The following is a 72,089-nucleotide window of genomic DNA, read 5'->3' on the forward strand; positions in this document are numbered from 1 at the left end:
TCCTTTGGGAGATATCATCTAGAACCGGGAAGCAACTGGCCGGATTGCAAAGTGGGCCATAGAGCTGGGGCCGTACGATTTGAAGTATGTGCCTCGGACAGCGATTAAGTCCTAAGAACTTGTTGATTTCATCAATGATTGGACAGAAATGCAAGCACCTAAAGAAAAGCCAGATCATACATATTGGACCATCCATTTTGACGGATCCAGGCAGCTGGAAGGCTCGGGGGCTGGAGTCGTATTAACTTCCCCACGAGGTGATAAGTTTTGTTATGTTCTCCATTTAATGTTCCCTTGTACTAACAATGCAGATGAGTATGAAGCCTTGCTCCATGGTCTCCGGATGGTTAAGGAGATGAATCTAAGTCGAGTTAAGTGCTTCGGTGACTCGGACCTTGTGGCCCAGCAAGTGTCTGGCACTTGGGACTCCAAGGACCCACTCATGGCAGCATATCGTCGTGAGGTGGATACTGTCGCCGGTTATTTCAAAGGTTATCAGGTTGATCACGTGGACCGGCGGAAAAATGAAGCGGCAGACGCTTTAAGTCGGCTGGGCTCTCAGCGCAAACCGGTCCCACCCAATGTTTTTCTGGATGTGCTGCACAACCCATCGGTCAAGATCCCTGGTGAAGAGGATTTGGCTATTCCTGATCCGGAGGCTCGATTGGTGGCGGCTCTTCATGTTATTCCGGATTGGACGCTTCCCTACCTCGCGTACAAGAACCGGGGTGAGTTGCCAGAGGATGAAATTCTAGCAAGGCAGATAATCCGGCGATCCAAGCCCATGACTATCATCAACGACGAGTTGCATCATTGCAGTATATCAGGGGCTTTCCAACGCTGTGTGTCTCCTGAAGAAGGCCGTGAAATCTTGCGTGAGATCCATGAAGGAGATTGTGGTCACCACGCCGGTTCAAAGTCTCTGGTGGCTAAAGCGTTTCGCCATGGTTTTTATTGGTTAACTACTCATGCTGATGCGGAGGATCTGGTCAGATGGTGTGATAGTTGCCAAAGGTTTTCAAGGCGTGCTCATGTACTGGCTCAAGAATTGAGAATGATTCTGATTACTTGGCCGTTTGCGACTTGGGGGCTGGATATGGTTGGGCCTTTCAAAAGGTCCAAAGATAAGAAGACCCACCTCCTGGTGGCGGTTGACAAGTTTACAAAGTGGGTGGAGGCAGAACCTGTTAGCAAGTGTGATGCGGCCACGGCGGTTCAGTTCATCAAAAAGGTGATTTTCCGGTTTGGCTTTCCACACAATATTATCACAGATAATGGTACCAATTTATCCAAAGGTGCTATGAAGGAGTTCTGCGAACGAGAGCACATCCGGCTCGACGTTTCATTAGTGGCACATCCACAGTCTAATGGTCAAGCAGAAAGAGCTAATCAAGAGATATTGAGAGGCATCAAGCCCCGGATCATGGTTCCTTTGCAGAGAACGCCGGGTTGTTGGGTAGAAGAATTACCATCTGTGCTATGGAGTATCAATACAACACCCAACAGATCAACAGGATACACACTGTTCTTCATGGTTTATGGAGCAGAGGCGGTTCTCCCCAGTGATATCCGGCATGATTCACCTCGTGTCACAGCTTATATTGAAGCGGACAACAAGACAACACAGCAAGACGCTTTGGACCGGTTGGATGAAGAGCGTGACATCGCAGCCGCCTGATCGGCGATTTACCAGCAGGATCTTCGTCGTTATCATAGTCGCCGGGTCAGAACCAGAACCTTTCAGGAAGGAGATTTGGTGCTTCGGCTCATCCAAGATCAGGCTAACATGCATAAGCTATCCCCACCTTGGGAGGGGCCTTTCGTGGTCAGCAAGAATCTACACAATGGGACGTACTATCTGATCGATATTCGAGAGCATAAGGACTCACGTACATCAGAGGAGGAGACTAACAGGCCGTGGAATATAGCTCATCTTCGGCCTTACTACACCTGAGCCATTGGCTATACTTATGTACATATTACGACAATGTATATATTATGATTAAATATAATAAACCGGAACCTCAGCTAAAGCGGGGTATCTGTTCTTTTACATCATGTGAGGTTACACGGAGTTGCTCTAAAGCGGCCTCCGGTTTACCCCTTGAGTTCGCTTTGCTAAAAGCATCGTGTTATATCACTTGGAGGATTGGTCGTGTCCGAACCAATACCATGCCTCTTGATAGGCGAAAGCCACCAGATCACTTGGGGACTTGGTCATGTCTGAACCAGTCATGCCTCTTGGTCGGCCTAAGGCCACAGAATCACTTGGGGGCTTGGTCGAACCCGAACCATGACCACGCCATTTGGTCGGCATAAATGCCACGATTTCATCTGGGGACCTGGCTGACTAGAACCATAGTTACACCTAACGGGAACTTGGTCGTGTTTAGCCATGGTAACGCCATTTGATCAGTTTAAATAAAACTTTTTCTTTTTGCATCACAGTTTTCTTTGAAGGGATTTTTTTTGCTTTTCATTGTGTTTCTTAAACCGACAATTTTTTTTCAATTGAGGGAACACAGTTCATGTCAATCCGGAGACTATCTGACCGGTTTGATCCATGTTGTTAACATCCTCTTATGGAGTAACACGATACGGTTTACAATGGTAAACCGGCATCATATATATATATACAGGAGCTGTCATCTCCTCCAAACAGTGTGGGTTTACAAAACTCCGCTTCAAGATTGGCTAAGCCAACTTCACGATCAATGACGGCAGGTATTATGTATCTCAAAAATTTGGTCATATACTTAAAATTTTGTTTGATTTCATATATGTAGACATCATATTCCGCCTGATGGTACAACCGCGGTGGCACTTGACGAATTTTTCATTTCAGAAAGTATTTGGAAAGTTCATGACCACAGGAAGAGCAAATTATGCACGAAGGCATATCAACATCAAAGGTATCAGCTAGCCTATTACAAGGCAACATGGTGCCCATAAATAATGTAATTGTTTTTCGCAAAGAAGAGGCAGTTTTTAAACCAGCTTCCGGTTCAAGCTTGGTCACCAGCCTGGCCTAATGGTTGCGGGTCATCCTGCGCCGCTTCAGCCTCCGTGTCCCTACCCAGTGGCTGGAAATCCACAGTTGTCCAGTCGATTCCCATTAATGCTTGAAAAACAGCTTCATCGTCGATCAGCAAGGACGAGTCAATATTGGGAGCGTAAGTATGCTTACGGATTGGAGGAATCAGATTTTCCGATTCATGGATTGGTGCAGCTATTCGCTTGTTCTGACTGTCGTATTGCGCTTGATAACGAGACAAGTCTGCTTCCTCAGCCAACTGACAAGCTAGTGGATGCACCTCCCGGTTTATCGCTCGTAGATCCGCTTCACCAAATTCTGATCCGTCTTCCTTCAAGCTGGGATAGCCCTAAGCCGCTTCAACAGGATCAAAATCCGGCACCCAGGCTTTTGCCCGGATTAAAGCATTGATTGCGCCGGTTCGAGCAGCAGATTTTTTTAGCTCTTCAATCCGGGCAGGAAGCACCGACAGTTTCATCAGAGTTTCTTGAATCAAAGTAGGCGCCGGTTTGTTATGAGAGGCGGTACAGATGATCCGCTGGGCACCAGTGTACAGTTGTTCAACCAATGTATAGGCGGCTTTTAGCTTCTTCCGTACACCTGACCCCAAGTGACCAATGCGTGTCCCTGAAATACCATAAAGGGTTAATAAACCGGCGACTTTGTCAGAAGGCAGAGCCAATTCAGTAGGAAAACTGGCTTACCAAAGATAGCAGCAGTCATAGCATGCACGTGTCGCTTTATGCTGGTCAGTTCATCTGCCACTGGTTTTAGTGCAGCCTCAGCATCCTCTACTCGTTTGATCAAAGCTGATGTCTCAGTGGCCCAGTCCGCCCGTTTCTTCTTGAAGTTCTCCTTAAGTTGTTCCATGGCGCTTAAAGCACTGGCCAATTCCTCTTTTGCTTTGGAGGTTTCAGCTTGTTGGGTTTTCAGGGCTTCTTGAAGATCGATGGCTTGGTTCTCTTTCGTCTTCAGCTCCGCCTGCATGCATACAGATATATGTTTCAACAAATTGGTAGAAGGATTCAAGTACCAACCACATAACAAGTTATGCGCTTAGTACTTGGGGGCTAATGCATATTTGATCTAAAGCGGCCTCCGGTTTACTCCTTCATCTTTCGATTGTTTACAAAGTCCCAAGATCAATACAAGTATTCAACTTGGCACTTGGGGGCTAATGGCTATTTGATCTTCATCTTTCAATTATTTACAAAGTCCCAAGATCAATACAAGTATTCAACTTGGCACTTGGGGGCTAATGGCTATTTGATCATATATATTCTGATGAGGCAGTCTCAGTTACTTAAAGTACCGGTTTAACTATGCTAAAGTTGAAACGGCCCTTGGGCGCTACATCAGCAAAATTCAAAGCAACAAGATTGATATTATTTAAGTCCTGGTTTGAAAGAATATTCTAAACCGGCCCTTGGGGGCTAGGAGAGTCAGGAATGGAAGCATACAAGCAGGAAGGAGCGTATGGAAATTACCTCATATTTGTCTTTCATCATATTAACCAGACCGGCTTCATAGTCACGGCTGGTATACAGCTGGTTCAGATAGCCGGAATGGATATCTTGGGCGTTCAGAGCAGAGTAAGTCGCCAGATCAGCGTTCCACTTGCCTTTACCAAAGGCAGCAAGTTCTTCCTTGGCAGAATGCTTGGATAAAGCGACAGGATTGTTTGGCTCACTATGGCCAGTACCAGTAATGACAACCTCATCATCTTTGGTACCATCGGTTTGCACTGGAGCTGTTGGCTTGTCAGTAGGCTTTGCTGGACCGGTGGAGCTTTCAATCCGGATGGAACCTGTAGGCTGATGGGTAGGACCTGAGGTGTCAGTAGGTCTCTCTTCTGCAATAAGATTGTCATCTTGCTGCGGTGGATCGTTGGGAATATCCTCAGGAATAGCCGCTTCAACATTGGGTGTCTTGTCCGCTTCAAGAATGACGTCATCTTCGGCCGCTTTGTCCAGGCGGGCCTTCTTGCTTGGCCTAGGTTTGGCCCTAAGAAGAATAACAAAATCAAATACAGAATATGTTCTAAGGCAATGTACTGGAAACGTCACAATAAGTATAGCTTACCCAAGCACCGTTTTGAGCGGTGGGAGCTGAGTAGCCGATGATTCGCCAGAAGATGAGTGGGAGGTAACCTGATAATTGGAGTCAGACGGATTAAGAGGTTGACGAAAGCAGCCCGCTTTAGGACAAGCACTGACAAACAGATTAGAGACCTCGGAATGGCGTTTCCGAACCGGACTGTTCGGTAAACCGGCGGAGGTAACTACCTGGCCGCTGTGCTGGGTGGTGCAGCGAGCTTCGTGTTGTTGGGTCTTCATAAGAAGTTTAGGATCCAAATAAGCAAGAGGATGAGAAAATTTAACTTTCCGGTTTGCCTAACGGATTTTTTGTGAAGGCAAAGTTTCTGAATCGGAAGAGAGAATAGTTACCTCTGCGACATCCGCGTGGCTGGCTTTGGCATCATCCTGACAAATATCATCATCAATAAGACGGATGAAAAATAAACCAAGTGAGTCAAGCTCTACCTCAAAGTCCGGATTATCCACCTCATTGTCAGGGGCTGGATTAGAAGATGCAGTGGTTCTTTTCTTATGGGCAGTCTTCTTTACAGCTTTAGTTTTTTGCCGGGTTGCTCTTTCCGGTTTGTCTGGTTTCTCTGGTTTCTCCTGCGGAAGTTTTTTGCTCCAAAACGGATCATCGCCCTGATCATGTAGACACTGATGTTAAAAACAATGACCAGACATATCAATAACAGATTCAGCAAAGAGAAAAATCAAAGTCTTACAGCTGGCGGCTTGTTGGTGGCACAGAAGGGAAGCAGGCCGGTTCTGGCGTAGATGTGTTCCGGTTCATTCAGTATCTTACGTACAGCCTCTGTGATTTCTTCACCGGAGAGCTGGAGTCTTGAGTGTCGCAGTGGGTCATCAACATGATCAGTATACTGGCACATCAAACCGGAGCACAGGCTAAGAGGCAGTATGCTCCATGATATCCAACAGCGAGCAAGGTCAACCCCTGTTAAGCCGTTGGCCATAAAAGCTCTGAGCTTTGATAGCTAAGGAGCATATTTACTTATCTCCTGTGCAGTCAATCTTTATGGAGAAGGGTGTGTGTTGCTAAGCCGCTCCGGTCGAAAGCCAGGCAAGGGATTCTCACCAGCAGGGGAGGTGTCCTTGCAGTAGAACCATGTTTGATTTCATTCTTTAGGGTGGCTATGCAGTTTGGCGTGAGGGTATGTGACCTCTTTCCTTTTCTGAATCGCCACACCACCCAACTCCGTATTGGAGCCATCAGTAAATTCAGTACGACGGTTTAGATGGAATAGCTCTCTGAACAGTTCCACTGTGGGCTCCTCTTGAAAGAACGCTTCACAGAGTACTTGGAAGTGACACATATTGGTAACAGAGTTGGGGCCGGTATCTTGTGGATGGAGCTAGAAATCGGCTAAGACATCCCGATAAAATTTAGAACCGGGCGGCTTAAAGCCCCGGGCTAAGTGATCTACGAAAACAACAACCTCTCCTTCTCGAGGTGTAGGAGGGCATTCTTTGCCAGGAGCCCTCCAATGGATTGTATCCTTGCTGCCTAAAGCACCAATCAGGACTAAATCATCCAGTTCAGCCTCGGTGACGCGAGAAGGAACCCAATTGCACTCATACACTTGCTTGGCCATGACGGAATCTACAAGGTAAAAGACCCCGGTTCAAAAATGCATTGATTAAAATGCACTGGTATGTACAATGTTAAACCGGAAACAGCCCTATCTAAACCGGAGTTTCATGAAGCAACCTACATCTGGCGGTTCAACAAGGGGACTAATGGCATATACCGGTTTGGAAAATTTTCTATAAGGTTAAACCGCCTGACCTAAACATTGAAGCAATTGAGATTGCGGATGGTTAAGTATGCAGAAACAGGTTTCACAGGATCTTGTTACAGCATTGGATCTGAAGCAAGTTCAGAAAATAAGAAAAATAGTCGAAGATTTAAAGGCAGAGCGGAAGTGAATCAATGGGCAGATATATAGATGAGATCTATGGACTTGAGCAGGAAACTACAGGCGGATGCTAAAAGCTACTGCTACTCAGAGCAGGGTTCCACAGATTTATCCAGGAGTCTGGGTACGAGCATGAACAAGTGATGAACACGCCAAGAACACGAAACCCTAGAACAGATCCATGTTAAGAAGAACAGAAGGCTTACCAGAATCAAGGAAGATGCGAAAAGCTACCGCAGTGCTCTGGTGCGTTCAGGTTGATGCAGCGGCCCGAGACGATGCAGAGGTTAACGGCGGCGGCGGAGCTCCGAGGCTAGCGACGCGAGGAGGACGAAAATAAAGGGGAGAAAGGAAATGACCCTTCGGTCCTATTTATAAGGCAAGAGACATGTGTCAGGCGCGTGAATCAAGGAACCACAAATCTTGGAAGCAGAGCTGTCACCTCGGTCATCGCGAATCTATTAAATAAGAAGATATCATGGATGTTTTTTTATGACAGATGACGTCATGCCGGTTTACAGCAACCAGAGAAGATGACGTCACAGCGGTTCAACAACTACAAGAAGATGTCGAAGACGAATATTTTTTGCTAAGAATTGACATGAACCAGTTCAAATCAATCTGGGGCCTAATGTTGGGGATATTACTACTGGGCATAAACCGGCCTATGTGGGCCGGGTTAACACCATCAGTAGTTCAAGGGTGTTAAAACCCAAGGAGGAAGATAAGGGCCCAAGGCCTGTAGTCGGTTTAAGACCTGTAGCCGTAAACCGGCCTGGCATGTAAACTTGTATTGTAAGCTAGGAATAAGGAGATACCATCCCGGATACAAGTATGAACCGGTGTCGGGACTCTGTGGACCGACGGGCGTCACCCGTGTATATAAGGGGACGACCCAGCGGCGGTTCAGGGACAACAGACAACAACTCGAGACATAGGCAAAGCTTGTTTGCTCCCTAGTCATCGAAACCCCATCAATTCCATCACAACTAGACGTAGGCTTTTCCCTTCCTTGAAGGGGCCGAACTAGTATAAACTCTCTTGCGTCCTTGTGTCTGCTTTAACCCCTTCAAGCTAACCCGTCGCGATGGCTCCACGACTAAGTCCTTTCTCTAGGACATCTGCTGTGACAAAACCACGACAATTACGAAACGAGTAAAGAGACTTGCCGATAACGAGATTGAACTAGGTATTGATATACTGACGATCGAATCTCGGGCAAGTAACATACCGATGACAAAGGGAACAACGTATGTTGTTATGCGGTCTGACTGATAAAGATCTTCGTAGAATATGTGGGAGCCAATATGAGCATCCAGGTTCCGCTATTGGTTATTGACCGGAGACATGTCTCGGTCATGTCTACATTGTTCTCGAACCCGTAGGGTCTGCACGCTTAAGGTTTTGATGACAGTTATATTATGAGTTTATGAGTTTTGATGTACCGAAGTTAGTTCGGAGTCCTGGATATGATCACGGACATAACGAGGAGTCTCAAAATGATCGAGACATAAAGATTGATATATTGGACGGCTATATTCAGACACCGGAAGTGTTCCGGGTGATTTCGGAGAAAACCGGAGTACCGGAGGGTTACCGGACCCCCCCGGAGAAGTAATGGGCCTTATGGGCCTTAGTGGAGAGAGAGAAGGGCAGCCAGGGTGGGCCGCGCGCCCCCTCCCCCCTGGTCCGAATTGGACTAGGAGAGGGGGGTGGCGCCTCCCTTTCCTTCTCCCTCCCCACTTCCTTCCCCCTCCTAGTAGGAGTCCTACTCCTAGGAGGAGGACTCCTCCTTGGCGCGCCTATAGGGCCGGCCGGCCTCCTCCCCTTGCTCCTTTATATACGGGGGCAGGGGGCACCCCTAGACACACAAAGTTGATCCACGTGATCATTTTCTTAGCCGTGTGCGGTGCCCCCTTCCACCATAATCCTCGATAATATTGTAGCGGTGCTTAGGCGAAGCCCTGCGACGGTAGAACATCAAGATCATCACCATGCCGTCGTGCTGACGGAACTCTTCCCCGACACTTTGCTGGATCGGACTCCGGGGATCGTCATCGAGCTGAACGTGTGCTAAAACTCGGAGGTGCCGTAGTTTCGGTGCTTGATCGGTCGGGCCGTGAAGACGTACGACTACATCAACCGCGTTGTGCTAACGCTTCCGCTGTCGGTCTACAAGGGTACGTAGATCACACTCTCCCCTCTCGTTGCTATGCATCACCATGATCTTGCGTGTGCGTAGGAATTTTTTTGAAATTACTACGTTCCCCAACAGTGGCATCAGAGCCTAGGTTTTATGTGTTGATGTTATATGCACGAGTAGAGCACAAGTGAGTTGTGGGCGATATAGGTCATACTGCTTACCAGCATGTCATACTTTGGTTCGGCGGTATTGTTGGACGAAGCGGCCCGGACTGACATTACGCGTACGCTTACGCGAGACCGGTTCTCCCGATGTGCTTTGCACAAAGGTGGCTAGCGGGTGTCAGTTTCTCCAACTTTAGTTGAACCGAGTGTGGCTACGCCCGGTCCTTGCGAAGGTTAAAACAGCACCAACTTGACAAACTATCGTTGTGGTTTTGATGCGTAGGTAAGATTGGTTCTTGCTTAAGCCCGTAGCAGCCACGTAAAACTTGCAACAACAAAGTACAGGATGTTTAACTTGTTTTTGCAGGGCATGTTGTGATGTGATATGGTCAAGACATGATGCTAAATTTTATTGTATGAGATGATCATGTTTTGTAACCAAGTTGTCGGCAACTGGCAGGAGCCATATGGTTGTCGCTTTATTGTATGCAATGCAATTGCGCTGTAATGCTTTACTTTATCACAAAGCGGTAGCGATAGTCGTGGAAGCATAAGATTGGCGAGACGACAACGATGCTATGATGGTGATCAAGGTGTCGCGCCGGTGACGATGGTGATCACGACGGTGCTTCGAAGATGGAGATCACAAGCACAAGATGATGATGGCCATATCATATCACTTATATTGATTGCATGGGATGTTTATCTTTTATGCATCTTATCTTGCTTTGATTGACGGTAGCATTTTAAGATGATCTCTCACTAATTATCAAGAAGTGTTATCCCTGAGTATGCACCGTTGCGAAAGTTCTTCGTGCTGAGACACCACGTGATGATCGGCTGTGATAGGCTCTACGTTCAAATACAATGGGTGCAGAACAGTTGCACACGCGGAATACTCAGGTTATACTTGACGAGCCAAGCATATACAGATATGGCCTCGGAACACGGAGACCGAAAGGTCGAGCGTGAATCATATAGTAGATATGATCAACATAGTGATGTTCACCAATGAAACTACTCCATCTCACGTGATGATCGGACATGGTTTAGCTGATTTGGATCACGTAATCACTTAGAGGATTAGAGGGATGTCTATCTAAGTGGGAGTTCTTTAGTAATATGATTAATTGAACCTAAATTTATCATGAACTTAGTACCTGATAGTATCTTGCTTGTTTATGTTTGACTGTAGATAGATGGCCCGTGCCGTTGTTCCATTGAATTTTAATGCGTTCCTTGAGAAAGCAAAGTTGAAAGATGATGGTAGCAATTACACGGACTGGGTCTGTAACTTTAGGATTATCCTCATTGCTGCACAGAAGAATTACGTCCTAGAAGCACCGCTGGGTGTCAGGCCTACTGCTGGAGCAACACCAGATGTTATGAACGTCTGGCAGAGCAAAGCTGATGACTACTTGATAGTTCAGTGTGCCATGCTTTACGGCTTAGAATCGGGACTTCAACGACGTTTTGAACGTCATGGAGCATATGAGATGTTCCAGGAGTTGAAGTTAATATTTCAAGCAAATGCCCGGATTGAGAGATACGAAGTCTCCAATAAGTTGTATAGCTGCAAGATGGAGGAGAACAGTTCTGTCAGTGAGCATATACTCAAAATGTCTGGGTGTAATAATCACTTGTTCAATTGGGAGTTAATCTTCCAGATGATTGCGTCATTGACAGAATTCTCCAATCATTGCCACTAAGCTACAAGAGCTTCGTGATGAACTATAATATGCAAGGGATGAATAAGACTATTCCCGAGCTCTTCGCAATGCTGAAAGCTGCGGAGGTAGAAATCAAGAAGGAGCATCAAGTGTTGATGGTCAACAAGACCACTAGTTTCAAGAAAAAGGGCAAAGGAAAGAAGAAGGGGAACTTCAAAAAGAACAGCAAGCAAGTTGCTACTCAAGAGAAGAAACCAAAACCTGGACCTAAGCCTGAAACTGGGTGCTTCTACTGCAAGCAGACTGGTCACTGGAAGCGGAACTGCCCCAAGTATTTGGCGGATAAGAAGGATGGCAAGGTGAACAAAGGTATATGTGATATACATGTTATTGATGTGTACCTTACTAATGCTCGCAGTAGCACCTGGGTACTTGATACTGGTTCTGTTGCTAACATTTGCAACTCAAAACAGGGACTACGGATTAAGCAAAGATTGTCTAAGGACGAGGTGACGATGCGCGTGGGAAATGGTTCCAAAGTCGATGTGATCGCGGTCGGCACGCTACCTCTACATCTACCTTCAGGATTAGTATTAGACCTAAATAATTGTTATTTGGTGCCAGCGTTGAGCATGAACATTATATCTGGATCTTATTTGATGCGAGACGGTTATTCATTTAAATCAGAGAATAATGGTTGTTCTATTTATATGAGTAATATCTTTTATGGTCATGCACCCTTAAAGAGTGGTCTATTCTTATTAAATCTCGATAGTAGTGACACACATATTCATAATGTTGAAGCCAAAAGATGCAAAGTTGATAATGATAGTGCAACTTATTTGTGGCACTACCGTTTGGGTCATATCGGAGTAAAGCACATGAAGAAACTCCATACTGATGGACTTTTGGAACCACTTGATTATGAATCACTTGGCATTTGCGAACCGTGCCTTATGGGTAAGATGACAAAAACACCGTTCTCCGGCACTATGGAGAGAGCAACAGATTTGCTGGAAATCATACATACAGATGTATGTGGTCCGATGAATGTTGAGGCTCGTGGCGGATATCGTTATTTTCTCACCTTCACAGATGACTTAAGCAGATATGGGTATATCTACTTAATGAAACATAAGTCTGAAACGTTTGAAAAGTTCAAAGAATTTCAGAGTGAATTTGAAAATGATCGTAACAAGAAAATAAAATTCCTACGATCTGATCATGGAGGAGAATATTTGAGTTACGAGTTTGGTGTACATATGAAACAATGCGGAATAGTTTCGCAACTCACGCCACCCGGAACACAACAGCTTAATGGTGTGTCCGAACGTCGTAATCGTACTTTACTAGATATGGTGCGATCTATGATTTACCGCTATCGTTTTGGGGATATGCTCTAGAGACGGCCGCATTCACGTTAAATAGGGCACCATCAAAATCCATTGAGACGACGCCTTATGAACTGTGGTTTGGCAAGAAACCAAAGTTGTCGTTTCTGAAAGTTTGGGGCTGGGATGCTTATGTGAAAAAGCTTCAACCTGATAAGCTCGAACCCAAATCGGAGAAATGTGTCTTCATAGGATATCCAAAGGAAACTATTGGATACACCTTCTATCACAGATCTGAAGGCAAGACTTTTGTTGCCAAATTTCGGAAACTTTCTAGAGAAGGAGTTTCTCTCGAAAGAAGTGAGTGGGAGGAAAGTAGAACTTGACGAGGTAACTGTACCTGCTGCCTCATTGGAAAGTAGTACATCACAGAAACCAGTTTCTGTGACACCTACACCAATTAGTGAGGAAGCTAATGATAATGATCATGAAACTTCAGAACAAGATACTACTGAACCTCGTAGATCAACCATGGTAAGATCCGCACCAGAGTGGTACGGTAATCCTGTTCTGGAAGTCATGCTACTAGATCATGATGAACCTACGAACTATGAAGAAGCGATGGTGATCCCAGATTCCGCAAAATGGCTTGAAGCCATGAAATCTGAGATGGGATCCATGTATGAGAACAAAGTATGGACTTTGGTTGACTTGCCCAATGATCGGCAAGCAATTGAGAATAAATGGATCTTCAAGAAGAAGACTGACGCTGACGGTAATATTACTGTTTACAAAGCTCAACTTGTCGCAAAAGGTTTTCGACAAGTTCAAGGGATTGGCTACGATGAGACCTTCTCACCCGTAGCGATGCTTAAGTCTGTCCGAATCATATTAGCAATTGCCACATTTTATAATTATGAAATTTGGCAGATGGATATCAAAACTGCATTCCTGAATGGATTTCTGGAAGAAGAGTTGTATATGATGCAACCGGAAGATTTTGTCGATCCAAAGGGAGCAAACAAAGTATGGGTTTTGGTTGATTTGTATCTTAAGGTGTTATTCTAGTACGAACTCTAGGGCTGTTTGTGACACTTATTGGAATAGCCCAACGGATTGCTTGGAAAGAATAACTTTGAGGTGGTTTCGTACCCTACCATAATCTCTTCGTTCGTTCTCCGCTATTAGTGACTTTGGAGTGACTCTTTGTTGCATGTTGAGGGATAGTTATGTGATCCAATTATGTTAGTATCGTTGAGGGAACTTACACTAGCGAAAGTATGAACCCTAGGCCTTGTTTCAACGCATTGCAATACCGTTTACGCTCACTTTTATCACTTGCTACCTTGCTGTTTTTATTATTTTAGATTACAAATACCTTTATCTACTATCCATATACCACTTGTATCACCATCTCTTCGCTGAACTAGTGCACCTATATAATTTACCGTTGTATTGGGTGTGTTGGGGACACAAGAGACTCTTTGTTATTTGGTTGAAGGGTTGCTTGAGAGAGACCATCTTCATCCTACGCCTCCTATGGATTGATAAACCTTAGGTCATCCACTTGAGGGAAATTTTCTATTGTCCTACAAACCTCTACACTTGGAGGCCCAACAACGTCTACAAGAAGAAGGTTGTGTAGTAGACATCAAGGTGCTCCTCCAAGATCTGGCGGTCGGTACGCATGGTAGCCATAGTGACCTCGTGCGGCGTGCGGCCGCGATATTCTTCTCTGCTGCCAGATGCTACTGAGCTCCATGTTATATTGCGAGCAAAATGGCTGTGGGCGACGCTTAATCGGAGGAGGGGGACAGTGATTTTGGTGGAAGGTGTCGCGTCGTCGGTCGGGGCATGTGGGATGGGGAAGGAGGAGGGTGTTGTGGGTGGGGTGTGGATTACCTGACGATATCGACGAGGCCGCGCACCAAGAAGAAGGGTCGGCGGAGAGGAGGCCGTGCAATAAGAAGAAGGTTCGCCGACGAGAAGGCGACGCTGCAAGAAGAAGGGCCGCCGGCGAGGAGGCGGCACTGCAAGAAGAAGGGTAGCCGGTGAGGAGGCGGTGCTGCAAGAAGAAGGGTCGCCGACGAGGAGGCTGAGCTGCCAGTAAGCAACCGTGAAGGTTTGAACTTGGAAAGCAGGGAGGAATGGTGGAAATGTGACTTTTAGTGGGAGGGGGGTGCGGGGACATAGATATTTCCGCGGTGGCAGAAAAATTTCACTCGGTGCCGTGAGAAACTAACGTACAAGTGTGGTCCAAGCGGGGTGATGGACTGTAGACGACGAAGCTTCCTGCGTAAGCTAGACAAGATGGTGCACCAAGATATTTTATATCGCATCCCACACGATTCTTTCTAGTAAACTGTTTGTTGTATACCTGAATTTTTCATTATGTTTTGAAAGAAAAAATGTTGTTACGGAGGGAAATGATGGTGTTTGAATTGCTAGAACATTTATGTACAGTGAGCATGCAACTACATGAGTGTCGTGTTTAAATTTGGAATTATTCCGGGTTCGTTTGGCGTTTAATTGAGTTTCTAGGCATTTAATATGCATAATTCAGATTTGAACTACAAGCACATGCAAGAAAATTTGTTGAAAAATCACATGTGTGTCCAGTGCACCAAAGTTTGTTGAAAAATTATATGCGTGTCTTTGGGTGAATTTATAGGTCCCATGCACGAAATGGGAATGAAATTCAAACATCTGGGTGTCGTGGCTCGGCCGGGAACATTGAGAAACTTGATTTTTAAATTCCTAGAAATTCAAAACTCGCCTGAAAATCATGAAACTTGGCACGATGTCATTTCATGGCACCAACATGCAGTGGTAAAACAATTGGCCATATTTGGACAAGTTTTTGGGTATAAGCTTCTCGCAAACCGGAGCTTCTCCCGACAAGACTCGTGGTTCCCGAGGGGGACGTGTCATCTTTGTGTGCGAAACGATATACGCTGCCTTCCCCTTGAGTTTTTAGAGAGGAAACATAAAACTATATGAGTGTCATGTTAAAATTTTGAATTATTCCGGGTTCGTTTGGAATTTCTTATACATTAATTGAATTCTTGGTCATTTAATGTGCATTATTCAAATTTGAACTACAAGCACATGCTCCACTGCACCAAAGTTGGTTGAAAAATCACTTGTGTGTCCTTGGGTGAATTTCTAGATCCCATGCAAGAAATGGGAATGAAATTCAAACATCTGGGCGTCGTAGCTCGGCCGGAAAGATTGAGAAACTTGGTTTTTTAATTCATGTAAATGCAAAACACGCCTGAAAATATCAGAGAAGAAATACGAGGCTATAAGCAATCATGCATATAAGAGATCAAAAGAAGACCCAAATAACTCTCATGGATATAAAAAGATAGATTTGATCATAAACTCAAAGTTCATCGGATCCCAACAAACACACCGCAAAAGAGTTACATCATATGGATCTCCAAGAGACCATTGTATTGATAATCCAAAGATTGAGAGGAAGCCATCTAGCTACTGACTACGGACCCGTAGGTCTACAAGGAACTACTCACGCATCATCCGAGAGGCACCAATGGAAGTGGTGAACCCCTCCGTGATGGTATCTAGATTGGATCTGGTGGCTCTAGACTCTGCGGTGGCTGGATCGAAATTTCGTTGACTACCCTATGGTTTTTGGAATATTGGCGTATTTATAGAGCACAGAGGCGGTCCGGGGGGCACCCGAGGTGGGCACAACCCACCAGGGCGCGCCTGGGCCCCCAGGCGCGCCCTGGTGGGTTGCGCTCCCCTCGGAGCTCACCTCAGGTGCTGCCGTGGCCCATCAGGTGTCTTCTGGCCCATAAAAATTCTCCAAAAAGTTTCACAGTGTTTGGGCTCCGTTTGATATTGATTTCCTGCAATGTAAAAAATATGCAGAAAACAACAACTGACACTTGGCACAATGTCAATAGGTTAGTACCAAAAAATGATATAAAATGATTGTAAAACATTCAAGAATGATAATATAACAGCATGAAACAATAAAAAATTATAGATATGTTGGAGACGTATCACTCCCGACGGCGACCACCATCTTCCCCCTACCCAAATCAAGAGAGGGTTCAACACTGACCACAAGTTGCGCAACACCGATGCAACATCGTCGACGTTGTGATGGAGCATTTGATGGATTAGAAGCATTGCCGAGCGCCACCAGTGCTTTGATGGAGCTTCCACTCATGCAGGCGGAGCTTCCACGTGTGGACGATGCTGCCATGGAGCATTACACGCAGTCACCAATACTGCAATGGAGTGTTACCAGCTTCTCGACCACCGTCGCGCTACAAGCTACAAGGTCGGCAACCGCAGATGGAGATGGCGAGCAGCAACATAAGGCTGCAAAAAGGATGGGCCCGCAGCAACAGTGATGCTACAAGGAGTGGTGTGAGATGAGCGGCAGAGGTGCTCCGATGTTTTCGAAGGCCACGGGACGGAGACGCTGCAGGGAATAGCGTGAAGCGGGGATGCGGGGTTGTTGTAACAGCATGGTGCGGTGCTACATGATTGTCTCCACAACTAGGCATGTATGCCTGTCCGGACTCTGCTGGGCCACCTGCGACAGTGGGCTTCACACATGTTAATCAAGCCAATATTATCTTCTCTTAAGCCAATTCACGAGGATCTTTGGGATCAATGATAAGTTTGGACGCAATTTAGAAGAAAAAAACCTCAAATCCTCAACAATACGGTGGCTATTTCTGTCGAACGCCTCAAAATCTCGATGAAGTGCAGGCCTTTTAGAAGAACGCTTCGAAAGCTATGCCCAATCCGTGAGGCGGTGTTTTGCAAACAAAAAAAAGCGCCTTCAAAGCTATGTCCAGCTGAGACATTTTGAAAAGACACCTTCAATCCCACATCCAGCCGAGGTGTTTTTGGATATTGCCTTCCTAAACAGAGTTTTGAGGCATTTAGAAAAATGCATTTACAAAAATGTTTGCTATTAGCATCCATGTTGAAGTGTGCCGGGCTGCAATGGAACATCACCGGTGCTTCAAGGGGGTGGTCGCAGCAATGGTGTTGCTGCAACCTGGTGTTGTAACCTAGAGCTTGCTTGTGTTGCAGGCTTCAACCGTGGTCGGTGCATGGCGAGGTTGACAACATTTTTGTTGTGAGCTGACCGACGACGCCGGTACTACAACCTGAGGGTTGCGGTTGGTGCAAGCATGTGCACGCCCTGGGAAGGAGGGTTTGGAGGCGCTCCCGGGAGACATGGGCATGTCAAGATGGAGCGATGGCATGGTTCTTTCATTAGGGGATCTAGCTATCTTAGCCCCATTTACGCCGTTGTACACTACCCGAATGACGACTTTTGGCTCGCTAACGCATGTTCTGCCGTTTGATCATTCTTGGCCTGTGGTATTTTTGGCTTGTTAAAGGCCCATGAAGCCTTTGGGCCATTTTAAGCCCGTGACAAGTTTCGGCCCATAATGATCCGTTATGTCTATGGGTTGCTATAAATTGTGGTTCCTTTCGGCCTGTTAACGGCTCGTTAAGTGTGTGGGGCCATGAATGGCCCCTTGTGCTTTCAGCCCATTTGTGGCACGTGTTGTGTTTTGGGCCTTTGTTTTACGAGGTTATTCAGCCCGCAAGTCGTCCGTGTTAGAATATTGAAATGCTTGACAGTGAAGGAGAAGGAGGCGGCCAATGTGGAGGAGCCGGTGACAGATTTAGCGAGGAGGCACATACATTTGGTCTCGGAGGGCGAAAATGCTTTTTTTTTTGCCCGGAATGCCGGACTGAAACTTCTGTGATATAGCACATGTAAAAACTATGAACATCCACCTCATTTTGGTTGTGATCGACCGCTATGAAGTATGAACACCGTACTTTTAATTGGCTCTTATATTACTATACGTTTAAATGGTTAGATGAGCGGCTCCTGCATCCATATCCGTGGATGCGTCCGGACGGGTCCGCATTGGAGATGCGCTAATGAAGGAATGGGGAGGGGACGAAGAGCCAAATGTGTATGTAGTCTTCTTTATTTCTTTTTCAGTTGATGACAACATCTAATTCAAGAAAAAGCTGCATTAATTAGGGAAACGATTGGGAACGGCACGCCGGCTGAACATTCCGCCGGTCGCGTGTGGCTCGTTGGATCGAGCGCGATCCTGTGGTTCAGCAGCTCTCTCCCACATCTTATCCCTTCACATCTTCCTCGCCCCCTTCGCAAATCCCGCTCATGGCGACCAGGCAACCACCCGAGAACCAAACGACGGAGCCGTGCCTCCTCTCTGACCTCAAGCACTCCACCGGCAGCCGGTGGAACGAGGTTTGGTTCGCCGCGCGCTGTTGCCAGGCGCCTGCTCCCTTTTCCAAATGCTACAACCGGCATCCTAAAAGGCTACATCTAGTATCTTAAAAAGCTTCAACAGCAGACAAGGAAGCTAAGGGCGGCCATGGCGCAACCGCAAAAAAGCTGCAACCAAAAGATGAAAATTCTACATCTAGCACGTGAAAAAGCTTCAAACGGCACCTGAAAAAAGCGGGATTTGGGACAGAAGAGGGGCTTCAACAGACATGCGTCGGAGCTGCAAACACTACTGAAAAATGCTACGACCGACAACAAAGAAAGCTACAACCAGCTTTGAAAAAGATTCAACTGGATACGGGGTAGCTGGAGGTCGGCCACTGCGCAGCTGCAAATAGCTGCAAACGGCATCGAGAAAAGCTACAAACCGCTTCTAAAAAAGCTTCAACCAAAGAACATCTAGATAACAATGGCGAACGACGACCACGATGGAGCTGCGTGGGGGTGTTGCGACGGGCGTGCTGCAACCGGCAACTGAGGAAGCTGGAACCGGCGGCGAGCGGGCTACAACGGGTGGCAAAAAAAGCTACAAGGGGGGCGTGGCGTCCGAATCAGCAACCATTTTTCTGCTGGAACCAGTGAGCCGAGGTGCTACAACCGGCACCAAAATATGCTACGACCGACAATCCAAAGTGCTACAACGTGTAGAATTTTTTGCTACGGTGGGCGGTGACCGCGGTGACCACGCGTGGGAAAAAGCTGGAACGAGTGAGCAAAAAAGCTTCAATCGGCGGCAGTTTTGCTACAACCGGAGAGCGGCGACCGCGTCGTGCCGCAAGCCACAAGTTGGAGTTGCGATGGGACTCACGGGATGCTGGAACCGGTGACAATGTTGCTGGAACCGGCGGGAAGATTTGCTAGAACCAGCAGCCAAAAATGCTACCAATGGAGTCCGTCCTGCTGGACCAGCATCGTTTTGCTACAACCCTAGCCTGTGTTTGCTACCACCGGTGACCATTTTTGCTACATGCATGCACACGGTGTTCGTCGATGGCGGCGATGTCCTTTTTTTTGCTGCAACAGGTTTGGAGTTTGCTGGAACCGGCGTACAAAATAGTTGGAACAGGCTTTTTTTTACTTCCTTTTGAAGGTGACCATGCCGATCAGGGATGTGAACCGATTTGCTGCAACCGGCAAACCAAAAAGCTACCACCATTGAGCTGATTTGCTACGGCGCTGTGTACAACCATTTGTGTCAGTGCTACATGGGCTCGTCGCCAGCGAGGCTTCAAGCACGAACATGCGGGGGAGCCACGGACAGCGGCTGGATATTTTGTTGCAACCGGCGGCGAGCACCCGTGCTGGGGCGGCGGCGAGCGGGTCTGCAACCCATGGCGGGGTGGGTGAATGTTACATCCATGGCCGGCGGGGAACTTCAATCTGTCAGCCGGGGTGGGGAGGGAGGAGGGAGGGGGAGATGCGTGGCCTTTGCCCGATGCGAGCGGACGGCGATGCCGCGAAGCTACGGTGGATGGGGCTAATCAGGGGGAAGCGCGTTGACTCAGATTGAAGATGATGGGAAGGAAGAAGATGGGATCCAATCCGACGGCTGTGCGCACATGCATCGGGCGGCTGCGGTGCGACAGGCTGAAACTTTCGGCCGGCGCACCGACGCAGATTACTGCCCCATTAATTAGGGATTACTGGAAGCCCACATCCTAGTTCAGTTGGGGCCGCCTGTATCGTCGCTGCATCTCTCGGGAGCGAAGTGGATCTTGCCGGCTGTGATGTCATAGACGAAGCGCGTGTCCACCTGCTGCATCGCGCCGATGATGGTCATGTGCTCGCTCGGCACCACGGCGAGGCAGATGTCGCGCTGAACGAAGACGAAGAGTTGTTGCGGCCTTATCACGAGGTCACCGTCCTCCTCCCCGCCCTCCTCGAAGTGCAGCGTCATCGTCGGCAGGTGCGGGAAGGCGGCCTGAGTCGCGCCGCTGAAGCACAGGCGATACCCGTGGCGCCTCACAAGCGGCATCCCCAGTCTCTTGACGTGCTCCTCCACGGCGTGCTCCAGGACGTTGTACGCGAGCTGCGTCATCGTCGTCCTGCCCGTCCCGGGATCGATCAGGCACCCGCCGTACCACCTACCGCCCGACTTGTGGCGCTGGAATAATTCGCTCATGCGGCGTCCAGGTGGCCCGACCAGGCGCTTGCCGGCGACGCTGACTCCGAGGAGTTTCACGAAGTAGGCGCTGAAATCCGGGCTGGTCCAGCGCATGTAGAGGATGTTGGTGCTCTTCATGTGGCCGGTGGCCGGGACATCGGCGCCGAACCGGAGGAAGCCGTGCCTCTCCGGACGCGTGGGGCCGAAGAGGCAGTAGGAGAAGCGGCCGTCCTGCCGGTGCTGGCGGAGCCGAGTCCAGATGAGAGACGGCATCTGCTTCCCCAGGCCGAGGACGCCGGCTAGTACTACACCAACCTCCGCGGCTGCGGCGCGCCCGCCATCGTCCGCGAAGGCGAAGGTCTCGATGCCGAGCACACCGCTCGCGTGCGCGCCGTCGAGGCGAGTGGCCCGGAACTCGCAATCGTTGCCCCTGGATGGCTTATGACACAGGTCGCTCCCGTGCGGGACGCGTCTGAACGACGTCGAGACCTCCGGGTTGAAGGGCGGCGGCATCTGTGGGAACGGATGCGCAATCGGCAAGCACTGCATCCATGTCAGGCTGCTGACCGTGTCCAGCACCAGGTCGTAGGTGCGGCGGCCGCGGCCCGTCCCGACGGTGGTGGCCACGCTGTATGTCAGCCCTCTCGGCCCGTGGAAATGCGGCCGAAGCGCAGTGGTGGCTGCCTGCTCGTTGAGGTGCAGGAAGCCGCCGCCGTCGACGTGCATGGTGCTGTTCCAGCCGGCGCTGGGCACCAGGCGCAGGCTGAAGCCTCCGCTGGGGCGTGGCATGCCATGGGTTGCAACGGCAGGCTGGAGGAACATCGCCAGCGAGGCAAGCACCAGCGGGAGGAGGGCGAGAGCGTGTGTGTCAAGCTCCATGGTTGCAGCAACACAGTCACAGTAGCAAGCTAGAGCACCGCACCTTACTTGGTGGCTTGAATGCAAGCAGTCTTGGTGGCTTGTACACGGAGAGTTAAACGTTGAGCGAGAACTAATTGTGGTGCCAAAATCCATATCTTCATTTAATGTGCATATCTATACTACTATTATCCATATCTTCATTTAATGTGTGCCGATTCATATGAGTATACTGCAAGTATGTTTGTCTTTGCCTTACACTGAGTCATAATTTGTTGAGCAAGAGTTTTGGGCTGCATTAACTATGTAGAGAAAATTTCTATTTTAGATTTGCATATCCCTTCACTCTCACTCATGTAGGAGATACATACCCATTAACTCATGCAATCATGAATCGAATCCTAATGCAAAGCCATATCCAATATGATCAATTTACTCTAAGCGAGATACACTTTGCGTAGGTAGAGTTAAATGTTGAGCATGGATTTGGCCACGTTAACTTGGTAGCGAAAATCCCCTTTTAGATTTGTATATTTGTTGCACAACATGAATTAACTCACGCGGGCATGAATCCTATATACCTAACAGAGTCATCCCCACTACTTAAATCTCAACATGCAAGTTGGTACCTCATCTTATAATTATGAATGGGATAAGACCCACCTCAACATGCAATCTTGCATGTGAAAAAAACCACCAGAACATTCAACCATACATGGGAAAATATTTTCCATTCAATTATTCTACTTATGTTCAATAAATATTTTACAACTATACATAATCAAATATAATAAATCATATGTATTTTCAATTTTAGTTCTCATGTTATGGACCAAACATTTCATCAATCAACCCGCAACAAACGGGTGGGGTATCCTCTAGTTAAAGAATAATGTTAAACTCCAGTACTGCAAGCGCTTATCAAAGCTAGGTTGTGACAAATTAATTTATTCATTTCAGCTATCTTGTGCTAAAAAGCAATGAAACTGTACATCCAGATTTTTCGCTGCGAGCGGTAGCCCACACATATTTCCTTGCGATACGGGTCGAGTAGGCATAGCTTGTCGTGGTCTCGCGTGCTCATTGAAGAGGAACTCGATCGTCCCGAAGCGCATGTAGTAGACGTAGGGCGGGGGCGTGACGTCCAAGGGCCGTCCCCAACTATCAAGCACTAGCTCGAAAGAGCCGAAGGTGAGGGTCTGGCTTAGCGTGAACTTGTAGGCTTCATCTGGATCTCTATCCCGGATTCGGTTTCCGACAGAATTGATAGTGCACAAAACTGTCAGTTCCCTTGGTAGGGTGGTGAACTTGGTCGGAATTACCAGGATGGATCTTGCATGCACAAGTTACCCAGGTTCAGGCGTCCGAAGAGTAATACCCTACATCATGCCTCTTCTTGTTATTCATGGTAGATGGATACCTCATGCAATGGAATACAATGATGTAGACGAGATTCCTACCGAGAGTTGGTCTATCTAACAATAGATTGGTATGAGATCCCGCTAGCCACCCCTTATATACATGGTAGATGCTAGGGTTTTACAGAGGGAGATGCAATCCATGTAGCTGCCGTTGCTAACTTGGAGAACAAGATGGTCATCACGTGCATATCACCTTCTTCGGGTTCCCCATGGTCGCTGGGCCTTGCGGGCCTTCTGGCAGGTCTCCTGCCAGGCTCCCCTTGGTTAGCCACCCCTGGTGTATGCCACCATCAATAAGAAACACAACCGGCTTGTCCTTAGCAAACATAACGATGGGGCCAGTTGCTGCATTCTATTAATTTTGTTTCTATCTTCTTACAGATTATCTTTACAACATTTCCCTTATTTCATAAAACAAATTTCGCTCATTTTATAAAGGTTTGAAATAATCAGTTTCACATCTTTAAATAACTAGTTTCAATTTTTTTAAACTTTCATAAATTCACAGCAAAATATGTGCCACGTTTATGAAAAACACATTTATCCCATTTCAAAAAATTGGTTTCACCCAATCCAAAATACTTACTCCACTTATTCTATAAAACTTATTTCACTTATTCCAGAAAACTTTCACTTATTTCAAAGTATCAGTTAAAAACAATTTCACTCGTTTCAAACATAGACTCACTCATTTTATGAAATAATTAGAAATACCCAGCTTCACATTTTTTAAATAACTAGTTACATATTTTTGAAATAACACACTGAAATGTGTTTCATATGTCAGAAAACCCAATTTCAGTCATTTCAAAAAATTGTTTCATTCAATTAAAAATACTTATTTGACTTATTTTAGAAAACCTATTGCTGTCATTCAAACATTGTAATTTGAAAATGTCTGAATGTATTCAAGAATGATCTTGTTCTAGAGGTCTTAGCTACTGGAGTTCAAATATATAAAAAGTTTTAAAAACGTAATTGTGGTTTAAAAGATATGATGGGTTTGAATTAGCACCGGTTGAAAAAGGATGAATTTGTTATGTGGGAGAGGAGAGTGAGAGGGTTTGTTTTATTTTTGTCATGCATGCATGTGGAGGAACGAGATAGAGATAGGACACATTGTGAGCGCCTAGTGGGCTGAAAATACAAAGATACTCCTGCTGGAATAATATGCGGTAGATGAATGAAACAATTAAATTTGACTTTACAAGTAAAGTGGGCCTACAGCCAAATGAATCACGAAGTGGGCCTACAGCCACATGCCCGCATGAGTTTAACATTATTCTTTTTTTTCCAGGAAACTTAGAGCTTTATTCAATCATCAACAGCTCCAGCATGGTCAGCGAGAACGTTGGTCATGAGGAAACTGGGGGGAGAGTCCATCCAATATCCCGTCACCTTCAGCGTACAAGCATGTTTTGCACACAAATGAGCGGAGGTGTTGGCATTTCTCATTACATGTCTAATAATAAAAGAAGAAAAAGATGAAGCAACACTAGTACGAGTCGGTGCTATACGAACGGTTTTAACCCTTTTCTGCGACGGCATTTGGAACCGTCACCTAGTAAGTATGGGCGATAGAGGAGTCCTTCCCACACGACCCAGAAACCGTCGGGGATAGGGAGCCTTGATGCATACAATTATCCCTATATAACCGTTTTCCATATCTCGAATATCCCAAACGCTTCATCCTTACTACTCGTTTGTGCTCGCATTGCCATCGCAGTCGGAGTTTTGTGGTTTTACCTAAATCCAGGCGGATTCCAGGCACGGGAGCTTTCCAGGCAGATTCCAGGCACGGGGGTTTTACGATGCCTGGCATATCTCAAATAGTTCATGATTATAAACCATGTACGATAGGTAGATAATCACACACATTTAGTTTTCCCGCACCATATGTGATAGTGTCTGACATCACAAACTTTGCAAACGGCAACTGTGTGCATTGTTACACACGTTTCCTCTCCATGAACCGTGTCGGATTATGATGTATATTGCACACGCTGTGCTTTATTAACCGTGTGCGCCGTAATGACCTGCACACTCTATTTTCGCCCTAATTTAATTGCTGCTATTTACAATTGTATCTAATTTAAACTTGAAAGTAGGCTTTACCTTTATTCATATCCATCAGGTTCAAACAACCAATGCATTATTCGATTCACAGGTACATATGTTTAAAAATTACATAAGCACCAAATAAAGAATGATGAACCAGGATTCTATACTTATAGTATTACAGATGGTAAAGAAAGAGGCGACAGACATTCCGGTTGCTGAATAAGGTGAAGCGGAATGGCCATATTGTGCTCTCCTGGATGCAAAAGGCATGTAGGACTCTAGTCCAATCCCTTGTGATGGCGAGGTAATCTTGAGTAAACTGCTTCAGGATCCACTGCAAAGAAAAAAAGATTCAGACATTGTCATCTAACACAACTCATTACGAGCAGTAAAAACAAGGCTACAGGGTTCTTACTTACCATCATGCAGTTCACTGTTGTCTTGCATAAAGTGTAAACAAATAGTTTGATTGACGTCTTTGGACCCATTTTAATAACAATCTTTATCAGTTTCCTCACTTGATGTTGGTTCATGAATATCTCATTGTCCCAGAAAGGATCGAGGTGTGGAACTTTGGCAATGATATATGTACCTAAAAGTGATACGTCTCCAACGTATCTATAAACTTTTATTGTTCCATGCTATTATATTATCAACCTTGGATGTTTTATATGCATTTGTATGCTATTTTATATGATTTTTGGGACTAACCTATTAACCTAGAGCCCAGTGCCAGTTTCTGTTTTCCCTTGTTTTTGAGTATCGCAGAAAAGGAAAACCAAACGGAGTCCAATTGACCTAAAATTTCACGAAGATCATTTTTGGACCAGAAGAAGCCGACGGAGTACCGGAGATGGGCCAGAAGAGTCCCGAGGCCACCACGAGGGTGGGGGGCGCGCCCCTTATCTCATGGCCGCCTCGGGGACCCCTCCTGACTTGTTCCCGACGCCAAAACCTCTTATATATACCCAAACTTCCAGAACATAACCTAGATCGGGAGTTCCGCCGCCGCAAGCCCCTGTAGCCATCGAAAACCACTCTAGACCCGTTTCGGCACCCTGCCGGAGGGGGGGGGGAATCCCATTCCGGTGGCCATCTTCATCATCCCGGCGCTCTCCATGACGAGGAGGGAGTAGTTCACCCTCGGGGCTGAGGGTATGTACCTGTAGCTATATGTTTGATCTCTCTCTCTCTCTCTCTCTCTTGTACTTGATTCGCATGATCTTGATGTATCGCGAGCTTTGCTATTATAGTTGGATCGTATGCTGTTTCTTCCCCTCTACTCTCTTGTAATGGATTGCGTTTTCCCTTTGAAGTTATCTTATCGGATTGAGTCTTTAAGGATTTGAGAACACTTGATGTATGTCTTACATGTGCTTATCTGTGGTGACAATAGGATATTCACGTGATCCATGTGATGTATGTTTTGGTGATCAACTTGCGAGTTCCGTGACCTCATGAACTTATATATAGGGGTTGGCACACGTTTTCGTCTTGACTCTCCGGTAGAAACTTTGGGGCACTCTTTGAAATTCTTTGTGTTGGTTGAATAGATGAATCTGAGATTGTGTGATGCATATCGTATAATCATACCCACGGATAATTGAGGTGACATTGGAGTATTTAGGTTACATTAGGTTTTTGGTTGATTTGTGTCTTAAGGTGTTATTCTAGTACGAACTCTAGGATAGATCGAACGGAAAGAATAGATTCGTGTTATTTTACTACGGACTCTTGAATAGATCAATTAGAAAGGATAACTTTGAGGTGGTTTTGTACCCTACAATAATCTCTTCATTTGTTCTCCGTTATTAGTGAATTTGGAGTGACTCTTTGTTGCATGTTGAGGGATTGTTATATGATCTAATTATGTTATTATTGTTGAGAGAACTTGCATTAGTGAAAGTATGAACCCTAGGCCTTGTTTCCTAATGTTGCAATACGTTTTCGCTCACTTATATCATTAGCTACCTTGCTTTTTTATATTTTCAGATTACAAAAACCTTTATCTACCATCCATATTGCACTTGGATCACCATCTCTTCGCCGAACTAGTGCACCTATACAATTTACCATTGTATTGGGTGTGTTGGGGACACAAGAGACTCTTTGCTATTTGGTTGCATGGTTGTTTGAGAGAGACCATCTTCATCCTACGCCTCCCACAGATTGATAAATCTTAGGTCATCCATTTGAGGAAAATTTGCTACTGTCTTACAAACCTCTGCACTTGGAGGTGCAACAACGTCTACATGAAGAAGGTTGTGTAGTGGAGCGCTCTTGTTCCGCAAAACACGGGCATTCCGCTCGCTCCAAATGGTCCATGACACGGGCATGATTAGAGAGGCCATGCGCTTCCTATTGGAGACTCCGGCGCCGGTCCTATTTGTCCACCAGTCCTTGACCGAGCCCTCAAGATGCCACATAGAGGTGTCCATTTGATGAAGCCCGAATTTTACAATGACCAAGTTCCATAGCCTAATAGGGAAGCAGCATTTGAAGAAGAGATGTGGTCCGCTTTCTCGCTCACGCTTGCAAAGAGTGCAAAGTTCACAATTTGGCCATCCATGTTTTTGTAGCCTATTCGCAGTCCAAATTCTGTCTTGGATAGCCAACCAAACAAAGAATTTAGCCTTTGGTGGCGCCCAAGTTTTCCAAACCATTAGAAGAAGTCAAGGTCCTCCTCATTAGATGGATTTACCAAGCCCACCCACAATTTTTTTGTGTCGTCCATTCAAACCATGGCCATCTCAATCGTAAGGCCCGCACAAATTTATCAGTGTTGAGAACCCCTAGGCCGCCATATTCGCACGGGCGACAAACCGTATCCCAGTTTACCTTGCACTTGGCGCCCGTCTTCTTATCCGATCCCGACCAAAGGAAAGCACGCTCAAGTTTGTTGATATTGTGAAGAATGCCCGGCGGTATGACCAAAGATGTGATGAAGTAGACCACTTGCGAGGTGACGACAGACTTAACAAGGGCCGTGCGTCCAATGATGGTGATATTTTGCCCCTCATAGGTGACCAACTTGCTCGCATTCTTGTCCTCAAGAAATTGCAAGTCCACCTTTTTAAGCTGCCAGACGGACAATGGAAGACCCAAGTATCTTATGGGGAAGGACGCCCTGTTAGCAGGCAAGCCTTGCAGAATGTGCTCCAGGTTTAGGTGATGGCATCGAATGGGCACAACCGAGCTCTTGTGAAAATTGGTGCAAAGTCCGGTGACCTCCCCGAATCCGTGCAAAATGGCTGAGAGGTTGTCAATATCTTTTCTGATTGGAGCCACGAGAACAGCCGCATCGTCTGCATAGAGTGAAGTTCGCACCATGACCCCTCTCCCATGATTCTTGTGGAGTTGTCCTTTTCGGGTTGCTAGCTCAAGCAGTTGTTGGAGTGTGTCAATTGCGATAACAAAGAGGAGCGGGGATAAGGGGTCCCCCTGCTGAAGGCCCATACCGTGCTTGATGGGGTTGCCAGCCACCCCATTCAACAGAATCGTAGAAGATGATGTGCACAGAAGAGCCGCGGTCCAATCGCGGATGTATTCCCATCTGACCAAGTTGAAGGCTTTGCAGATATCCAGTTTGAACAGGAGAGACGGAGTCGTGCATTTGTGTAGCCTACGGGCCAAGTTCCGGATGCACATTCTTTATTTGTTTTTCATTTGGTAGACAGTTGATGGCATACAATTCAAGAAAATACTACATTGGAATTACAGTTCTTTTTAAATAACGGTTTGCTAGAAAAAATTAGGTCAATTCTGTCCCCCTGTATCATCACTGCATCTCTCGGGGGCGAAGCGGATCTTGGCGGCTGCGATGTCATAGACGAAGCGCGTGTCCACCTGCTGCATCGCGCCGATGATGGTCATGTGCTCGCTCCGCACCACGGCGAGGCAGATGTCGCGCTGAACGAAGACGAAGAGCTGTTGTGGCCTGATCACGAGGCCCGCGCCCTCCTCGAAGCGAAGCGTCACCGTCGGCAGGTGCTCAAAGGCGGCCTGAGTCGCACCGCCGAAGCAAAGGCGGTACCCGTCACGTTTCACGACCGGCAGCCCGAGTCTCGTGACGTGCTCCTCCACGGCGTGCTCCAGGACGTGGTACACGGGCTGTATTATCGCCGTCGTGCCCGTCCAGGGATCGATGAGGCACCCGCCGTTCCACCTACCGTCGGGCGACTTGTGGCGCCGGAACAAATCCCTCATTTGGCGTTGTCCGGGTGGCCGGACCAGGGCCTTCTCGGCGACGCTGATGCCGACGACGCTGATGAAGTAGGCGCTGAAATCCGGGCTGGTCGTGTACTGCATGTAGAGGATCTTGGTGCTCCTCATGTGGCCCGTGGCGGGGATGTCTGCGCCGAATCGGAGGAAGCCATGCCTGCTCGGACGCCCGGGCCCGAAGAGGCAGTAGGAGAAGCGGCCGTCCTGCCCGTGCTGGTGGAGCCGAGTCCAGATGAGCGACGGTCTCATCCTCCCCAGGCCGAGGACACCGGCGAGTACTCCGTGGCTGTCGAACCCCGTCGCGGTGTGTACGCAGCCAAACACGACGCCACGAACCTCCGCGGCCGCGGCGGCGCCGCCATCGTTCGCGAAAGCAAAGGTCTCGTTGCCGAGCACACCGCTCGCGTGCGTGCCGTCGAGGCGGGTGGCCCGGAACTCACATGTCTGGCGCGGTGATGGCCCGTGACATAAGGAGCTCTTGCGCGAGACGCGGCTGAACGACGGCGAGATGTCAGGGTTGAAGGGCGGCGGTATCTGTGCGAACGGGTGCGCGATCGGCACGCACTGCATCCACGTCAGGCTGCTGGCCGTGTCCAGCACCAGGTCGTACGTGCGTCGGCCGCGGCCCGTCCCGACGGTGGTGGCCACACTGTACGTGAACCCTCTCGGACCGTGGATCTGCGGCCGAAGCGCAGTGGTGGCTGCCTGCTCGTTGAGGTGCAGGAAGCCGCCGCCGTCGACGTGCATGGTGCTGTTCCAGCCGCCGTACGGGACCAGGCGGAGGCTGAAGCCTCCGCCGGGGCGTGGCGTGCCATCGTTTGCAGCGGCAGGCTGGAGGAACGTCGCGAGCGAGGCGAGCACCAACGGGAGGAGGGCGAGAGCGCGTGTGTCAAGCTCCATGGTTGCAGCAACGGAGTCACAGTAGCAAGCTAGAGCACCGTACCTAACTTGGTGGCTTGAATGCAACCAGAGTCTTCGCTGTCCTTTTGTACACGCAGAGTTAAATGTTGAGCGAGGGTTTGGCTGCACTAATTAATTGTGGTGCCAAAATCCATATCTTCATTCATTGTGCATATCTCCTTGTAGTACTATATGCATATCTTCATTCGATGTGTGCCGATTCATGTGAACATGAATTGGAGTATACTACAACATGTCTGTCTTTGCCCTACTGAGCAAGACTTTTGGGCTGCATTAACTATGTAGAGAAAATCTCCTTTCTATATTTGCATATCCCTTCACTCTCACTCACGTTGGAGATACATACCAATTAACTCATGCAAACATGAATCGAATACTAGAGCGAAAGCCGTATCTAATATGATCATTTTATTCTAAACAAGTTACTTTGTGTAGATAGAGTTGGTCATTTTATTCTAAACGAGTTACTTTGTGTAGATAGAGTTGAATGATGAGCAAGGGTTTGGCTACATTAACTATGTAGCAGAAATCCCTTTTTAGATTTGTATATCGCTTGCACAGCATGAATTTACCCATGCAGGCATGAATTGAAGAATAGTGTTAAACTCCACTGCTGTAAGCGGTTATGAAAGCAGGGTTGTGACAAAGTAATCTTATTCATTTCAATTATATTGCGCTAAAATGCAAAGAAACTATACAACATATATGCATGATATATAAAAGATGATCATCCTGGATTGAGCAAATTACCGATTTCTGTGTTCGGTTCAGTCGACCCCTACTTTCTAACTGTCCTGAAACAAGCAAGGTACTTCATTTACAAGTCCTAACCGAACCTAACTAGTAAAGAATATCTCTGATGCATGATAACATGGAGAGAGTGTGACCATTGCTAAATTGTGAAGATACTAGGATGTCGCTACAGAGAAAACCTAACCAAACCTTAGAACCCGTAGAAATCTCTCAAGGAATCGCTTCCCACCATCCATGAGTTCCACAAACAGTGCCACCCTATGATCATCGAAGCAAGCATCACATATGGAGCGAATGGACTCCGACCTCCAGGAGAGAAGCTTCAACCACATAGAAATGTGACGCATGAGAAAGGGGGAACATCATCAGGAGAAAATTAGTGAGGGTGGACAACACGCACTTGTCATGAACTTAAAAGCGGTTTGACTTTTCAATGAACTAACACACCTTACATTTTGGAACAAAGGGAGTAATTTTTTTATGAAAACACAACAACACCAACCACACAACAAAGCATGCATAACCCTTTTAATGCATATTGTCTCTCGTTTTCGTAGTTGTTGCTAGAAAGCGAGTAAAATGCAATCCATGGTTGCTGAATTCGTCATAATTGTTATACAAAATAAGATCAATACGGTCAGTAAGTATAGCTTCACGTGATTATATGATCACTGGCTCATCATATAACTCCAAATATTTATATGCATGTCAGTCTATTGACCGATCAAAATGTCCACATGGAAAATAATGCAGCCTCGCAGTGGGCCAAAGAAAGAAACAATAGAAACTAAACTAAAATTATGCTAAAGTGAGGAGTGGGGACATCACATTGGCCGCCGCCGCACACTAGCCATATGATCACACACGACTTTATATTAACGGGAACTAAGTAAACAACCCAGTTAGACAAGCTACCATATTTTTCTATGGATTCCGTTTATTACAAAAAGACATAAATCCGTTATAGAAGTTCAGGAAACTACAAAAGCACCTCAAACATAATAAAAATTACATCAAGGTTCCTGGACATTTGAATGACCACCGCCGCTAAAACGAGCTACCGGCGCATCGCTATCGCTGCCCAATACCAGAGCTGACTTGACCTTATTGATGACAGCCGAGAAGCTTCATGCACGCGTCCCTAATGAGCATCGTTCTAGAGCCGCAGTCGTCGTATTTAAACCCTTGAATCGATCTGATGTGCCTCACACCAGATGACACCCTCGCACACATATGGCGAGAAACCCTAAGCTCGATGCACCAACTAGAGGCATTAATCTACACTGGAGCTTCATCCACTCCGTCCTGACTAATGAATTGAAGGAGGTTCGAAGCCTGTAACACCAACTCGAAGATGAAGCATCTGAAAGCTAGAGAAAGAGAGATGATTTGCTGCACAGTTTTCTTATTGACATCACGGGTATAAATACATGTACAAGGGCTGCATGGATCAGCTAACCACCGAGCTAATCTAGGAAGAAAGGATAAGTGGATAGCTATCCTATACATGCGCTAACAAACCGACTGCCATGGCAGCGTATAGCACGGGCAGTTTCAACACCCCCCGCAGTCGAAGCCTTGCCGTCGGTGATGCAGAGACTGGACCGAAAATCCGTGAAGACGGACGGCGGCAGCCCCTTAGTCATGATGTCGGCGAATTGCTGCGAGGTGGGAACATGAAGAACCCGAATGTGGCCGAGCGCAACTTTCTCTCGTACAAAATGGATGTCAAGTTCGATGTGTTTCATCCGGCGATGATGCACCGGGTTGGCGGACATGTAGACCGCGGACACGTTGTCGCAGTACACCAACGTGGCGCGGCTGACCGTGCAGTGCAGCTCCGCGAGAAGCTGCCGCAACCAGGAGCACTCAGCGACGGCGTTCGCAACAGCACGGTACTCAGCCTCAGCGCTCGAGCACGAGACCGTAGGCTGCCGCTTTGAAGACCATGAGATGAGTGCCGGGCCGAGGTAGAGGCAGTACCCCGAGGTTGAGCGGCGTGTGTCCGGGCAATCCACCCAGTCGGCGTCGGAGTAGGCGACGAGGTCGAGCGATGATGATGCCGGCAGCGTGAGGCCGAGGGCTGGTGTGCCGCGAATATACCGAAGCACCCGCTTCACCAAGGCCCAGTGTACGTCACGGGGTGCATGCATGTGCAAGAAGACCTGCTGCACCGCATACGTAAGATCAGGGCGCGTCAGTGTAAGGTACTGCAGTGCACCAACAATGCTGCGGTAGAACGAGCCATCGGCGGCGAGAGCGCCATCCGTCGAGGACACCTTGCCCTTGGTGTCAACTGGAGTGGAGGCGGGCTTGCAGTTCGTCATACCAGCGCGTTCGAGGAGCTCCAATGCATACTTGTGCTGGCAAAGGAAGAATCCATCAGGGCGCCGTGTCACTTCCACGCCTAGGAAGTAATGCAGAGCGCCTAGGTCTTTCAACGCGAACTCGCCCTGGAGCCGTGAGATGAGACGGCGAAGGAGTGTGTCGCTGGAGGCCGCCAGCACGATGTCGTCGACGTATAGTAGGAGATGCGCGGCGTCCCCTCCTTGCTGGTACACGAACAAGGACGCGTCGGACCGCGTCGACACGAAGCCCAGCTCGACGAGGAAACCGGCGATCCGGTGGTACCACGCCCGCGGCGCCTGTTTGAGGCCGTAAAGTGAGCGCGAGAGGAGACACACATCGCCGGGGCGGCTGGCATCAACAAAGCCGGCCGGCTGCTGGCTGTAAACGCGCTCCGCGAGATGGCCGTGGAGGAACGCGTTTGACACATCCAGTTGGTGGACATGCCAATTGCGCGACACGGCGAGCTGTAGGACGCAGCGAATGGTCGCCGGCTTGACGACCGGCGCGAAGGTGTCGGTGAAGTCGACGCCGGCGCGTTGTCGAAACCCGCGCACCACCCATCGGGCTTTGTAGCGCTCGAGCGTCCCGTTAGGCCGAAGTTTGTGACGGAAGACCCATTTGCCGCTGATTACATTTGCACGCGGCGGACGGGGAACCAACTGCCAAGTGTGGTTGCGTTGGAGCGCCTCGAACTCCTCACGCATGGCTGCGGACCAGTGGGGATCACGCAACGCGGCGTGCACACTCACCGGAAGAGGAGCTGGCGTGGAGGATGAAGTGGTGGCGATGCAGACGTACTGGTCATCAGGGTAACGACGGCTCGGGCGATGCACTCCAGCACGAGCGCGTGTGAGAACACGAGGCCCTGCCGGAAATGGAGCCACACCCACAGCACTGGAGCTGGTGCCTCCCGCAGTTGCAGCCACGGCAGCGGGATCAGGTGCAGCCGAATCGGCTGCCACGCCAGCCGAAACGCTTGCCATGGCAGCAGAATCGGTGGCTGCGGCTGCAGAATTGGTCGTCGTAGCAGCAACCCCGCCCGACGCAGGCGACGGGCCAGGTGGTGTAGCAGGGGTGCCCGGCGACCCACGTGAGCATGGTGGTGAGCCAGGTGACGTCGGAGCACGCCGAGTGGAGCGAGGCCGCCGGGAGACCGTGGCCTCCAAGGGCAGCACGACACGCGACGAGCTCGAAGGCAACGGCGAGGGCGGCGGAGCGGCGACAACCTGCTTAAATGGAAAAACCAGCTCATCAAAATACACATGCCGAGAGATGATCACGCGATGGGAGGCCGGATCATAGCAACGGTAGCCTTTAGTATTCGTCGGATATCCAAGAAAGATGCATGGGAGGGATCGCGGTGCAAGTTTGTGGGGTGTGGTGGCGGTGATGTTGGGGTAGCAAAGGCAACCGAATACAGGGGCGCCCACGTCCTTCAGCTCGTCTGCAAGAACTTTGATGCGAAGGCAGTGGTTGAACAAGCTCATCCCATCCTGCGTGAGAGTGTAAAACTCCGTGGTGAGCAGTACTTGACGTTGCAGCTGGTTGTCCAGGAAGAGTTGGCAGATCGAGGTCCATGCCCCCACCGCGGTGTCGTTGTCGCGGATGACGTGCGAGAGGATCTCGCGGCTCACCGTGCGGTAGAGCCACTTGACGATGGTGGCGTCCACCGCGAGCCAGTGATCGTCGCCGAGCATGGCGAGCGCGTCGATCGAGCCATCAACGTGATCGCGGATCCCAAACTCCCGGAAGGTGAGAGAGAAGTAGGTACGCCAGGTAGAGAACGACGGGGTGTGGAGATCGACTGTGATGGGGACGTGGTCCTGGATGTGGAGGTGGCGGAGGGAGGCGGCATTGACGGGCTCAACAGCAGCGAAAGGATTGACGTCGCCGCCGGAGACGGAGGAGTGAGGAGAGGCCATGGCCGCGAGAAGTCAGCGGAAGTGAAGACGATCAAGGATGAGCGTCTGATACCATGAAAGCTAGAGAAAGAGAGATGATTTGCTGCACAGTTTTCTTATTGACATCACGGGTATAAATACATGTACAAGGGCTGCATGGATCAGCTAACCACCGAGCTAATCTAGGAAGAAAGGATAAGTGGATAGCTATCCTATACATGCGCTAACAAACCGACTGCCATGGCAGCGTATAGCACGGGCAGTTTCAACAGCATCACCATCCGTTCAAGTGTCATACCCGAAAGGACTAAAAAACAATAAGCTAAACTACTAACCAGATCCGACGGATTGGGACCCCCCCACCCACCATTGGAGCGGCAAGCGGAGTGGAGAAGAATCCATGGGCTGGCAGGTCGAGCTTGGAGGAGAGAAAAACTTTGCCCTAGCTACATATTTCCATTTGAAAATATATGTATTACCTTTTTATTGGTCCAGGTCTCAAGAATGCATGTCATGCATTGGACAATAACTTGTGAGTTGATCTTTGTTGATTAACTCAATTTAATCAAATCATTGCGCTTAAGAGAAAAAATAATATAGGGTTTACTATAGGAACGCACGGCCTCCAAATATTTTCTGAAACAAATAAGGTACTTCATTTGCTTTGACAATTGGTAAATAGTTAAGGTAGCAAGGCAATGCCACTGAGGACAACTATTTGCAGTTAACAACGATGTGTCCAAATGTCCAGTATCACATCGTTTAGCTTACTCCACATATCAAGTTGTCGCTCCATCACTACATTATATATCAGCTACTGTTTACCATTTAGTACATGTCGTTAGTTACTTTACGACTAGTTTACCTATGTTAGACCACCAATACTCTCTTTAAGCGGCTACATAAGATTGCCTATGGCAAGGCAACACATTCATTTTAGTATTGCTACAAGGACATATATTTCTGATATATAGAAGATGTGCCACCCTGCGATAATCAAAACAAAAGCATCACACGTGGAGTGGGCGAACTCCGGCCAGGAGAGAAGTTCCAGCCATGCAGAAGAAGAGAAAACAAGAGAAAGGGCCTCGTAGTAAAAGGGAGTAGCAGGTAGAAATTAGCGACTAGGGGTAGATCTTGGGGGTGTCAAGGTGTCATGAAAGCCCCTGGAAAACTGAAAAATACTTTGCATAATATACTTAACACTAATTTTACAGAAACTTAATGCTATTTATAGACTATTGTTTGGATTTACTATGATGTTTAACTCAAATTATACTATTTTAGTGGAAATTCACATATTTTTTACACTGATATTTTGAAGTTGTGTTGTTTATACATTGTATATATCAACTGTGGCACCCTAGGTCCATCATTGTTAGCAAGGGCAGACGACTGATGACGTTGATACCCGTTCTGAACTCTGAAACAAGTAGTGGCGACTGGTCTGCTCTTCCCATGCAGGCGGGCCATGAGCAGATCTAGCATGGCTAAGAGTGCTCATGAATTTTTGGCTAAACATTTGAAGTGAATTAACTTATATGGTGTCAAATATTGGACACCACATTTAAAAATAAGGAAAATGGTTCCTTTTCTATTACTCTTCACTAAAGGCAGTGCGTACTAGATGCTTGAGTGACCAGCTTATACAAATACAAAGGAGCAAAGAAACAACCAACACCAACTAAGAAACAGAAAAACCAACCAAACCGAGGAGATTTCACACTCAAGTGCAACACTATAGAAACTGGACTACAGGGAAAACCCCTTGTACGCCCTCTACAAACAATCTATCAAATTATTGGTTCGAAGCTTGAGCACATGTCCTTCTATATATTCTTCTGTGTGGACCATAGAATCTTCCCATTCCTACATAATGTTGATCACCATGTAGAGATACATAATTAAAGAAGTAACACAACTTTAGACTTTTGACCACAAATAAGATATTAAATTTAGATATGAACACGAAGGACACCTTCTCAAATGGTAACAGTTCGGTCTAAGAATGAGGAGTCAAACGGATCTGCCATCGACAGATCATGGGCATGCTTGCTGATGCTATAATTGGAGCCAGTCGAAGCAAACTTTTTGAATACAAACCGAGCACCTGGAGAAGCTCTGTCTTCGACTTGTAGCTTCCTGCTTTGATTGTCCCTCCATTTGTCTATGTCATGGCCATTGATTGAACTCTCAACGATTCCAAATTCCATTCTCCCTAGCACTTTGGCATTCAGAACAAAGAACCTGGCAAAGTCAACTTCTTGACCATTGCCATAGTAGATCTTCAACGACATTGTCTTTAGATGGTGCTCAAGGCATTCAATTGGATTACCTAGTGAGGCATACTTCCTCACAGTTTTGATATTCTTCGGTGGACACCAATGACGACACGCTTTCAATGGATCTAACTGGAGACAGAAAGAAAAAAACTTTTTCGTAACAATTTGACAACATGATGTCTTGACATTTTAAGCAATATAGCGAATATGAACACTCACGGTGATATAGAGCGTCTCCAAGCAGGGGAAGCACTTGACATCCAAATCAGGGCCAACATGATCAAGAGCGAAAACCTTCACTGTGCGCATTGTGGTTGTCAAGCTTTAGCCTGGATGTGACGAGCGGGCTTTTGGCCTGGCTCGCAGCCAGTTAAGGACCGGACCGTACGGTCCTGGACCGTTAAAAAAGTTGGTCGGTCCGAGCTCAGGAATCAGGCCCGATAAAGCTTCGGTCCGGTCCTGTTTTTAACCGGGCTAACCGAGCGGACCGAGACTTGGCCCAGTCCAGCTCCAACACCTGTTAACTAGGGCACACACCGCCTAGAGAGAGGGAGAGAAGGAAGAGAGAGAAGACTTGACCCGGTCCTCGTCCAGTTCAAGGCGGGCGGTGACGGTGCCTTATCCCTCTCCCATCCCACCGGTGAGCGCCACCACCGTTGTCACCAGGCCCTCCACTCGCCCAATCTCTCCTCTCCATCCCTCCCAACTTGTTGGCATCGCCCCTCTCCTCTCCTAGAGTGCCACCTCGCCTTGCCCGAGCATGAATGCCACTGCGCAGAGCATTGAGGGCCACCGGCGCACATCACGCACGGCCGTCGGCCAGCCCGCGGCGAACCACCTTGTCCAGTAGCTCTGCCACCTTGAGATCTACTTCCTAGTGCAAGGAATCGGCCGAATGGGCACCAAAGCCGTCACCTTGTTGCGAGAAAACCTGGAGAAGGGCCAGCCTAGGACTGAGCAAAGCAGTCTCTATGTTTTAGGAATCGGTCTAATTGCAACTACCATGAAACAAAAACAAAATACAACACCCCTCATGTTGCGAGTCGAGCGTGGACTTGCAACTAGTGCAACTATAAAAACTACACCCCGAGTTGCGAGTCGAGGGTGGACTTGCAACTAGGGCAACCATAAAACTATATCCTCGAGTTGCGAGTACATGGTTGACCTGCAACTGGGGCGATTACAAACTACATCCCTCGAGTTGCAAGTCGGGGGTGGACTTGCAACTGGGGTGAAAACCAAAACAACACCCCCGAGTTGCGAGTCGAGGGTGGACTTACAACTGGGGTGATTACAAACTACATCCCTCGAGTTGCGAGTCGGTGGTGGACTTGCAGTTGGGTGATTACAAACTACATCCCTCGAGTTGCGAGTCGGCAGTAGACTTGCAACTGGGGCATAGAAAACTACCTCCCCGAGTTGCGAGTACATGGTGGACTTGCAACTTGAAAACAAACAACACCCATCCTCCAAGTTGCGAGTCGAGGCTGGACTTGCAACTGGGCCAACAGAAAGCATTCGTTGCAGGTCGAGGGTCTAATTGCAACTACCATGAAACGAGGAGAAAAGACAACACCCCTCGAGTTGTGAGTCGATGATGGACTTGCAACTAGGGGAACTACGAAGCTTACATACCCGAGTTGTGAGTACATCGTTGACCTGCAACTGGGGCAATACAAAACTACATCCCTCGAGTTGCAAGTCGGGGTGGACTTGCAATTGGGGTGATAACCAAAACAACACCCCCCCCCCCCCCCCGAGTTGCGAGTCGAGGGTGTACTTGCAACTGGGCCGACAGAACCCCTAGTTTCAGGTTAATGGTCTAATTGCAACTACCATGAAACAAAGACAAAAGACAACACCCCTCGACTTGCGAGTCGAGTGTGGACTTGCAACCAGGGCAACTATAAATACTACACCCCCGAGTTGCGAGTCTAGGGTGGACTTGCAAGTGGGCCGACAGAAACACCTAGTTGAAGATCAAGGGTCTAATTGCAACTACCATGAAACAAAAACAAATGACAACACCCCCGAGTTGCAAGTCGAGGGTGGACTTGCAACTAGGGAAACTATAAAAACTACACCCCCGAGTTGCGAGTCGAGGGTGGACTTGCAACTGGGCCGACAGAAATCCCTAGTTATGGGTCGAGGGTCTAATTGCAACTACCATGAAACAAGAACAAAAAAACACCCTCGACTTGCGAGTCGAGGGGTGGACTTGCAACTTGGGCAACTACAAAACTACACCCCCGAGTTATGAGTCTATGGTGGACTTGCAACTAGGGCAATGATGACCCACAAGTATAGGGGATCTATCGTAGTCCTTTCCATAAGTAAGAGTGTCGAACCCAATGAGGAGCAGAAGGAAATGGTAAGCAGTTTCTAGCAAGGTATTCTCTGCAAGTACTGAAAGAAGTGGTGGCAGATAGTTTTGTGATAAGATAATTTGTAACGAGCAACAAGTAACAAAAGTAAATAAGGTGCAGCAAGGTGGCCCAATCCTTTTTGTAACAAAGGACAAGCCTGGACAAACTCTTATATGATGTAAAGCGCTCCCGAGGACAGATGGGAATATCGTCAAGCTAGTTTTCATCACATTCATATGATTCGCGTTTGGTACTTTGATAATTTGGTATGTGGGTGGACCGGTGCTTGGGTCCTGCCCTTACTTGGACAAGCATCCCACTTATGATTAACCTCTATTGCAAGCATCCGCAACTACAACAAAAGTAGTTTTTCCTCCCAACGTTTTACCTCAAGGGTAATGTCAACAGTAATAGTTCATGAAAACTCACATCCAGTTAGCCATATATACCAGGATCTTTCCAACATATTGTGCTTGCCAAAGGATAAAATGTAAAAAGAAAGGGTGAAGATCACCATGACTCTTATGCAATGTAGGAGATAAAAGTAAAAGATAGGCCCTTCGCAGAGGTAAGCAGAGGTTTTCATGCGCTTTTATGGTTGGATGCATAAAATCTTAATGTGAAAGAACGCCACTTTATATTGCCACTTGTGATATGAACCTTTATTACGCAGTCTGTCGATTTTATTTCTTCCATATCACACGATCGTATAAAGCTTATTTTCTCCCACACTAATAAGTCATACATATTTAGAGAGCAATTTTTATTGCTTGCACCGATGACAACTTACTTGGAGGATCTTGCTCAATCCATAGGTAGGTATAGTGGACTCTTATGGCAAAACTGGTTTAAGGGTATTTGGAAGCACAAGTAGTATCTCTACTTGGTGCAATGAATTTGGCTAGCATGAGGGGGAAAGGCAAGCTCATCATGTTGGAAGATCCAAGACAATATAATTTATCTCAGATGTAAGAAAACATAACCCATTACGTTGTCTTCCTTGTCCAATGTCAACTCTTTAGCATGTCATATTTTAATGAGTGCTCACAATCATAAAAGATGTCCAAGATAGTATATTTATATGTGTAGACCTCTCTTTCTTTATTACTTCCTATTAATTGCAACGATGACCAAAACTATGTTTGTCAACCCTCAACAACTTTTATTCATCATACTTTTTGTATGTGAGCTCATTACTTTCCATAAGACTCACATTATCTCTTTGTTTCTTTTTATTTCTTTCTCTTTTCTTTTATTCACTTAGGATCATGGAAAAATAATCAAGCCCTTGGCTCAACACTAATCTTTATTATATAGCTCACGGACTCAATTACATAGAAGGATAATAAATCAAAACTCACAACTAGATCATACTAAGAACTTTTATTCTACTAGATCAAGATATTACCAAAAGGATCGAACTAAGAAAAATGATAAAGATAAAAATGATGGTGATACGATACCGGGGCACTCCCCCAAGCTTGGCAGTTGCCAAGTGGAGTGCCCATACCCATGTGATTATGTCTCCTTTGCTAGTGAAGAAGGTGGGGTTGTTGATGATGGATAGTCGCACATCGAGCGTAGGAGGTCTTCTAACTTGCGGATAATGCCCTTGAGTGCCATGATATGCTCCTTCAACAAAATATTTTCACGTGTGAGATACTTATTTTGTATACGAGCTAACTCAATCATCTTGAAAGCTTCGATTTCTGTTAGGGTAAGAAGATTGTGATCCAGTTGAAGGGTATCTTCTGTTGCCAGAACTTGGTCCTCCATGGCCTTCTTGATCCCTTCATCCTTGTTGATCTCCATGGGTTCTTCTCTCTTCAGCTCTATCTTCATTAGCCAAGCATCGTTGCCCTTATGGTTGGAGGAGGAGGGAGATGACATAGTGCCTGGCCTTGACAACCCTGACAGAAAACAGCTCGATACAAAGACAGGAGATTTTTTGCGTGATACGGGAGTCAAAACCCCAGGGAGATTATATAATGAATTTTACCGACCAAAATACGTGTCCTGTAAGGAAACGGAGTCCGGAAAGCGCACGAGGTGCCCACGAGGTAGGGGGCGCGCCCAGTAGGGTAGGGCACGCCCTCCACCCTCGTGGAGCCCTCGTGTCCTTCCCGGACTGCTGCTTATTTTTCTATTTTTTCTAAATATTCCAAAACGGAGAAATATTGCCTTACAAACTGTTTTGGAGTCGGTTTACTTACCGTACCACCTACTTATTCCTTTTCGGAGTCTGAAACGTTCCGGAAAGTGTCCCTTATGTATTCCTTCGGGGTTACGGTTTCAATAACATTGGTTTCAACATTTATGGGGTTATCTGAGATATAATGTTTGATTCTTTGACCGTTCACCACCTTCGGATTTGTGCCTTCGAAGTTGTTGATTTTTATGGCACTGGAACGGCAGACCTCCTCGATAACGTAAGGACCTTCCCATTTAGAGAGAAGTTTTCCTGCAAAAAATCTTAAACGAGAGTTGTATAGCAATACATAATCACCTACATTAAACTCACGCTTTTGTATCCTTTTGTCATGCCATCTTTTAGCTTTTTCTTTAAACAACTTGGCATTTTCGTAGGCTTGGGTTCTCCATTCATCGAGTGAGCTAATATCAAATAACCTCTTCTCACCGGCAAGTTTAAAATCATAATTAAGTTCTTTAATAGCCCAATAAGCCTTGTGTTCTAGTTCGAGAGGTAAGTGACATGCTTTTCCATAGACCATCTTATACGGAGACATACCCATATGATTTTTATATGCAGGCCCATAATGCATCATCTAGTTTCTTGGACCAATTCTTTCTAGACCTATTAACCGTCTTTTGCAAAATTAATTTGAGTTCTCTATTACTCAATTCTACTTGACCACTAGACTGAGGGTTATAAGGAGATGCAATTCTATGATTAATATCATATTTAGCAAGCATTTTACGGAAAGCACCATGAATAAAATGTGAACCACCATCAATCATTAAATATCTAGGGACTCCAAACCTTGGAAAAATAACTTCTTTAAGCATTTTAATAGAAGTGTTATGATCAGCACTACTAGTTGGAATAGCTTCTACCCACTTAGTAACGTAATCAACATCAACTAAAATATGTGTATGACCATTAGAGGAAGGAAAAGGTCCCATATAGTCAAAGCCCCAAACATCAAATGGTTCAATAACAAGTGAATAATTCATAGGCATTTCTTGACGTCTACTAATATTACCTATTCTTTGGCATTCATCACAAGATAAGACAAACTTATGGGCATCCTTGAAGAGAGTAGGCCAATAAAAACCAGATTGCGGTACCTTATGTGCAGTTCTATCTCCAGCATGGTGTCCTCCATAAGCTTCGGAGTGACACTTGTGTAGGATCTATTCCTGTTCATGCTCAGGTACACAACGTCTAATAACACCATCTACTCCTTCTTGATAAAGATGTGGGTCATCCCAAAAGTAATGCCTCAAATCATAGAAGAACTTTTTCTTTTGCTGGTATGTGAAACTAGGTGGTATAAACTTAGCAACAATGTAATTAGCATAATCAGCGTACCATGGAGCAGTATGAGAAGCATTTATGACATTTAATTGCTCATCAGGAAAGCTATCATCAATAGGTAGTGGGTTATCAAGCACATTTCCTAACGTAGACAAGTTGTCTGCAATGGGGTTCCCAGCTCCCTTTCTATCAACAATATGCAAATCAAATTCTTGTAGCAGAGAACCCATCTAATAAGTCTAGGTTTAGCATCTTTCTTTTCCATAAGATATTTAATAGCAACATGATCAGTGTGAATAGTAACTTTAGAATCAACAATATAAGGTCTAAACTTATCACAAGCAAATACAAATGCTAAGAATTCCTTTTCAATAGTAGCATAATTTCTTTGAGCATTGTCTAGAGGTTTACTAGCATATTGAATAATATTTAGTTTCTTATCAACTCTTTGTCCTAGAACAGCACCTATAGTATAATCACTAGCATCACACATAATTTCAAAGGGTAAATTCCAATCAGGTGGCTGAACAATAGGTGCAGAAATCAATGCTTTCCTAAGTATTTCAAATGCTTCTACACAATCATCATCAAAGACAAATGGTATATCTTTTTGTAATAAATTAGTCAAAAGCCGGGAGATTTTTGAGAAGTCTTTAATGAACCTCCTATAAAATTCGGCATGGCCAAGGAAACTTCTTATACCTTTGATGTCCTTGGGACATGGCATCTTTTCAATAGCATCAACCTTGGCTTTATCAACTTCAATACCTCTTTCAGAAACTTTATGCCCCAAGACAATACCTTCATTAACCATAAAGTGGCACTTTTCCCAATTCAAGACAAGGTTAGTTTCTTCACATCTCTGTAAAGCTCGATAAAGGTTGCTCAAGCAATCATGAAAAGAAGATCCATAGAATGAAAAGTTGTCCATGAAAACCTCACAAATCTTTTCACAAAAGTCAGAGAATATAGCCATCATGCATCTTTGAAAGGTAGAAGGTGCATTACATAAACCAAAAGGCATACATCTATAAGAAAAAGTACCAAAAGGGCATGTAAAAGTAGTCTTTGATTGGTCCTTAGCTGACACAGGTATTTGAGAGAAATCAGAATAACCATCTAGAAAGCAAAAATGTGTATGTTTAGATAACCTTTCTAGCATTTGATCGATAAAAGGTAAGGGGCAATGATCCTTTTTAGTAGCCTTATTTAATTTGCGAAAATCAATTACCATCCTATAACCTATAATAATTCTTTGAGGAATCAATTCATCTTTATCATTGGGAACAACAGTAATACATCCCTTATTAGGGACGCAATGGACAGGGCTTACCCATTGACTATCAACAACGGGATAAATTATACCTGCCTCAAGGAGCTTTAGTATCTCCTTTCTTACTACTTCTTTCATTTTAGGATTCAGCCGGCGTTGATGATCACGAACTGGTTTAGCATCTTCTTCCAAATTAATTTTATGTTGACATAGAGTGGGACTAATGCCCTTAAGATCATCAAGAGTATACCCAATAGCAGCACAGTGCTTCTTCAGAGTTTTCAATAATCTCTCTTCTTCATGTTGTGAAAGGTTAGCACTAATAATAACAGGGTATATCTTTTTCTCATCAAGATAAGCATATTTAAGAGTATCTGGTAACGGTTTAAGCTCAAACACGGGATCACCCTTGGGTGGAGGAGGACCCCCTAGGATTTCAACAGGTAAATTGTTTTTCATAATAGGTTCCTGTTTAAAGAATACTTCATCTAATTCCCTTCTTCCATTCATAAACATATCATTTTCATGGTCTAGCAAGTATTGTTCTAAACGATCACTAGGAGGTACGGCAATAGAAGCAAGACCAATAACTTCATCCTTACTAGGTAATTCTTCTTCACGGTGTTGTCTACTAAATATAGAGAAATTAAATTCATGAGTCATATCATCTAAACCGATAGTAACAACATCCCTTTTGCAATCTATGGTAGCATTAACAGTATTTAAGAAGGGTCTACCAAATATAATGGGACAAAAGCTATCTTGTGGGGAACCAAGAACAAGAAAATCAGCAGGATATTTAGTTTTCCCACACAAGACTTCAACATCTCTAACAATTCCCATTGGTGAAATAGTATCTCTATTGGCAAGTTTAATTGTAACATCGATATCTTCTAACTCAACAGGTGCAATATCATGCATAATTTCTCTATAAAGGCTAATAGGTATTGCACTAGCACTGGCACCCATATCACATAAGCCATGATAACAATGATCTCCTATTTTAACAGAAATAACAGGCATGCCTACCACAGGTCTAGGTTTATCTTTATCACGGGGTTTAGCAATTCTAGCAGTTTCATCACAGAAATAAATAACCTGTCCATCAATATTATTAGACAAGAGATCTTTAACAATAGCAATATTAGGTTCAACTTTAACTTGCTTAGGAGGTGTATATGTTTTAATATTGCTTTTATGAACCACAGTTGAAGCTTTAGCATGATCCTTTATCCTAACAGGGAAAGGTGGTTTCTCAACATAAGAAGTAGGAACAATAGGATCATTATAAGTAATAGTCTTTTCTTCAACTTTAATAGGTGCAGCTACTTTTACTTCTATGGGAGGATGATATTTAAACCACTTATCCTTGGGGAGATCAACATAAGCAGCAAAAGAATCATAGAAAGAAGCTACTATCTCAGAGTCAAGTCCATATTTAGTGCTAAATTTACGAAAAATATCGGTATCCATAAAAGATTTAACACAATCAAAACTAGGTGTCATACCTGACTCCTTACCATTGTCGAGATCCCAATCTTCGGAGTTGCATTTAATTTTCTACAATAAATCCCATTTGAGTTCAATAGTCTTCATCATAAAAGAGTCAGCACAAGAAGTATCAAGTATGGTGCGATTGTTACCAGAAAACCGAGCATAAAATTTTTGAATAATCATTTCTCTTGAGAGCTCATGATTGGGGCATGAATATAACATTGATTTAAGCCTCCCCCAAGCTTGAGTGATGCTTTCTCCTTCGCCAGGACAAAAATTATATATGTAATTGCGATCACGATGAACAAGATGCATAGGATAAAACTTCTGATGAAATTCCAATTTCAATCGTTTGTAATGCCAAGACCCCATATCATCACATAGCCTATAGCATGTCGATGCATCTCCCCTCAAAGATAAAGGGAAGACCTTCTTCTTAACAACATCTCCTAAAAAAGGATTAGCTAGAAGTTTTTCTATCATACCTGAAGGAACTTCAAAGCAAGCATTTTCATTTTCATTTTCATTTTCAGTAGGTTTAGTAGGTTGAGGACCAACTCTTTGCTATACTGGTCGGGGTGAAGATACCCCGAGCAAGCCTCTCAAAGGATTACTTTCCATGGTAACAAGTGACAGTAAATTTCAGCACACTATATAAAATTTTCCTTACCAAATTCCACCTACCAAAGGCGCTTCACTCCCCGGCAACGGGCCAGAAAAGAGTCTTGATGACCCACAAGTATAGGGGATCTATCGTAGTCCTTTTGATAAGTAAGAGTGTCGAACCCAACAAGGAGCAGAAGGAAATGATAAGCGGTTTCCAGCAAGGCATTCTCTGCAAGTACTGAAATAAGTGGTAAGAGATAGTTTTGTGATAAGATAATTTGTAACGAGCAACAAGTAACAAAAGTAAATAAGGTGCAGCAAGGTGGCCCAATCCTTTTTGTAACAAAGGACAAGCCTGGACAAACTCTTATATGATGTAAAGCGCTCCCGAGGACACGTGGGAATATCGTCAAGCTAGTTTTCATCACGTTCATATGATCCGCGTTCGGTACTTTGATAATTTGGTATGTGGGTAGACCGGTGCTTGGGTGCTGCCCTTACTTGGACAAGCATCCCACTTATGATTAACCTCTATTGCAATCATCCGCAACTACAACAAAAGTATTAAGGTAAACCTAACCATAGCATGAAACATATGGATCCAAATCAGCCCCTTACAAAGCAATGCATAAACTAGGGTTTAAGCTTCTGTCACTCTAGCAACCCATCATCTCCTTATTACTTCCCAATGCCTTCCTCTAGGCCCAAATAGTGGTGAAGTGTCATGTAGTCGACGTTCACATAACACCACTAGAGGAGAGACAACATACATATCATCAAAATATCGAACGAATACCAACTTCACATGACTATTAATAGCAAGACTTCTCCCATGTCCTCAGGAACAAAAGTAACTAATCACAAAGCATAAACATGTTCATAATCAGAGGGGTATTAATATGCATATAGGATCTGAACATATGATCTTCCACCAATTAAACCAACTAGCATCAACTCCAAGGGGTAATTAACACTACTAGCAACTTACTAGCACCAATCCCGGACTTGGAGACAAGAATTGGATACAAGAGATGAACTAGGGTTTTGAGATGAGATGGTGCTGATGAAGATGTTGATGGATATTGCCCTCTCCCGATGAGAGGAGCGCTGGTGATGACGATGGCGATGATTTCCCCCTCCGGGAGGGAAGTTTCCCCGGCAGAACAGCTCCGCTAGAGCCCTAGATTGGTTCCGCCAAGGTTGCGCCTCGTGGCGGCGGAGTTTCGTCCGAGAAGATGGCTTATGATTTTTTTTCCATCGAAAGACTCCATATAGCAGAAGATGGCCACCGGAGGGCCACCAGGGGGCCCACGAGGTAGGGGGCGCGCCCATAGGGGTAGGGCGCGCCCCCACCCTCGTGGGCAGGGCGTGGCCCCCCTGGTGAAGTTCTTTCTCTCAGTATTTTTTATATATTTGGAAAACGTCTTCCGTGAAGTTTCTGGACTTTTGGAGCTGTGCAGAATAGGTCTCTAATATTTGCTCCTTTTCCAGCCCAGAATCCCAGCTGCCGGCATTCTCCCTCTTTATGTAAACCTTGTAAAATAAGAGAGAATAGGCATAAGTATTGTGACATAATGTGTAATAACAACCCATAATGCAATAAATATTGATATAAAAGCATGATGCAAAATGGACGTATCAGGCAACTACAAAACTATATCCACGAGTTGCGAGTACATGGTTGACTTGCAACTGGGGCGATTAAAAACTACATACCTCGAGTTGGAAGTCGAGGGTGGACTGGCAACTGGGGTGAAAACCAAAACAACACCCCCCCCCCCCGAGTTGCGAGTCGAGGGTGGACTTGCAACTGGGGCGATTACAAACTACATCCCTCGAGTTGGAAGTCGAGGGTGGACTGGCAACTGGGGTGAAAACCAAAACAACACCCCCTGAGTTGCGAGTCGAGGGTGGACTCGCAACTAGGGCGATTACAAACTACATCCCTCGAGTTGCCAACATCACTGATGCATGGAAAAAAGGTTTGCTCAACAGTGAGGAACCCTACCCACATTTTGGGACACTGGAGGACAAACGCTAGATCGATGAATACACAAAAACAAAAAGAAAACAAGGTGTTAAAACTGTGAAAACCTATACATTTGGGCATTGATGCACAAATCCTAGATCATTAACACACAACAAGAAAGAAGAATGATGTGCTAGATCTGTGAGCTAATCGCATAGACACACAACAAAAAAGCGGCGGGGGAGGGGGGGGGGGAAGAAGGAAGAACATGGCAACTCACTCCGATCGTGTCTCGCTTTCCTTCTTGCTCTCCAGAAATTGTCACCGCTTCGAGAAGCAACAGCCGAAGGGGAACAGAGGGGAATGGGTGAAATGAATGTCGTCGGGAAGGAGAATGCTATAAAGAGGGGGGAAATGGATCACACGCTCCCTCCTCTTCAAAAACTGCTATCACAAAGACAAAAAATGGCAGCCCAACAAAAAACAGCACAACACCCTGCGCCGCCTTTCGCATCCGCTCGACAAACGGGGCGCGAGACAGACAACAACGCAATGCCACGGCTCGCTAGTAGCAACCACTCGAAAATGGGTCGCGAGACACACAACGAAGGGTGCCCCTATTTATCGCCTTATGCGAGAGTGGCAAGCCTCGCGTCGGGGGCAGCACCAGATGGGCCGGCCTAGCCGCGCGGGTGGGAGACAAGGGCCTGTTATTTTTTCTGTTTTTTGTTCTTGTTTTTTGATTTACTTTTGTACTTCTATTTATATTTTCAAATATTCCACACACACACACACATCAAAAAACACTCTTCAAAACACATTTGAAAATTGTTGAACAAGTATTTGAAAAATATTGAATAAGTATTAAAAAAATTGTTGAACGAGTATTTGAAAAATGTTGAATTGACAATGTTGAACATGTATACAAAAAATGTTGAATGAGTATTTAAAAAGTGTTGAACGAGTATTAAACAATTGAACAAGTATTTGAAAAATGTTGAATAAGCATTCGAACAATGTTGAACATATATACAAAAAATGTTGATCACTTATTTAAAAAATTGTTTTGACATATACGAATATGTAGATTAAAAACAAAAAAACATAAGAAAAAAAGGAAAACAAAAAATGAAGAGGAAAAAAATAAAATCAAACAAAAAACGAAGAAAAGCCACTAAAAAAAGAAAACCAAATAAAAAAGAGAGAAAAACGTAGAAACAAATGCAAAAAAGAATGGGAAAATGAAGAGAAAAAAACAAGATGAAACAAAAAGAAAGAAACGGCTTGATCCGCTTAGGATGCCTCCCTTTACATAGCACGAACTGTAGGATGACAGGTTGGCTGTGGACAGGAAAGCCAACCAGGTTTCTTCCCTGCGACCAGTGTTTCTATCCCTCAAGCTCCCCCTTTTCTTCTCTTTTTATTTAATAACAAGTTCGTGAAAATGGGCCTCCACGCGAGCGGACAGGAAAGCACCAGCGACGAGGGCAAAATCCAAAGAAGTGTGACAGAAAACGTACGCACGAATCTTAAAAGACGGAGAACATCCAAAGGCTATGGACTTAGATGTGAAATAGCAAATCTGATACTTGTTCTTGTCGGACCCGACTAGAAAAGCCGATGCTTTTGAGAGTCGGAGAGCTTATGTAGAGTCTATCAGAGCCCACATTCTTCTGCAGCTGAAGGCTCTCCAACCTAGGGCAGCCGGCGAGCATGGCGCTCAGAGCCTCCTCCGTCAGGGTGACACTGTCCAGGGTAAGCTGCTGGAGGAGCGGGAAGTGTACGACTAGGTTGGACGGCAGACGGCAGCGCCGAACCTGGCTATGCGGAGCTCGAGCGCGTTCTGGAACACAGATGACGGAAACACGTCGGTGCAGTAGCTGCCGTGACCGTGGACGACTATGAGGTCCTGGATGCTGGCGAGGTCATCACGGGAGCGGAGGCAGCCGTCGAGCCTGGCATCGCCGGCGTCATCAACCATCTGGCTACCCGTGCAGCGGTGGTAGCGGTAGGGGAGGGGGTCCATGCTGATCGCGATGCGGCGGATGGGGCCTGGGTGAGCAGAAAGAATGCGGGAGACAATCTTTTTGGACAAGCCGGCGTCGAGAATGAGCAGTGCGGAGCGCCAGATGTGGCGCCACCCGCGGGAGAGTGCCTGCGTGCGGCAGGCGTCCTTGGTTGGCAGGAGGGACACGATAGTGCCAAGCAACTCGTCTGGGAGCTTGCCGATGAGATCGTCGTGATCTTTCGCCATGTGCGTGGTGTAATCGCCGGCGACGGGAAGGAATATGTGGAGTGTATTTTTCAGATCAGGGGAGGAATAGGTGAAGGGGACGGTCTGACAGACGACGAGGTCTTTCGCCTTTATGTGCTGGTGCCGTGGGCTGTTCTAATCGTGTCGCGGGCTAGGTGTGCCGTGTGCGTCCGAGTTGCTTTTCAACACGGTTATGGTTCCAGCGTAGGTACACTTTCCCAAAAAATAAGGGAAATGATTCTAATCACCCGACGGATCCCACGCTAAACGTCCACCGTCTTCTCCCATGTGCCCATGTGGGCCTGCACCACCTCTCTCCTTTTCCTTCTTATTATCTCCAACGAACAGATCTCATCCATATCTTCCCCAACCTCGTCTCCTACCTCCAATTCAGTCCCATGAATACGCATCAAACCGATGCTGCTCCACCTCCCGCGCGGCCGCACCCCTCCTCTTCTCCTACCTTCTCCTTTCTCTCTTTCCTCTGCGAGGCACACCGCCACTGGAGCCACGCCGCCGCCGTCCTAGAGGAGCACCAGCGTAGACAGCCATGGTGTCTGCGATGCGGTGACATTTTCAGCAACATGGTCTTTGTTGCAAAAAAATGCAACAACGGTCTTGTTGTAAGAATAAAGAGAAGAGGCTGGCGATGTTGTTGCAAATTTGGCAACAGGGGTCTTGTTGCAGGAATTGTTTCTGCAACCCAGCCGTTGTTTCAGGAATTGTTTATGCAATCTCTAATTTTTTGTAACATGGTAGTTGTTTCTGCAACGCAGACGTTGTTTCAGGAATTGTTTCTGCAACGCAATTGTTGTTTCAGGAATTGTTTCTGCAACGCGACTGTTATTTCTGCAACTGGTTTGTTGTTTCAGGAATTAATGTGTCGGGAAGGCAACGCGCTCGTGCGAGGATTTAGATCGGACGGCTCGCGCGTAGAGATCTGACGACTGTCGAGGTGGTGGATGTTTACTAGACATCTACCGACGGACGCGTAGCGGCTCCCAAAAAATAAAGACGAATATATTTGTAGGACACTAGGAAACATACCCGTGTTTCAGAATTGGAGAAAATAAATAAGGAAACGTTGGCTTCCGGCGCACCGGCTAGCGATTGGGCCGGTCTCGTGCGCGACGTTCGATCGCCCCGATCCAGCGAATACCACGCATGCCACATGTCCTTTGTTGCTCCCGCAGCCGCCCTCCCGCTCCTATCCTTATCCTATCCTTTCCCATGAACTCCTAGCCGTATCTTCTTGGAAAATGTTTACAATCAACCGGATGATTTCTATCTCTCATAAACCTCCTTCACAGCACGCCACGTGTCCGACAGGCCCACATGCCCACGCATCCTCCACCTTATCTCTTTGCCGAAGGATCTGGTCTTCCCTGGAGCGCTTCTCGTCATCCCCATCTCTTCTCTGTTCCATCTCCTCCCTCTCTCTCTCACCCCTCAATCCCGTCCAACCCACCGCCGGAGCCATGCCGCCGGCGCCAACAACCTTCCTGCTCACCTTCTCTCCCTCCGGCGAAGCTCCAACACAAATCCTAGGACCCATGTGAGAGATCCATCGCAGGGCATCGCTGCTCCAAAGGGCGGCGAGGGTACGGTGTGGCCACCGGAGCTGCAGAAGACGATGGTGTTGGAGGCGGGTCACCACTCGCCGCACATGCTGCAGTGGGGAGTTTGAGGAGAGGAGCATCACAACATCGGGCCTCGAGAGCTCTGTCGCCACCGCGTCTGCATCGCAGCATCGCCGTCGCCGCTCGCCGCACTGTTGTGTCACAACATCTGCCATCGCAGTCGCCTGATTCGTCGTAGCACCTCGACGCCATCGCGTTGCGCTGCAGTGAAGCTTCGCCGGCACCCGTCTGGTACTTCGGTGGAGCTTTGACGGAGCAGGCGGGCAGCGGTGCTGCGATGGAGCACGACCGCGTGGTGGTGGTGACAATGCAATGAAGCTTCGCCGGCGGCCGTCGGGGTGCTACCATGGAGCACGACTGAGGTTGCAATGAAGCTCCGGCGAGGTTGCAATGAAGCGTGCTGGGTAACGTAGTAATTTCAAAAAATTTCCTACGCACACAGAAGATCATGGTGACGCATAGCAACGAGGGAAGAGTGTGATCTACGTACCATTGTAGACCGACAGCGGAAGCGTAAGCACAACGCGGTTGATGTAGTCGTACGTCTTCACGGCCCGACCGATCAAGCACCGAAACTACGGCACCTCCGAGTTCTAGCACACGTTCAGCTCGATGACGATCCCCAGACTCCGATCAAGCAAAGTGTCGGGGAAGAGTTCCGTCAGCACGACGGCGTGGTGACGATCTTGATGTACTACCGTCGCAGGGCTTCGCCTAAGCACCACTACAATATTATCGAAGATTATGGTGGAAGGGGGCACCGCACATGGCCAAGAATATGATCACGTGGATCAACTTGTGTGTCTAGGGGTGCCCCCTACCCCCGTATATAAAGGATCAAGGGGAGGAGGCCGGCCGGCCCCTCTGGCGCGCCAAGGAGGAGTCCTCCTCCTAGTAGGACTCCTACTAGGAGGGGGAAGGAAGTGGGGAGGGAGAAGGAAAGGGGGGCGCCGCCCCCACTGTCCTAGTCCAATTCGGACCAGGGGGGAGGAGGCGCGCGGCCCACCCTGGCTGCCCCTCTCTCTCTCCACTAAGGCCCATATGGCCCATTACTTCTCCCGGGGGGGTTTCGGTAACCCTCTGGCTCTCCGGTTTTCTCTGAAATCACCCGGAACACTTCCGGTGTCCGAATATAGCCGTCCAATATATCAATCTTTATGTCTCGATCATTTCGAGACTCCTCGTCATGTCCGTGATCACATCCGGGACTCCAAACTAACTTCGGTACATCAAAACTCATAAACTCATAATATAACTGTCATCGAAACCTTAAGCGTGCGGACCCTACGGGTTCGAGAACAATGTAGACATGACCGAGACACGTCTCCGGTCAATAACCAATAGCGGAACCTGGATGCTCATATTGGCTCCTACATATTCTACGAAGATCTTTATCGGTCAGACCGCATAACAACATACGTTGTTCCCTTTGTCATCGGTATGTTACTTGCCCGAGATTCGATCGTCGGTATCTCAATACCTAGTTCAATCTCATTATCGGCAAGTCTCTTTACTCGTTTTGTAATACATCATCTTGCAACTAACTCATTAGTTGTAATGTTTGCAAGGCTTATGTGATGTGCATTACCGAGAGGGACCAGAGATACCTCTCCGACAATCGGAGTGACAAATCCTAATCTCCAAATACGCCAACCCAACATTCACCTTTGGAGACACCTGTAGAGCTCCTTTATAATCACCCAGTTACGTTGTGACGTTTGGTAGCACACAAAGTGTTCCTCCAGTAAACGGGAGTTGCATAATCTCATAGTCATAGGAACATGTATAAGTCATGAAGAAAGCAATAGCAACATACTAAACGATCGGGTGCTAAGCTAATGGAATGGGTCATGTCAATCACATCATTCTCCTAATGATGTGATCCCATTAATCAAATGACAACACATGTCTATGGTTAGGAAACATAACCATCTTCGATTAACGAGCTAGTCAAGTAGAGGCATACTAGTGACGTTTGGTTTGTCTATGTATTCACACAAGTATTACGTTTCCGGATAATACAAATCTAGCATGAATAATAAACATTTATCATGATATAAGGAAATAAAATAATAACATTATTATTGCCTCTAGGGCATATTTCCTTCAGTCTCCCACTTGCACTAGAGTCAATAATCTAGATTACACAGTAATGATTCTAACACCCATGGATCTTTGGTGCTGATCATGTTTTGCTCGTGGAAGAGGCTTAGTCAACGGGTCTGCTACATTCAGATCCGTATGTATCTTGCAAATCTCTATGTCTCCCACCTGGACTAGATCCCGGATGGAATTGAAGCGTCTTTTGATGTGCTTGGTTGTCTTGTGAAATCTGGATTCCTTTGTCAAGGCAATTGCACCAGTATTTTCACAAAAGATTTTCATTGGACCCGATGCACTAGGTATGACACCTAGATCGGATATGAACTCCTTCATCCAGACTCCTTCGTTTGCTGCTTCCGAAGCAGCTATGTACTCCGCTTCACATGTAGATCCCGCCACAATGCTTTGTTTAGAACTGCACCAACTAACAGCTCCACCGTTTAATGTAAACACGTATCCGGTTTGCGATTTAGAATCGTCCGGATCAGTGTCAAAGCTTGCATCAACGTAACCATTTACGATGAGCTATTTATCACCTCCATATATGAGAAACGTATCCTTAGTCCTTTTCAGGTATTTCAGGATGCTCTTGACCGCTGTCCAGTGATCCATTCCTGGATTTCTTTGGTACCTCCCTGCTAGACTTATAGGAAGACATACATCAGGTCTGGTACACAGCATTGCATACATGATAGAGCCTATGGCTGAAGCATAGGGAACATCTTTTATTTTTTCTCTATCTTCTGCATTGGTCGGACTTTGATTCTTACTCAATTTCACACCTTGTAACACAGGCAAGAATCCTTTCTTTGCATGATCCATTTTGTACTTTTTCAAAACTTTGTCAAGGTATGTGCTTTGTGAAAGTCCAATTAAGCGTCTCAATCTGTCTCTATAGATCTTGATGCCCAATATGTAGGCAGCTTCACCGAGGTCTTTCATTGAAAAACTTTTATTCAAGTATCCTTTTATGCTATCCAGAAATTCTATATTACTTCCGTTTAGTAATATGTCATCTATATATAATATAAGAAATGCTATAGAGCTCCCACTCACTTTCTTGTAAATACAGGCTTCTCCAAAAGTCTGTATAAAACCAAATGCTTTGATCACACTATCAAAGCGTTTATTCCAACTCTGAGAGGCTTGCACCAGTCCATAAATGGATCGCTGGAGCTTGCACACTTTGTTAGCTCCCTTTGGATCGACAAAACCTTCCGGCTGCGTCATATACAACTCTTCTTGCAGAAATCCATTCAGGAATGCAGTTTTGACATCCATTTGCCAAATTTCATAAATCATAAAATGCGGCAATTGCTAACATGATTCGGACAGACTTAAGCATCGCTACGGGTGAGAAGGTCTCATCGTAGTCAATCCCTTGAACTTGTCGAAAACCTTTTGCGGCAAGTCGAGCTTTGTAGACAGTAACATTACCGTCAGCGTCAGTCTTCTTCTTGAAGATCCATTTATTCTCAATTGCTTGCCGATCATCGGGCAAGTCAACCAAAGTCCACATACTTTGTTCTCATACATGGATCCCATCTCAGATTTCATGGCTTCAAGCCATTTTGCGGAATCTGGGCTCACCATCGCTTCTTCATAGTTCGTAGGTTCATCATGATCTAGTAGCATGACTTCCAGAACAGGATTACCGTACCACTCTGCGCGGATCTTACTCTGGTTGATCTACGAGGTTCAGTAGTATCTTGTTCTGAAGTTTCATGATCATTATCATTAGCTTCCTCACTAATTGGTGTAGGTGTCACAGAAACTGGTTTCTGTGATGTACTACTTTCCAATAAGGGAGCAGGTACAGTTACCTCGTCAAGTTCTACTTTCCTCCCACTCACTTCTTTCGAGAGAAACTCCTTCTCTAGAAAGTTTCCGAATTTAGCAACAAAAGTCTTGCCTTCGGATCTGTGATAGAAGGTGTATCCAATAGTTTCCTTTGGATATCCTATGAAGACACATTTCTCCGATTTGGGTTCGAGCTTATCAGGTTGAAGCTTTTTCACATAAGCATCGCAGCCCCAAACTTTCAGAAACGACAACTTTGGTTTCTTGCCAAACCACAGTTCATAAGGCGTCGTCTCAACGGATTTTGATGGTGCCCTATTTAACGTGAATGCGGCCGTCTCTAGAGCATAACCAAAACGATAGCGGTAAATCAGTAAGAGACATCATAGATCGCACCATATCTAGTAAAGTACGATTACGACGTTCGGACACACCATTACGCTGTGGTGTTCCGGGTGGCGTGAGTTGCGAAACTATTCACATGTTTCAAATGTACACCAAACTCGTAACTCAAATATTCTCCTCCACGATCAGATCGTAGGAATTTTATTTTCTGTTACGCGGGGGGGACCCGGCGCGACCGGTTGCGGAACCGCCGTTCGGCTCGGACGACCGGGCACGACGTACCGGACGACCCCCGGCGGACCGGCGAACCCGACGCGTTACGGGGAGACGACGCACCGCGGGATACGCCGGCAACCGAACCGAAACCGAAAAGCGAAGACGAACCCGCAACGGCTCAGCACCCCGGACCGGCGATCAACGACGACCCGAAAACGGCCTCGACGAAAACGAACCCACGGGAGCCGCGGACGGTCCGACCGGAGAACGACGATGCGTTGTTATCAGCCACGAAGACAGAAAAGGCGAGCATCCGAACGGGGACTAAAGAAGCGGAAATCTCGTCGGGCGACCGACGCGGTAACGGCGAGACGCGAAACCACACGGCCGACAACGCGCTCTAAAAAAAAAAGCGCGACGAAATAGGGTAAGATAGTCGACCCGACGAACCGGGACACCGCGCGACGCTCGCGAAGACCCGGAAGACGGACCGCGCGCACCTGACCCCCCGAAGAAACGGCAATCGCGAACGACGGAACACGCCGCGCCACGACACCACCGAGAACGACGACCACGGGAGACGACGGAGCAGTGAGCGCACGAACGGCGAGACGAGGTCGTCCCGGAGGTCGACGGGGGCGGGCCTCGAAACTTAGTTAATGATCCACGGGGACCCGGAATGGGCCGTAATGGGGCCCGACGAACTCGGAAAACGTCGGAATAAGGCGGAAGGCACGGAGACTACGGTTATCTGATTCACTCGGGACGCCAGTGGCGGATAACAATTCCGTGTTAGGATAGGTGTTGACGAACGGGACGCGGACCGGGATCGCGGAACGCGTACTAACTGGCGGGACGACTCTCCGCGCGGCCGCCCCCGGGACCGCGGGTCCGGACGGGTACCGGGAAAAAAACCCCCACGAAGACCGTCAGGACGCACCCCGATTCACCCCCAACGGACCGAAACAGGAACGACCACACGACGACTCGACCGGAAGACGGAGCGACGGCCCCGCGAACGAAACGACGAGGCCGCTCCGGGACCACGGTGCCGGGCGACGAGAGGTACGATTTCGCTCGGCGAACTCCGGGACGAAACCCCGTTGTGTAAACCCTTGCAGGCGTGGGAAAACGGGGGAAGAACCGACGGACGACTCTTGTAGGGAAATAGGTGGAAACTCCATGCGGGTGTACTCTGTTCGACCTCCCGCGAAAGGGAAACACGACGCCGACGGGAGGCCGCGAGCCGTATCTTAGCGAGCACCCGTACGGGAACGCGGAAAAAAAACAAAAACGGGAAAAACGGATCGAAACCCGGCCCCCCCCACGACACGACCCCCGTACCCGGGGAAACGACCCCGGGCGCGGGAAGACGGCGGGACGCCCAACGGGAAACCGGCCCCGTTACCGGGGCGCGAGGTACCCCGAAAAAACGGCCGACGGTCCGCGCGGGGGATTTTCCGATGCGGTACGACGGCCACACGGGCCGACCGGAACGACATCGACCGGACACGAAGGGCCGGGCACGGAACGACCGGAGACACGAGGACAGAAACCGAACCGACGGCGGCGGGATCCGGGAGGGAGTGGACAACGTACATCCCCGCGCGGACCGGGGCCACGGGCGGACCCGAAACGTCGGTGGCACACGATCACCGACGAGGGACCGAAACGAAAACTGGGACCGATAAGGAGGCACGACAAACTCGTACGACTCCTCGGAGTAACGAACAATCAGCCGGCGGCGTACGAGCGTTCAGGCGCCGGGATCTCTTCCGGGAAAAACGCGAGCGAGACTTCGTACGGCGAATGTCGGTGTCTCGGGGGAATCCCGCGGTATTTGTTCGCGGACGTAACGGAATCCGTACGAACCGGCGCGCCGACCGTCCCGGGCGGATGGCGATTCGTCTGGCCTGTTGCTCGTCGAGCGAAATTAGGTCGGTCGCACCGCGCCGACCTACGGAACGTACCGTGCCCCGACGCGACGACTTACTGTCGACCCGGGGAGAACGTAGCCTGTTCGTATTATGCGGGGGATCGAGTCACTATCCCGACGCTCTTCGAGATCACCTCTCGACGGAGGTGGATTGTGGAAAAGAGCGTCTGGATTGTGCCCTCGAAGACGGAGAACACGCACGAAACACGACCCGACAATCGGATCGCCGAAGGTAGGTTAACCGGAAAGGGGCGAAACGACTTACGGGAAGACACCTACGACGACGCGACCCGGGGTCGAACACGAAGGAATCGTACCCTCCGGGTCTCGTTGCTAATTGCCGTCGGAACGTAAGCTCGAAGGGTCGTATACGGGTGTATCGCGACGCGATTAGGCGGAACGGATTCGAACGAGTCCGGCGGGGGTTACGTCGAACGGACCGAATACGACCGAAAACTTCGATCCCCGGACCCGCGCGAAAGGGACGTTCGGCCCGGACCGAACCGATCTTACCTCCGGCGAGGCCGGACTGTGTCTATTTTCACCCGCGGACGCACGAAGACGACGCGAACGAACCGAACCGTTACGAATACCGCACACCGACGGGCGGCACGTAGTCGCTCCCCGACGACGTTCGAAACGGAAGCCCGGGACGCAACCGCCGGCGACGACCGGCGACACCGAACACACCGCCGAAACCGACACGGGAACGCGACAGCGGGATCGATCGGTACCGAGGCGGTCGCGAGACCTCGGTTGCGTAACTCGAAATATTCTCCTCCACGATCAGACGTAGAACGTTCGATGATTTTCAACTTCACTCTGAAATTCTTTGAACTTTTCAAACGTTTCAGACTTGTGTTTCATTAAGTAGATATACCCATATCTGCTTAAGTCATCTGTGAAGGTGAGAAAATAACGATATCCGCCACGAGCCTCAACATTCATCGGACCACATACATCTGTATGTATGATTTCCAACAAATCTGTTGCTCTCTCCATAGTACCGGAGAACGGTGTTTTTTGTCATCTTACCCATGAGGCACGGTTCACAAGTACCAAGTGATTCATAATCAAGTGGTTCCAAAAGCCCATCAGTATGGAGTTTCTTCATGCGCTTTACACCGATATGACCCAAACGGCAGTGCCACAAATAAGTTGCACTATCATTATCAACTCTGCATCTTTTGGCTTCAACACTATGAATACGTGTGTCACTACTATCGAGATTTAATAAGAATAGACCACTCTTTAAGGGTGCATGACCATAAAAGATATTACTCATATAAATAGAACAACCATTATTCTTTGATTTAAATGAATAACCGTCTCGCATCAAACAAGATCCAGATATAATGTTCATGCTTAACGCTGGCACCAAATAACAATTATTTAGGTCTAATACTAATCCCGAAGGTAGATGTAGAGGTAGCGTGCCGACTGCGATCACATCGACTTTGGAACCATTTCCCACATGCATCGTCACCTCGTCCTTAGCCAATCTTTGCTTAATCCGTAGTCCCTGTTTCGAGTTGCAAATATTAGCAACAGAACCAGTATCAAATACCCAGGTGCTACTGCGAGCATTAGTAAGGTACACATCAATAACATGTATATCACATATACCTTTGTTCACCTTGCCATCCTTCTTATCCGCCAAATACTTGGGGCAGTTCCGCTTCCAGTGACCAGTCTGCTTGCAGTAGAAGCACTCGGTTTCAGGCTTAGGTCCAGGTTTGGGTTTCTTCTCTTGAGTAGCAACTTGCTTGCTGTTCTTTTTGAAGTTCCCCTTCTTCTTCCCTTTGCCCTTTTTCTTGAAACTAGTGGTCTTGTTGACCATCAACACTTGATGCTCCTTCTTGATTTCTACCTCCGCAGCTTTCAGCATTGCGAAGAGCTTGGGAATAGTCTTATTCATCCCTTGCATATTATAGTTCATCACGAAACTCTTGTAGCTTAGTGGCAATGATTGGAGAATTCTGTCAATGACGCAATCATCTGGAAGATTAACTCCCAATTGAATCAAGTGATTATTATACCTAGACATTTTGAGTATATGCTCACTGGCAGAACTCTTCTCCTCCATCTTGCAGCTATAGAACTTATTGGAGACTTCATATCTCTCAATTCGGGCATTTGCTTGAAATATTAACTTCAACTCCTGGAACATCTCATATGCTCCATGACGTTCAAAACGTCGTTGAAGTCCCGATTCTAAGCCATAAAGCATGGCACATTGAACTATCGAGTAGTCATCAGCTTTGCTCTGCCAGACGTTCATAACATCTGGTGTTGCTCCAGCAGTAGGCCTGACACCCAGCGGTGCTTCTAGGACGTAATTCTTCTGTGCAGCAATGAGGATAATCCTCAAGTTACGGACCTAGTCCGTGTAATTGCTACCATCACCTTTCAACTTTGCTTTCTCAAGGAACGCATTAAAATTCAACGGAACAACAGCATGGGCCATCTATCTACAATCAAACATAAACAAGCAAGATACTATCAGGTACTAAGTTCATGATAAATTTAGATTCAACTAATCATATTACTAAAGAACTCCCACTTAGATAGACATCCCTCTAATCCTCTAAGTGATTACGTGATCCAAATCAACTAAACCATGTCCGATCATCACGTGAGATGGAGTAGTTTCATTGGTGAACATCGCTATGTTGATCATATCTACTATATGATTCACGCTCGACCTTTCGGTCTCTGTGTTCCGAGGCCATATCTGTATATGCTTGGCTCGTGAAGTATAACCAGAGTATTCTGCGTGTGCAACTGTTTTGCACCCGTTGTATTTGAACGTAGAGCCCATCACACCCGATCATCACGCGGTGTCTCAGCACGAAGAACTTTCGCAACGGTGCATACTCAGGGAGAACACTTCTTGATAATTAGTGAGAGATCATCTTAAAATGCTACCGTCAATCAAAGAAAGATAAGATGCATAAAAGATAAACATCACATGCAATCAATATAAGTGATATGATATGGCCATCATCATCTTGTGCTTGTGATCTCCATCTTCGAAGCACCGTCGTGATCACCATCATCACCAGCGCGACACCTTGATCACCATCGTAGCATCATTGTCGTCTTGCCAATCTTATACTTCCACGACTATCGCTACCGCTTAGTGATAAAGTAAAGCATTACAGCGCAATTTCATTGCATACAATAAAGCGACAACCATATGGCTCCTGCTAGTTGCCGATAACTTGGTTACAAAACATGATCATCTCGTACAATAAAATTTAGCATCATGTCTTGACCATATCACATCACAACATGCCCTGCAAAAACAAGTTAGACGTCCTCTACTTTGTTGTTGCAAGTTTTACGTGGCTGCTACAGGCTTAAGCAAGAACCAATCTTACCTACGCATCAAAACCACAACGATAGTTTGTCAAGTTGGTGCTGTTTTAACCTTCGCAAGAACCGGGCGTAGCCACACTCGGTTCAACTAAAGTTGGAGAAACTGTCACCCGCTAGCCACCTTTGTGCAAAGCACGTCGGGAGAACCGGTCTCGCGTAAGCGTACGTGTAATGTCGGTCCGGGCCGCTTCGTCCAACAATACCGCCGAACCAAAGTATGACATGCTGGTAAGCAGTATGACTTATATCACCCACAACTCACTTGTGTTCTACTCATGCATATAACATCAACACATAAAACCTAGGCTCGGATGCCACTGTTGGGTAACGTAGTAATTTCAAAATTTTCCTACGCACACACAAGATCATGGTGATGCATAGCAACGAGGGAAGAGTGTGATCTACGTACCCTTATAGACCGACAGCGGAAGCGTTAGCACAACGCGGTTGATGTAGTCGTACGTCTTCACGGCCCGACCGATCAAGCACCAAAACTATGGCACCTCCGAGTTCTAGCACACGTTCAGCTCGATGACGATCCCCGGACTCTGATCCAGCAAAGTGTCGGGGAAGAGTTCCGTCAGCACGACGGCGTGGTGACGATCTTGATGTACTACCGTCGCAGGGCTTCGCCTAAGCACCGCTACAATATTATCAAGGATTATGGTGGAAGGGGGCACCACACACGGCTAAGAATATGATCACATGGATCAACTTGTGTGTCTAGGGGTGCCCCCTGCCCCCGTATATAAAGGATCAAGGGTAGGAGGCCGGCCAGCCCCTATGGCGCGCCAAGGAGGAGTCCTCCTCCTAGTAGGAGTAGGACTCCTACTAGGAGGGGGAAGGAAGTGGGGAGGGAGAAGGAAAGGGGGGCGCCGCCCCCTCTCCTAGTCCAATTAGGACCAGGGGGGAGGAGGCGCGCGGCCCACCCTAGCAGCCCCTCTCTCTCTCCACTAAGGCCCAGATGGCTCATTACTTCTCCCGGGGGGGTTCCGGTAACCCTCCGGCTCTTCGGTTTTCTCCGAAATCACCCGGAACACTTCTGGTGTCCGAATATAGCCGTCCAATATATCAATCTTTATGTCTCGACCATTTTGAGACTCCTCGTCATGTCTGTGATCACATCTGGGACTCCGAAGTAACTTCGGTATATCAAAGCTCATAAACTCATAATATAACTGTCATCAAAACCTTAAGCGTGCGGACCCTACGGGTTCGAGAATAATGTAGACATGGCCGAGACACGTCTCCGGTCAATAACCAATAGCGGAACCTGGATGCTCATATTGGCTCCTACATATTCTACGAAGATCTTTATCAGTCAGACCGCATAACAACATACGTTGTTCCCTTTGTCATCGGTATGTTACTTGCCCGAGATTCGATCGTCGGTATCTCAATACCTAGTTCAATCTCGTTACCGGCAAGTCTCTTTACTCATTTCGTAATACATCATCTTGCAACTAACTCATTAGTTGTAATACTTGCAAGGCTTATGTGATGTGCATTACCGAGAGGGCCCAGAGATACCTCTCCGACAATCGGAGTGACAAATCCTAATCTCGAAATACGCCAACCCAACATTCACCTTTGGAGACACCTGTAGAGCTCCTTTATAATCACCCAGTTACATTGTGACGTTTGGTAGCACACAAAGTGTTCCTCCGGTACGGGAGTTGCATAATCTCATAGTCATAGGAACATGTATAAGTCATGAAGAAAGCAATAGCAACATACTAAACGGTCGGGTGCTAAGCTAATGGAATGGGTCATGTCAATCACATCATTCTCCTAATGATGTGATCCCATTAATCAAATGACAACACATGTCTATGGTTAGGAAACATAACCATCATCGATTAACGAGCTAGTCAAGTAGAGGCATACTAGTGACGTTTGGTTTGTCTATGTATTCACACAAGTATTATGTTTCCGGATAATACAATTCTAGCATGAATAATAAACATTTATCATGATATAAGGAAATAAAATAATAACATTATTATTGCCTCTAGGGCATATTTCCTTCAAAGCGCCACGGCGGTTGTTGGAGCTCCAGCGAGGTTGCAGTGAAGCTCCGGCGAGGTTGCAGTGAAGCGTCGCGGCGGTCGTTGGAAGCTCCGGCGAGGTTGCAATGAAGCACCGCCGACGTCGGCGGTTCGACAATGCTTCATCACAGCACCACGACATCGACAGTCCGGCGACACTCCACCGTAGCAGCGACGACCCCCAGTGATGTTTCATTGCAGCTCCACCACGGCACTGTCAGCCAAGTGATGCTCCATTACAGCAGCGGCGACCTCCGGCGATGTTCCATTGCAGCTCCACCACGACACCGACCGTGTTGCATGCGGCCGATGGCAAGCGCTGCTCGCTCTGATCTCGGTAGCGTCTGCCATTGAACAATTTGTATCAGTTAATGTCGCGGGGCTGTGGACGTGCTGTGATGCGGGGATACAAACGGATGGCCTTGATTAATCATATTGGACGGTAGATAATGCGGCTTATAACTGCAAGTTATCAACCGGATGACGCCTAGCAGGCGCCTATCTTCTTTCTTCCCTCTCCTTCAACCTCCTGCCTGCCCCCATCAAGTTATGCTCCTTCTCTTCCCTTTTTCTATAGCAGCCATAGCCGGTGGTGCTTCCTTCCTTTTTTCCATCCTGCACAACCACCATGAGCGGTGCTACTAAAGGCATCGGATGCTGCCCATTTTTCTCTCGCGGAGCTACTACAAGGGGGTGGTCCTTGCACACGCGCTACCGCGACAGCCCAAACACCGCTACTACATGCGGCGATGAGCATGCTGCAACCAGCGCTCGTCGCCATGGCTGCCCGCAGCTGGTCGCGCTCCTGTCCATGACCACCGCAACAAGATTTTTGCTACCACCGTGTTGTTTTTTTGCTGGAACCGACCCATGTTTTTGCTACCACCCACTCACCTCAAATCTGCTACCATGGTGATTTTTTGCTGGAACTAGCGAACCACTTTGCTACAACCATTTTTGGGTTTTGTTACTACTGGTGTTTTGTGAATTTTTGCTACATCCATCTCCATGACATAGCCTATTTTTTCCAGTCAATTTTGCTACAACCATGCTTTGATTTTGCTGGCAACGAAGACAATTTTTGCTACAACCATATTTTGATTTTGCTGGAACCGAAGATAATTTTTGTTACATCCACCAGGCGGCGATGGCTTTCTTTTTGCTGCAACCGTCTCGGATTTTTGCTATTATAGGAGTTTGCCATTTTGCTCCTACCATAGTTTTGCTCGAAGCATGAGGAGTTTTTGCTACCACCCCCTTTTATTTTTGATTTGATTTGCTGGAACCAGCCTAAAAATTGCCCCAACCGTCGTTCGATTTTTCTGGAACCGGCATTTTTTGCTTCGCCAGTGGCGGTGAAGGCGGGTGGCGTTTTGCTTCACCAGCGGCGGCTAGGCTGCGAGCGCCGGCGGCGAGTAGAAGAAACGAGGTTCCAAAGGAGGGTAGCGGGGGCTAGCGTGCGGGATCCCGCGAGCGGCGGCAGCGCTCGCTTTCCCCCCCTTTTTCCCTATGCGGAGGACGACGAAATGAGATGCGGGACAGATCAGACGGTCCCGCGCGTCCAAATTGAGGGGCTCGGTTTGGATCGGCCGAAACTCGCGCCGGTGCACCGGCGCATAGTACTGCCTAAATAAATATCACACACCTTTCCACCACTACTGGAATTTTTCTCTTTGCCGAGTGTTAGGCTCTTTGCCGAGTGCATTATATCGGACATTCGACAATATTATCTTTGTCGGGTACCTAACTTGGCAAAAACGCGAAACACGGCAAACAGGCACTTTGCCGAGTGTTGTGGATAAAACACTCGGTAAAACAACAAAACACGGCAAACAGGGCTTTATCGAGTGTCACACTCGGCAAAGGGGGGGGGGGGTCTTCCCTAAACTGCATGATTTTGGCTGTACAGGTTGCATACGACCTCGGATGAAGATGGTCCAAAGATCAAATTTGTTCATTTTGACGAGACGAATAGTTTTCATGTTGATAAACTTTTTCATTTAAGCCATATTAATTACACTTTTGGCATGCTAAATATCAATATAGTCTCGAAGGATCAAGGTGATGGTAATATTCATTGCATAGTTTATTATAATGTTCCCAAATTAGACACATAGGTGCATATTAACATTACAAACAATGTTGCTAAATAGAGTTTCCTACTTTTTTATACAAAAAAATAAATTTACATTTTCTGAGTGTCAAAACTGGGTGTTTTTTGTGAAGCAACTACAAAAATCAGGGTGCAAAATGGCACCACTGAAAGGATCGATATGGTTGACTAGAGGGGGGGTGAATAGGCAACTACCAATTTTTAACTTAACTTTATCAAATTAAACTTTGCATCAAAGTAGGTTGTCTAGATGTGCAACTAGGTGAGCAACCTATATGATGCAGTACCAACAAGGAAACAAGTAAGCAAGAGAAGTAACAGTAAAGAGCTTGCACAAGTAAGGGTAAGAGATAACCAAGAGTGGATCCGGTGAAGATGAGGATGTGTTACCGAAGTTCCTTCCCTTTGAAGGGAAGTACGTCTCCGTTGGAGCGGTGTGGAGGCACAATGCTCCCCAAGAAGCCACTAGGGCCACCGTATTCTCCTCACGCCCTCACACAATGTGAGATGCCGTGATTCCACTATTGGTGCCCTTGAAGGCGGTGATCGAACCTTTACAAACAAGGTTGGGGCAATCTCCACAACTTAATCGGAGGCTCCCAACAAAACCACGAAGCTTCACGACAATGGACTATGGCTCCGTGGTGACCTCAACCGTCTAGGGTGCTCAAACACCCAAGAGTAACAAGATCCGCTAGGGATGAGTGGGGGAATCGAAATCCCTTGGTGGAAGTGTAGATCGGGGCCTTCTCAACCACTCCCGAGCAAATCAACAAGTTTGATTGGCTAGAGAGATAAATTGGGCGAAAATGGAGCTTGGAGCATGTAATGGAGCTTGAGCAATAAATGGAGCTTGAGGGGGAAGAGGTAGGTCAAAGGGAAGAAGGAGACCCCTTTTTATAGTGGGGGCAACAATCCAACCGTTTCCCCTCACCAACCAGCCCCGCACAGGGCGGTACTACCACTAAGAGTGGGCGGTACCACCGCTAGGTCAGCGGTACTGCCGCACCAGCCGGCGGCACTGCCGCGCAGAGAAGACTAGTAGGGAATAGGACCCAACGCGGTACTACCGCGATGGTAGGGGCGGTACTACCGCTCCTGAAACGGTACTACCGCCTCTACCACCGCAACTAGTGCCGCAAAACCTGACACAAGAAAAAGAGCCCTCGAGTCGAGGCGGTAGGAGCCAGACAGCCCAGCGGTACTACGGCAGCGGGGTCACGGGCGGCACTACCGCAATGGAGCGGAACTACCGCTTGTGACCCTTCGGCCGTACTACCACTGGTAGTGCGGTACTACCGCTGGGACACAGAAGAGAGAGACAGAGAGAGAGAGAGGGAGAAAGGATCTCTCCAAAGAGGCTGAGGACGAGGCGGTGGTGCCAGGCACCCCAGCGGTACTACTACTGTGGAGTCACGGGCGGTACTACCGCTGTGGAGCGGTACTGCCGCTTGTGGCTCCTCAGCGGTACTACGGCTGGGTTGCACGGTACTACCACTGGGACCCAGACAAGACAAAGAGAAGTGGAGAGAACTCTCCAATGGAATGGAAAAGCTCGGAGGGTGAGAAGCTGATGTGTACGTGTTGATTCCACCCATGCAATACCCCAGCGGACTCCCTCTTGATAGTACGGTGCCCTCTACGCAACTAGTCCACCGAGAAAGAAACGAAAGAGCTACACCGTCTTGAAATACACTCTGAAGGGAAGAAAACGTCTCATGCCAGGGGTGAATCTGTGAACTATTCAAAGCACATGATTAGTCCGCAAACATGTTGTCATCAATCACCAAAACTACCTTGAGAGAGATATGCCGTAACAATCTCCCCCTTTTTGGTGGATTGATGACAACTAGGGATTTGCGCAAGGAAAAGAAATAAATGTAAGAAAACTAAGAATTACAAAATATAGACGGGCTCCCCTAGAATGTGTGCACCTAGTTAGAGGAGCATTCGGAAAGCAAGACACACACATCCGGATCAACACTCCCCCTATATTTTATAGTCCAACAATACTAAGCACAAGATATATGAGAGAGGAGTATAAAACAGGACAAGCATGCAACTCATAATAAACTACAGTACTGAATAGACATAAGTAATAAGGTAGCGATAGGGAGCATATGTCTCACACCATATGTCTAGAACTTAGGTCTCACAGGCACCAAACCAAACCAAACAAAGACACCGAGAGAACACACAAGAAAACACAAGACGACAAACACAAACTCAAAGCACGGCAACAACACAAATCCCTACACTCTCTCTCCCTTTGGCAGCGAGACACCAAAAAGGGCAAAGAGTGACGCTACGACTCCAGGTGATGGGAAGATGAGGATCTCGAACATCACATCTCAGCGTGATCGTCTGCATCTTCATCGTGGGTCGAAAACTGCTCGGCATCGGAGTCGGTCCAGGGGCAATGCTGATGAATCCATTCCTCCTCTTTAGTGATCTGACCCTCAGAACCACTGGCAACTGTCGCTCCCATCTGACGCATGAGCTCCTTGTGGCGCATCCTGGCATGCTTCTCCGCCACATGAGTCATGTACTGACCATGAGACTCCATGCAGAAAAGCTTCTTCATCTTGCGTTTAAGCTTCTGTGCCCACGACGGTTCTGTACTAGAGGGCCCAAAGTCCTCCTCGTGATCATCAGTGGCAGCCCCACCCTCGGTCCCCACGGCAGCAGCAGCAGCAGTAGACGGACCCCCTATTTGAGGCGCTCGGGTGACCCAATTGTCCTTCTTCCTCAGACGCTTGATCTCATGAGAAACCAAGTCTCCATTTTCTAGCAACACTTTGGGATAAATCTGTGCCCAGGCCCTCTCAATGAGCCTCATGATGAAAGGACCATATATCGGGCACTTGCGCTCAGACACGGCAGAGAGAAGTTCAGACTACATGACATGAGAAATATCCAGGCTCTCTCCAGTGTTTGCGTCCTTCTCATGCTGACAGAACATAAGCATGTCCACGAGATAAGAGTGGACCATATCTAGATTCCCGATGCGAGGAAAGAGAGTCTCGCGGAAGATACGATGAAGAATGTCCAGATACGGAGACAGCTCATAGGTTTTCTTCTTAGTCACTAGGTGAACTTTCACAGTGCAGTAGGGCCAAAGGGCTTGCTTGTGGGTGGACGTATCATTGCGGTGAGGGCGGAAACCGACTGGAGCCTCAAGCCCGTGATCCACCACATCAAGTAACTCCATGAAAGCCTTCCACTTGACGGAAAGAAGCTTGCCATTGGTCATCCATGTCAGAGTTCTGTCGACATCTGTCCCAAGATGAACGGTGGCAAAGAATTGAGCCACCAAATCTGCATCGAAATCCTTGTTGAATTGCATGATCCTGAGAATGTTCAGCTGAGTGCACATCTGAAGGGCTTCGCCAAAGTACTCCGGGTCCTTCTCCATAGCATCAGTGTCAATGGAGCGAACATCAACAAAGAGATTCTTCTTGGCCTTGATCACATCAAGATAGATGGCAAACTGAAAACGGTTCTAGAACGGGCGGTTGACCAAAGTGGGTTCTTGGTCCACCTCATAGGGATTGCGGCGACACTTTTCCCAAAACTCCTTGTTGGTCATCTCAGTCACAGTCTTCCCCTTTGGCTTGTTGGCGGATCTCTTCGATTGCTGAGGAGGTGGAGGAACACTTGCAGATGCACTTGCTGGAGGCGGTTGGGTGCTAGAGGAACCACCGGCTGGCTCAGAGGTGCGGTAGCATTTTGATGTTGCACGCCCGGGGTTGATGCTTAGAATGATCATCACCTGGAGCCAAACACAAGAACACGAAAAACAACCAGAAAGAATGAGCATAAGCCAACAAACACAACAAAAAGGATCAAGGTAAGGCAGGAATATGATGGGATTTGGCAGGCAGCGGTAGTACCGTGACATGACCGCGGTAGTACCGCCCAAGCGGTAGTACCGCATCAAAGAGAGCGGTAGTACCACTCGAGGTCAAGCGGTAGTACCGCTCCAAAGAGAGCGGTAGTACTGCTCGAGGCGGAGAAACAGCGGTTTCCAACAACACGAGGCGGAGAAACAACAGTTTCCTACTACCGTGGTCAGATCCGGCACTACCGGCCTGCCAAATTCAAAAATAATCCTACCAAACTCTAATCGAGATAGTCTAGTTGCCTTCTCCAACCAACTCAAGCCTAGATTTAGCCAAAAATCTAGAGATGCAACCACCATTGCCCCTAAGAAACAAGATCTGAAAACAAGACAAAAGGAGAGAAGGAACGGGGGCAATAGCGGCATCCATGGCAAGAGAACGGGGTGGGGATAGACTCCACCAAAGCAAATGGAGAGGGACGCTCCGGAGACGGAGATCCCCCGGAGCCCTCCCGCGGCGAGTTGAGGCTGGAGAGAGGAAGAGGAAAGAGGGGGCGAAGCGAATGGGTATGGGGGAGAAGAAACCTCCCCCTGCCCCGATATAACCCCTGGTCCCGTCCCTCAGTGGTAGTACTGTGCTGGGGGGCAGTGGTACCGCTTGTGAGCGGTAGTACCGCGCACCACCAGTGGTAGTACTGCCAAGCACGCCACAGCAACCTAACAACATGGCTTTTGCTTAAAGGGAAAACAAAAATGGCAAGAAAAGAGAGCACACCAGCAAACGACCAAGACACACCTCTTCAAAAGAGGGCGTTGGCCGAGGCCACCTACGTTTGAGTCAAGAGGTATGGAGCCGTGAAGATTTTAACCTTGGGCCCATGACCAAAACTCGTCTTTGAAACACAAGTACCATCAACAATGGCTAAAGTGAAAGACATGATCATTATGCATAATGGGGGGAGGGAGAGTTCATTGAGAGAAAAACACTCCCCCTATGTCCATGCCTACACCTAAACTAGACAGCAAATTGAGCGTGGTGGGGTGTGCAAGGGTTCAAGCCACATTGCTCGAATCAATGATATTTAGCTCATGCCTTAACTCGCGAAATCTTGATTCATCCAAGGGCTTCGTGAAAATATCTGCAAGGTTGTCATGAGTGTTGACATAGTTGAGCTCGATCTCTCCTCGCGTAATGTGATCCCGGATGAAGTGATACCGAATCTCAATATGCTTCGTCTTGAAGTGTTGCACCGGGTTGAGAGAGATCTTGATGGCACTTTCATTGTCACACCAAAGAGGCACTTTGTCACAAATGACACCATAATCCTTTAAAGTTTACCTCATCCATAGGAGTTGTGCACAACAACTACCGGCTGCAACATACTCCGCCTCAGTGGACGAGAGAGACACACAACTTTGCTTTTTGGAAGACCAACTTACCAAAGAGCAACCAAGGAATTGGCACCGTCCGAAAGTGGACTTCCTATCCACTTTGTCTCCCGCCCAATCGGAATCCGAGTACCCTACAAGCTTGAAGTTTGATCCTATTGGGTACCATAAGCCAAAGTTTGGGGTATGAGCCAAATATCGAAAGATTCGTTTGACCGCCACATAGTGACTTTCCTTAGGTGCGGCTTGAAACCATG

The 72,089-nt window shown here is 47.2% G+C and overlaps 2 protein-coding genes across 2 annotated transcripts; both read right to left on the reverse strand.

The window, feature by feature from the left end:
- Nucleotides 1-20,226: 20,226 nt before the first annotated feature.
- On the reverse strand, nucleotides 20,227-21,671 carry LOC125539331 (aspartic proteinase nepenthesin-1-like). Its single transcript, XM_048702768.1, has one exon. It carries the CDS (start codon nucleotides 21,669-21,671, stop codon nucleotides 20,352-20,354), a length of 1,320 nt encoding a protein of 439 aa, XP_048558725.1. The 3' UTR covers nucleotides 20,227-20,351.
- A 7,109-nt stretch (nucleotides 21,672-28,780) lies between these two features.
- Nucleotides 28,781-30,295, reverse strand: LOC125539340 (aspartic proteinase nepenthesin-1-like). The gene has a single exon (XM_048702780.1). The coding sequence runs from the start codon at nucleotides 30,251-30,253 to the stop codon at nucleotides 28,889-28,891; it is 1,365 nt and encodes a 454-aa protein (XP_048558737.1). The 5' UTR covers nucleotides 30,254-30,295; the 3' UTR covers nucleotides 28,781-28,888.
- Between the last annotated feature and the right edge of the window lie 41,794 nt (nucleotides 30,296-72,089).

The sequence above is a fragment of the Triticum urartu genome, chromosome 1, assembly GCF_003073215.2.
Source record: "Triticum urartu cultivar G1812 chromosome 1, Tu2.1, whole genome shotgun sequence".
Taxonomy (NCBI): Eukaryota; Viridiplantae; Streptophyta; class Magnoliopsida; order Poales; family Poaceae; genus Triticum; species Triticum urartu.

What these genes read in the sequence shown, in the direction of transcription:
- LOC125539331 (XM_048702768.1), bottom strand. Translation starts at nt 21,671, where the DNA reads ATGGAGCTTGACACACACGCTCTCGCCCTCCTCCCGCTGGTGCTTGCC.
- LOC125539340 (XM_048702780.1), bottom strand. Translation starts at nt 30,253, where the DNA reads ATGGAGCTTGACACACGCGCTCTCGCCCTCCTCCCGTTGGTGCTCGCC.